This window comes from Antedon bifida, chromosome 10 (assembly GCF_963402885.1).
Source record: "Antedon bifida chromosome 10, ecAntBifi1.1, whole genome shotgun sequence".
Taxonomy (NCBI): Eukaryota; Metazoa; Echinodermata; class Crinoidea; order Comatulida; family Antedonidae; genus Antedon; species Antedon bifida.
Genome location: NC_136235.1, coordinates 15,115,117 through 15,187,205, shown reverse-complemented (window position 1 = coordinate 15,187,205; position 72,089 = coordinate 15,115,117). Strand labels below are relative to the sequence as shown.

General features: G+C 34.2%; 4 protein-coding genes and 5 non-coding genes across 11 annotated transcripts in view; 5 read left to right on the top strand and 4 right to left on the bottom strand.

Moving 5' to 3' along the window:
• The window catches only part of LOC144853697 (sialin-like), a 13,080-nt gene extending 6,209 nt beyond the window's left edge, over nucleotides 1–6,871 (top strand). For 2 of the 3 annotated variants that reach the window (XM_078711474.1, XM_078711475.1), the window contains 5 exons: nucleotides 2,461–2,534; nucleotides 3,238–3,396; nucleotides 5,376–5,508; nucleotides 6,243–6,481; nucleotides 6,692–6,871. In XM_078711474.1, the coding sequence (XP_078567600.1) occupies nucleotides 2,461–2,534; nucleotides 3,238–3,396; nucleotides 5,376–5,508; nucleotides 6,243–6,481; nucleotides 6,692–6,841 (755 nt within the window). In that variant the 3' untranslated portion in view covers nucleotides 6,842–6,871. The remainder of the gene's footprint in view (nucleotides 1–2,460; nucleotides 2,535–3,237; nucleotides 3,397–5,375; nucleotides 5,509–6,242; nucleotides 6,482–6,691) is intronic. The other variant, XM_078711476.1, reaches the window with a different exon arrangement.
• Nucleotides 6,872–23,911: 17,040 nt separating this feature from the next.
• Nucleotides 23,912–23,983, top strand: Trnad-auc (transfer RNA aspartic acid (anticodon AUC)). Its single transcript has one exon. It is a non-coding gene; the product is annotated as a tRNA-Asp (tRNA).
• A 9,774-nt stretch (nucleotides 23,984–33,757) lies between these two features.
• On the top strand, nucleotides 33,758–35,443 carry LOC144853495 (uncharacterized). The gene is made up of 2 exons (XM_078711190.1): nucleotides 33,758–34,480; nucleotides 34,616–35,443. Exons 1-2 carry the CDS (start codon nucleotides 33,758–33,760, stop codon nucleotides 35,441–35,443), a joined length of 1,551 nt encoding a protein of 516 aa, XP_078567316.1.
• A 1,137-nt stretch (nucleotides 35,444–36,580) lies between these two features.
• Nucleotides 36,581–36,652, bottom strand: Trnad-auc (transfer RNA aspartic acid (anticodon AUC)). Its single transcript has one exon. It is a non-coding gene; the product is annotated as a tRNA-Asp (tRNA).
• Nucleotides 36,653–39,135: 2,483 nt separating this feature from the next.
• On the bottom strand, nucleotides 39,136–39,207 carry Trnad-auc (transfer RNA aspartic acid (anticodon AUC)). The gene has a single exon. It is a non-coding gene; the product is annotated as a tRNA-Asp (tRNA).
• A 973-nt stretch (nucleotides 39,208–40,180) lies between these two features.
• LOC144854137 (uncharacterized) lies at nucleotides 40,181–44,979 on the top strand. The gene is made up of 3 exons (XM_078712027.1): nucleotides 40,181–40,490; nucleotides 40,623–40,706; nucleotides 40,810–44,979. The coding sequence occupies exons 1-3, from the start codon at nucleotides 40,188–40,190 to the stop codon at nucleotides 44,743–44,745; spliced, it is 4,323 nt and encodes a 1,440-aa protein (XP_078568153.1). The 5' UTR covers nucleotides 40,181–40,187; the 3' UTR covers nucleotides 44,746–44,979.
• Nucleotides 44,980–47,905: 2,926 nt separating this feature from the next.
• On the bottom strand, nucleotides 47,906–49,234 carry LOC144853493 (uncharacterized protein F54H12.2-like). Its single transcript, XM_078711189.1, has one exon. The coding sequence runs from the start codon at nucleotides 49,232–49,234 to the stop codon at nucleotides 47,906–47,908; it is 1,329 nt and encodes a 442-aa protein (XP_078567315.1).
• An 8,332-nt stretch (nucleotides 49,235–57,566) lies between these two features.
• On the bottom strand, nucleotides 57,567–57,638 carry Trnad-auc (transfer RNA aspartic acid (anticodon AUC)). The gene has a single exon. It is a non-coding gene; the product is annotated as a tRNA-Asp (tRNA).
• Nucleotides 57,639–66,689: 9,051 nt separating this feature from the next.
• On the top strand, nucleotides 66,690–66,761 carry Trnat-ugu (transfer RNA threonine (anticodon UGU)). Its single transcript has one exon. It is a non-coding gene; the product is annotated as a tRNA-Thr (tRNA).
• The last annotated feature ends 5,328 nt before the right edge of the window (nucleotides 66,762–72,089 follow it).

Genomic DNA, 72,089 nt, shown 5'->3' with positions numbered 1-72,089 from the left:
ATGTATATATGGATGACATTTGCACATCAGTAAGAGGAGTTGATGAAGGGAAAGGCTTACAAGGGAGATTGATAAAGTATTAGAACAAGGAGGATTTAAGGTTAAATGGTGGATATCGAATGAGAATTTGAACAATAACAATGAACATCAGTTGGATAATAAATTATTGAAAGGATTAGCAGAATGGTATGGAACCACGAAGAGGATGAGTTCTCTTATCAGGTGAAGTTAAACACTGATTTGAATAATGGTTGAGAATGCAGGAAAATGTCTGAAATTAACTAAAAGAAAAGTCCTAAGTGAAGTATCGAGAATCTTCGATCCAGTAGGATTCACCCCAGCCTTCCTGATTAGAGCTAAAATAGCTATTCAGCGCCTGTGGCAACTAGGTTTAGACTGGGATAAAGAGATACCGAGGCAGGAAAGTGCAGTTTGGTTCAATATATTCAAAGAGATGAAAACAATTACGAAAGTGAAATTCCCAAGATGCTTAACCCCTGCAAATGCCATTGGACAACCGACATTATGTTTGTTTAGTGATGCATCTGAAGATGCGTTTGGAGCTTGCGCATATCTTCGATGGAAGATAGATGATGACGTAGAGAGATATGATGTAAGATTCTTAACTGCTAAATCTAGAGTAGCACCTTCGAAGCAACTTTCTATCCCAAGGTTTAACTTAGAATTGCAAGCGGCCGTCATGGCATCAAGGTTATACAAGACTATCATGGAAGAAACCAGATTGAAAATAGAGGAAACTATTTTCATGACAGATGATGATTGTTCTTGGCTGGGTAAAAGGGAAATCCAGAGAATTCAAGCCATTTGTGTCTGCAAGAGTTGGGATATACAAAGTAAATGCAATCCATCACAATAGATGCACGTGCCAGGGGAACTTAATCCAGCAGATGACGTTTCACGAGGGATATCTGAGGAAAAATTATCAGAGAGATGGTGTAAGGGCTCTGAATTTTTAGTGTTACCTATGAAAGAATGGCCACTCACACGATCACCAGATGGAGTTACAGTAAAGGAGGAGATTCGAAAGGCACATAAGAACTGCGAACGGAGATCATCGAGTGTGAGAGAGAATAAGAATAACAGCTTATGTGAAAAGATTCATCCACAATACTAAAGTTATAGTATCCCCATTTTACACTTTCTCTGAGAAAAAAATAAAGTGTTGCTCAAATGATTTTTGTCATTTGGGGTCTATATATCCACAAAAAAAGTTCCAGCTCTTCTGGCCTGGGGAAAGTCGCCATTTTGAATTTTTAAACTGGCCGCCATAAATTACATATTTTTGCTCATAACTCGGCTTCTACAAATTATATGGATGTGATTTTGGTGGCAAAGTGTATGTTTTGATGGTCAAGAAATGCAAATAAATCATTTTTAGGTTCACTAAATGACCACCATTTTGTTTTTCAAAATGGCTACCATAACATTTACAGAATTTTCCTCATATCTCAGCTTCTATCATCATATCTGATTTTGGTGACTAAGTCTATGGTTACAGAATAAAAATTGAACATTTTAAAAATCTTATGCCTTGCCATATTAGAGTTCAAAATGGCGGCCATATTGTATTGCAAAGTATATAGTTTGTGAGTTCCGAAATACAAACACACTATTCTGAAATATTATATTTAAAAATGGAAATGGTCATGTAGTTCGTGGATTCATAAAATATAGCATTAAAATCCATGTGAATATCTACAATAAAATGGTCACAATAAACATACAGCTTATTAATTGTCATCTATCGAACAATCTTCATCACTTTCCTCGTATGTTCCTTTACGATTAGAGCAGTGACCACTGCAATGAACCACACGCAGCAACACATGCTATAGAGTACTTTCTACAGCTGCATTTGTTAGTGCTGCATAGGTTTCCTCCTTTGCAGTTACAGACATCTTGATTTCAGTAAAGATTGAGGTGCAATATCATCGTCATGATTGGAATTAGGTGATTGTCATGAATCCTCCAGCCTCTTTCAATCGGGTTTATAGCATTTGTATCTAAAAGCTTCCATGTAATAACTTGCTGATGAACCCGCAGAGAATGCTGCATAGTTGGACCATTTGTGGGTGGTAGTCTGTCTGGATTTAATTTACACTTTGCTGCCTGTCTAAGAGGCTGATTAATAATGTTGAGAAGTAATTTGTAATGATTTTAAAGACCAAATAATGAAGAGACATATTAGTTTGTATTACATTTGTTGATGGTTTCTGTATTTGCTTACTGTTTCAGATTTGAATGAATTAAACATTAAAGATTGTTATCATTCAAATCCAAGCGGATTTTTTTGGTTTGTTTACAGTAATTGTTTTTCCAATGATGTATAGCGAATGTAAAACCAGGATACTTGATTAACCTGGTAATGTGGTAGACCTAGGATGTATATGTATGTTTTTTTCTACGATGCAATATCTTACAAATGTGTTCTGTTTACAGGGACGGTTGGTGTTGTTTGGTGTGTTGTGTGGTTTATTGTGGGATCAAAAACTAATATGCAGTCAAATTTACAAGTAAGACATTATTATAAACTTAACAATGAAATACACAAATCCTATTGTGATATAGTAGGATGTTTGATTTAAAAAATAGAATTTTTTTAAAAGTTTTTGGAGGTTGACAGTTTTATCATTGCTTTATAATTTAAGCAATTACTCTTTTTTCGTAATTTAGATGTATTCAGAACCTGTAAGGGTTTTTTACAGTGTATAAGGGTTATTGATTCATCATTTAAATAAACTATATTAATTATTTTCTTTGATTAATTATTAAAATCATTAAGAATCGTGGCATCTCCTAAATCTGTAAGCAACTTTAAGTCTTAAAGATTTATACTATGATACTACATTTTATGCCGTTCATAACTTTCACGTAGGCCTACAAGTTAACTTCATTCGATGGGATTCTTTAAATGTTTGGTTAACAGAAACCGGAATATAATAATATAATAATGTACAGAGTGTCGAGGAAGTGCGTTACCCCATGTCACATTATCATTTAGACAGAATTTATAATCCTCAAATTGAATGTAAATTTCTAAACTCACCAATATGTAATGGATTCATATTATGATAGATTTACATTAGATTACAAACTGTTACAAGATCTTACCTTGGCAATGCGAGATCAGCATCCCGTTGTAGATTGTCTTGATCATACACTGATCCCAGCTGCATCACATGTTACAAATGTATTTTTATTTTCATTAAACCATAGGACAATTACAAATACGAAGTTCCATGGAAGAAATTGATGACGTCACCGCCTGTTATAACTTTGTATTTCCTACATTTTGCCTTTGATGCTGGATACATATTACTTTTTACAGACATTCCGACGTTTTTTAACTCGATTTTAGATTTTGATTTAGAATTGGTAAGTTCTAAAACGAAGAAAATTCAATAATTCTAAGCCAATTAAACTTGTTTTTCTTTCATTGTATAAAAATGTGTACATTAACACGTGAAAACATGAAACTTTTGGTTTAAAGAATTCTGAATATGGCTCTGTATGTCTGCTTATTGAATATATAAAATAGAATATATTAATTACGTTGATATAAAGTAATGCTAGTAAGAGTACACACAATTATAATTGTCTGTAATATTTGGCCGCTGTCAATACACAACACTTATTACCTGACTGGGATATAATAATATAAGAACATTACAAGTTACAATTTAACATAAAACAATCAAGTGTAAACGCAAGAAAAAGTGTTTTTGTGAGCTTGTTAATTGTTTTTGCGATATGAGTTTTAAAATCTTAACAAGACAATTATGTTCCTTTAATAAATCTTGAGAAAGTCATATTGTAACTCAAAATGAGTAAGGCATGACTGAGCCAACATCATGAAATTGTAAGTTTTATGATACAGAAACTATATAAATCATTGTTCAAAATTACGTCATGCTACGTCTAATATTGTCCGACCAACAAACCCTATAATAAAAGGAAGAGAGTATACAGGTTTATACATTTAAATGCAAAGTTTTGTTAATACTATTGTCCCCGTGCAGAATGATAAATCAATAAAAATTGTTTACTATTTGACTGTTCATAACAATAACTAGAGGGTGAGCTCGCTTCGCTCGCTCGCCCTCTAGGAAGTGTAGACGATGGTTCTCGGAATGATAATGTTCTCCTTGTACGTTTTCTGTCGGTTACCATTATTGAAAATCCTTGACATTCGTAAAACTAAACTACTTTGTTTCACAGTGTTTTAGATGATTAATAACATTTTAAAGTATAGTTTTTATTGTTTGGTAGGGCCCTTTGGGGAGGCGGAGTTCATTTGAGGGAGGTGCTTATTCGAGGGATATATGTTACATTTTTAAGTTTTAATAATATGATAACATTTATAATCAAATGAAATCCTCTAATAGATATGAAAAGTGGTAAAAAAAAATAACAAATGCTTGGTAAAATTGTAGATAACAGTGCGATGAATTCTACTACAAATAGTATAATTGTGTTATTATAAATGTGGATGGACGTTTATTAGATAGTTGGGTTGGGGGTGGGGGATTATTATTCTGATGTTTTATTGGAGGTGCGTTTATTCAAATAAATACCATCCTAATAATTATTAATACATTATTTAATTTAAACATCTTTTGAAACTAAGCTATCGGGATTTCACTCGATTTTCATCAAATCTCCCTATGTAATTTTATAATACTATTCCCCACAATATATTCCGATACTTTATGGCGTATATTTAATTTGATCTTTATTAATTTGCAGTATAATTTCTATTTTTTAACTACTGTACCTTCACACACGCGTGGTATGTTTTAAAATAAACAAAAAACTGAAATGGCTATGACTATGGCCAACTTAAGCTCCAGTCCTACTATCTGATTTTTTTTTTTCGTCTTCCAAAGGGACACTGTATTGATTGATGGAAAGTGCCTGTTTCCAGTCACCTTTAGGGTCAAATCTATTATTTTAACTGCTCCCTTGTGTATAAAAGAGAGAAAATAGTTGAAACCAGGTTGTTGCAAAGTGAACTTATCTTAAACCCGGAAATTACTTTGACCCGCGAAGAATTGAAATTGAGTAGAAAATCTACTGTTGAAATCATAAATGTTGTTAAAAAACTCTTATAATATCTTCCTAAGATAGAAATATGGAACAATAGCGTCGATGTGAAAACTAATGTTATCAAATCTACGTTTCGCGGTACATCTGAGATAGATAAGGTAGGTATCCAAGGCGGAGATTTGTACCGAAGTTTTTGCATTGTGTTCGCCTATGTCAGAATTAACCATAATTTATATATAGATGCATTAGTAAGTCAGGCAGAACTTAAATTATCAATAAATTCTTATTTTTTAAATCTTTTTTTACAGGCGGGATTACTAAACGTGGCCCCTCATATGTGTGTGCTGTTCATGGCAGTCATAGGTGGATTGCTTGGAGACTATTTGATTTCACACGACAAATTAAGCATAATAGGAACCCGAAGATTACTCAATACATTTTGTAAGCACAAAACATGCTAACAACTTTAGCTCCTCGGTCTCGACTAGCATATAAATAGTGAACACTGTATGATTGACATAGCTATGCAGATTATCTGCAGTAATTAGTGAATACATTGCATTATTTGATGTTTGAATAACATCATCAGATACTCAATCATTAGGAAGTATAGGCCTACTCTTCGTGAAACAGAACCGACGTAGGCCAATACCGCCGTTGACCAATCATCACAAGCAATGCTATCACCACTTGCCATTGGTCAACTTGCATGCGCTGCGCTTGCGACCTTACGTTCGTCCTAGTGTGATCGAAACACGTTTAAAGATTGGTTCCTACTTTGACAAAACGCAAGTACTGGTTAAGTAATTGATCAATCACAATAGAAAAGATTTTATTTTATTCAATCAAAACCAACAGATAATAACAAGGGGTCGCCAAGTGCGGATAACCAATTACCGCCACTTACATCTGAATTGTCACAATTGATTGGTCAAATCACTTACGTTGGACCACGTTATCGTCGTTGTTATTTCCAAGAGAGAAACAATCCTTACATTAAACTACCTTATTATATTATAACTCTATACGGTAGGTTACATCTTTACATCTCTCTCCCTACATTACAAAAAAAAACACCTCAATCCCTCCAACCACACAATATCTCGAGTACATTGCCATTTTCGAGATAGAAAATGTACTTGAGTTGCAATCTTTATTTTTATTTTTTCTCAAAGGCTTTGGTCTGACTGCGGTCTTTATCATCATACTGGGCTACGTTTACAACAGCAATCTCTCAGTGACCATACTGGTATTTGCTTTTGGAATATATGGATTCAAATTTGCTGGAGTGAATGCTAATGTACTGGACATTGCACCTGTTCACTCAGGCATAATCATTGGAATAATGGTTTCGATAGGAAGTACTGGAGGACTGGCTGCAACGACTTTACTCGGAGTATTGACAGAAACAAACGTAAGAACACATGTTTTCATTTATTTTTGTTTTACTTTTTATTTTTCAATAAATCCACACAAAAATGTCAGATATACCACAAAGAGTTGGGTAAAGAAGATCTATTCATTTTAGCTGTTAAGCCTCAGATAAATTGGCCCCAAAGTAGGCTGTAAATATACACCATTTTCACTTTAACAAATATTTACTATAATCTTACTTTACTTTCAGAATACTCTGCGCCAATGGAGAGTTGAATTTTGGACTCAAGCTGCATTACAAATATGTGCGTTACTCGCATTTTTTATTTTTGGTAGTGATAAACTGCAAGAATGGGCAAAACAACCAGAGGAACCTGCAGATATAGAACTCCAACATTAATTCTCTATTTCATTCAGCAGAAGAGTCGATTAATGGATTATGCCTATTTGTTGGTGATTGGCTCCTTTTCACACATACATACATATTGTATTGTATTGTACTATTTATGTATGATGATGTGAATAAAGTTGGTATAGCATTGTATTCCCTCGGCTGGGTATGTTTTCCTTCCCAAAAAATCTTAGAAATTACCAGAGCTAATATTTCATAAATAGGGAATTCCACAGTCGGCCCATTTTGATACAAGTCTTGGCCATTTTTTTAAAAAGTTTATTGAATAACATTTTTTATTTTACTTTTCTGATCTTTATTATTAAGGAATCTTTTATTTTATTTCATAAAAACAGTCACAAATATATTTTGTGGCCTCATGGGTAGTATAATTCCCCGTACAGTCCAATGAATAATTAATGAGTTAATTTGAATAATAATATTTGTATTATTAGGGTATTTTTTAAATTTAAATTATTCTGTACAAAATGTTTCAGTGGACATAATAATAAATAGTCAGGCAGGCGGCAGTATTTGTCACTCTTTTTCCTCTACTTCATATTTTTTGCCAAGTTTGAATTTTTGCTTTCATGTGTTTATTGATACCATAAGGAACATTTTTCAACTTGGTGTCCAAATTTTTTCACGCATTTTTCGCCCGTTGGGGGCGCTTTGAAAAATGACCACATATATTGTGACCCCCCTTATATCTTGGCAACCGCTAACTGTGTACATTTCATTTTAGTTTCAAATTACTCCCAATATATATGTTTATATTTGCTCTAATAAAAAAGTTTGTCAAAAAATGGCAGGAAAAGTCATTTCTGGGTTTTTGACCTTTGATCTCTTAATGTTATACCTGATATCTCTCTAAAAGTTGGACACCAAGTTGAAATTTGTTTCTTATGATGTCATTGACCATATGAAAGTGAAAAATCACAATTTGGATTATGTGTTCAAATTTGTTCAAATGTGCAACAAAATAATGTCTTAAATGCCAAACAACCGCAATGTAAACATATATATTTTCTAATCATTTTATAAAAAAAAATGTTCTCTATTAAGACAAATATAAAAATGCACATTATGAATGAACTTATCGAGATAATGGTCAAGGTTAAAAGGTCAGAAGTGGTACTTCTGGTAATTATTTTATGAAACTTGTCATTAAGATAAATATAAATATGTATAATATTACAAACAATTTGAGACCATAATTGAGTTTCTATAGTAAGCGGTTGTTGAGATATAGCCTAATAATAGGCGGCCATTTTTAAAAAGCACCTCCACACGGTGAAAAACGCATCTAAAAGTTAGAAACCAAGTTGAAATTTGTTTCTTATGATGTTATTGACCACATAGAAGTGAAAAATCACTTCACTCTTTAAAAAAAAAAACCCACTGCATTGTTGATAAATATAACAGAGAAATGCAGTAAAAGTAACAAAATTAAAATACAAATTTATAAAAGACAATAACTGAAATCGTTACATACACAGCATTTGTGTCTGTAGTTGTAGAGTGTTAACAAATTTCGTTTTTTTCTCCAACTAATTTGAATATTGCTGGAAAGCCGATATTTTTTTCCTTCTTTCCGATAAGTTCTTAAAGTTAAGTTACCACAAACAAGTATAGTTTGATTAATTATTCTATGTGACTTTTAATAATAATAACGTATAGTTAGGATTTATATTGCAATAATCACAAACCATACGTAAAAATCAAACTTTTAGACGTTAAAAACACCGTAATTCGTTTCCTTGCAATATCGATTGGTAGTGTGTAAAGGTAGTAAAGGCAGCAGTATGAAAATGACTTTTCATTAATTCGTGTAAACTTTATTTGAGGAAAACTAATTAATTTTAATTTTTTTTTAACTTCTTAAGATTTTTTCACTGTATAATAATATCAAATGCAAACATTCTGTTTGCTGCACTTCATCTGACTTTCAAAGAGAAAGGAATGCCAATTAACATTGTTATTGTGCACAGATGGCTTTATATTGTGTGGCACTCGCTTTGACAAAAATAACACTGTTATACATACCATGACCCACAGCATGTTCTGTTTACGAAAAACAGAAATTTAGACTACTAAAAATAAAATAGAATCAGAATTTAAAAAGTTATCCAACTAAACAAAACAAAGATGAGATTTGACAACAGTTTATTTCACCTTTGATGACTATAGTTATTTTGATTTTATATAACACGGGAACTTGACATTGAAGTTAAGTGTAATCCAGTACCGTACTTATTCAGTATTACGATATTATTATATAATATAATATAAAACATATAAATGGTCAAAGTAGAAAGAAAATCAAACAAACATTAATAAAACTGTATTCAGAATAAACAAATCTATCCAACGATACCAAACAGTACAGTATTTGGTGAAATTGCATGTTGACCTTTTGACCTTTATTGGTCACGTGATTTGTTTTATTGCGCAATTACTATGTAACTATGCGTTTATTGATATGGGTGTAATGGAATAAAATGATCAGTATTACATTCCCTTTCCAATGATACCATGGATGACCGTCGGCCATTTTGAAATACAAAATGGCGGCTGAAGGAGTGGTAAAAGAAATGGCAGCATACTTTTATGGATTCAGCATCTCAAGAATAGCAAAATTAGCTAAACAAATCTATTTTGGCACAAATATCGAGCTGGAAGACATAATAGCCCGTACTAATAACATCAAAACAGTTTTTAATTGACCATCGATGGATGAACTTATTGGTAAGCTAATTTTTTGATACTTTTTCAAATGAAACATATATTAACTTCAAAACCGTTGAGACGACTATAGACAAACTCGACCATGCTGACTAGTACGCAGAAAATTGCACTGTCGTAGGGCTATTTCGGTATAAAAAAAATGTACAATCGAAGCATCAAACAATCTATTTCACCACTTTCTTCCGTAGCGGTCGAACGGGAAATGTTTATTTCCGTTATGTAAAACATGCGCCGATACACACACCAGGGAGTTGTAATTAAACTTCTTGTACACACACAAGGTACGTGGGTAACCAAATAAGGATCTTCTTATGGAATCTTTAGAATCGTATGATTCGAGAAAAAAATGTGGTTATCATCGATGATTCAACGACAGAATGCAGGTAGGCCTATAGCGATAAATGAGTCGTTAACATCTTCACTGAAGACTTCACTGAAGACATATCTCCGTTATTTTTATCATGCAAAACTTCTTCTACGGATCTAAAGACGTTCGTAAAATTACTCTAAATTCTCATTACATCGTTCTGTTAAAAAATCCTCGAGAAAAATCGCAAATCATGAACTATCGAAACAGATTATACATCGTAAGCAACCAACCTCATCGCATAATCGAAACCACTAGTAACAACCATCTCTCGTAAATGACCACCTCTCCTAAACGACTAATCTCTCGTAAGGAACGGCTTTCCATAATCGACCACCTCTATTATAACGACCTTAAATAGGTGACCTCATCCTCTTATAAAGGACCGCTTTTCATAATCCACTACCTCTCATAAGTGACCACCTATCTTAATGACAACCTCTTGTAAGAACCAGGCTCTCATAACTGACCACCTCTCAAAATCTAATCATATTTCATAATCGACCACCTCTCGTATGCGACAACCTCTCTCCTCTTTTAAAGGACCTCTCGTAGCAACCACCTCTGGTAAGTTAGGCTTACTGTACGTGGTAAAGAGCGGCATTAGCAGTTCCAAAGATTTTCCCATGTATAGTTCTTTCTGAAAGTACAATGTTAGACTAACATGAAACATGTATGTCTTAAGTGTCAAATTCTTAATCAATACTATACGTAAGTAGGTGCGGTCGGCTACATGGTTGGTGACTGTTTTTGCAGAAGCTACTCTAGCAGTGCGACGAAAGATCATTTTCAGTTACCGCGTGAAAACTATTTCCGGGGTTTTCCGTCACATCATAAATATTCATGTATGGATTCAGACCATCTATTAACTATTGGCTTATTAAAAAAAATGTTTAGAACTATTTTTTCAGGAGGAACATTGTATCTTTAATTTTGACTTAAGTCACAACCTACCCTCCACTCACTGATGAGTGTATCTACAGATATAGCGTTATTAGTAGGGCAATTTCGAGGATTATTTGGGGACTTTCCAGTCCCGACTTCCAAACCTTATCTAATCCAGATTAATTCTAATGTAAACGTGTATTGTATAGAAGGCATGATAAAATAATGTTAATGGTTGATAAGATTATGTAGTAGGCCTAATATGATAGTACTGTTTTATCGTTTTTCTATAATAGTTTCAAATGAGTTTAACTGCAAAACGTTATAACTGTAGCAACTAATGAAGAGAGTACAGTATATTGTCTGATAATATCAGTCCTTTATTTTAATTTTAGATTGAGAACGTTTCACACACTGTAGGCCTAATTATTGTCAGTGATTGTTAGTGTTTGTTATCATTTCAACAATGGCATCAAAGACACGGTTGCTTGTTTTATTATTAACCACATACAGATTTGTTGAAGTTGGTGAGTTTATTTATGAATTTTATCAAAGTTTTATAACAGGGCAAATGTACCCGTCTGCAACTTACAGTTTAAACACTATACTCATTGCTGTTGCACTCTGTGTGACATTTCTCTATTTTGTCGGCTATAGACTATATCACTATACCAGGATCAGATAATTATATATTTCCTAGTGTTATTGTTTTTGAAAGAGATTAGAGTTACCCTCCCTTTCTAATAATGAAATATACACCTCTGACTTAAGTTGACGTAATCAAAATGAGAGCAAATGTTTGGGGTTTTCCAGTCCCGACTACCAAGCTTTATATGTTCCGAATAATTATATCAGTTTGTGTAGCAAGCACATTTTTTTATAAAACTAAACCCGATACATGATAGTACATGATTTTATGGTTATTGATAAGCATTAATTTGTAAAAGAAAACATTGAACTACAGAAAGACCTAGTACAGCATTATATACAAATCAGTCCTTTAATCAAAATTTGAACTAAAAACATGAGTAATGCTGTTTTATGGGTAGTGGCTATTGTTAACATTTTAACAATGACATCGACACTACAGTAGCTTCTTTTATGTATAAACGCATGCAAGTATGTGGTTGGTGAATGTATATGTATCATCATTTGTGAATTCTTATACCTTCATGTTGGTTGCCCATGTTGTTGTTTTGTTGGTTCTGTCAATTTTTCTAATTCTGTAGATTGTATGTCTATGTGCCCATTTGGCTGGAGTGGCTATCGAGCACATTGCTATAAAGGATTTGCGTCGCTTGTACAAGGGTCTTCAGCTCAAGGCAGCTGCGTTCAATGGGGGTCTAACGTCAATCTTGCTTCCATACACTCACAAGAAGAAAACGTAAATATATGCGTTTAAATTATAATAAAAAATAAATAATGTTAATAATAATGAATATGAAGATGACAACGACGATAATGATGATGAAGATGATGACTATGATTACTAAGTTTATGCGTTATTTGATAGCCTATATAGAAAGTTTATTTAAGTTTCATAGACCCTTGCAATAGTCAGGTGCCTTCCTTTTGTTAGGAGTCCCTTTTGTTATAGTCTATTGCAGGCAGACAGGAACAAAAGGGCCGATAATGAACACACCAATGCTAGTACGTAGGCTGTAGTATTATATAGCATATATTATTTGTTTAAAGGAAAGAAGCTCAACCTTATGGTGAGTCATTAAGATTGTTGTTCTTATATTCTGAATGTTATAGTTTCAGAATTGTTTTACTTGTTGTTCAGTAGACTTTGGTACAGGCTAAAATAGGTACGCCTATGATTACTAGCTTAACAAATGTTTAGCATCTTGAGTTTAAGACAAGATTTATTTAGTTTGGCTGGTACACACATGTATGTATTTATAAGTATCATGTTAAAGTCAGCTATTATTTTCTATAGTTTCAGTAAATCAGAACCCGAAACTCGGACAGACCGAAAAGAAAATAATAACTTTTGAGAAGTGAATGGCATTTGCATAGTCTAAAGTTTCATTGTTAGTAGTACAGTGATTAAGATGATAATGATAATAATGATAATGATGGTGAAGATGTTGATGATGACGAAAAACTATTTACAATAACCCAATGATGTATCAATTAAAACCAATTAAATAGGCCTACTGTGACCTCAAGTCAAAACTTATACCTATGTTATTATGTATTATATATAAGATTACTGTAATTTGTTTTTATTAGTCTTTTATCACAGATTTAATTCCCGGTGATTCATGGATTGGTTTCTATTTGTATGCTACACCAAATTCTTATTATGGTTGGTTCGATGGAACACCTGTCAGCGTAAAGTGAGTTTTATGTTTCCTTGTTTTTTGTTCTTCTTTTAAACAAATGTGATAAAGTATATTTCACCCACATGCAGTATTATATAATACGTTTGTTTTAAGTTGAAATCCAGACATAGTACATTTCTAGTAAGTAAATAAACTCGGCCAGTAGGACAATTACCCTTCTGATCTAAAAAATGAATATATCTTAGAAGGGTGTAAAATTCTACTGATAAAAATAATCAACTGTCAATCCGGATAGATTACCGCTTTACCTGCAATGGCCTCGTATATTAAATAGTCGCTTCGGGAAACTAAAGTCGTTCTTCGTGGATAAAAAATGCGATATGTGTTACATTATATAACCAAATATCATACTAATGATACAAAATGCAGCCTATAATAAATGTAATAATAATATTATCTTTGAATGTTTGTCCTAATTACAATGAACAACACAAAATGCAGCACGTGAATACATAATATTGGCTTTCCAAAGCAATCAAGATATAAACAAAAACAATGAAATGTACTAAGTAAGTGTGTAAAAGGAAATGTTAGTAGTAGAAGTACAGAAATATAATTAGAAAGCTAAACAAAATGGATGGTAGGTTTTCAGAAATTTCGGAAATTTCGGAAATATGGAACAACATAAAACTCAAAGTTGTCTCTGACATGGTAAACAAGTATGGCACAAAATGACATGTCAATTATTTGCAAATGAAATATTTTTGTATGCATACTTTATGATGCAGACAACTAATATAAATCTTGATGAAGTATCTTCTTAATTAAGTAATTAGTTAAAGTGGTGTAATGCAAATAAGATATCTATAAACTCATCCAAAAGAATTTCGTCGATTACATTTAATATAGAAAAACAGTTACAACTGTCCTAGTTGACAATAAGCACATTATTATTACATCTTATTTGAATAAACATATGAAAAGCCACATTGACAAAATTAGAACCACTATCAAAAGGAAAATTAGAATTATTTTTAAATTAAGGCACTTTCTTCTCTCACAGAATATTCTTTTATTGTTATATGAATATTTTAATACAACCACATCATGTATATTGTATTCTTGTTGTTTTTGTTCTTTTTTTTATTCTCTTTCTTTTTTTCTTGTTATATTTGTTTTTGTGTTTCTTGTTATCATTATAAATATTAAATTTTAAATGTTACTTTTTCAAAATTGTTATTGTCGCCCCACCACTGCATATTTTTTCTTAAAGACGTTCTCTGAAAATCTGAGAGATTGCAAGATTTCTAAATATTCGTTTTCTATATAAAATATTCATAGTGTGCTACTACCTAAAGTGGGCGCTTGTCATCTATCGGATTTTTAGACCTCTACATAATATGTTCTTAACCTATTTTTACAGATATTTTTGTCCATGGTTTCCTGGTCATCCAGTTCAACGTTACCATTATTACTATACATATATATCGAAAATTTACTATTGTTGGTGGGATTCTTATTGGTACGTTCCAGCAGCTTATTATGTATGTAGAACTCCTTGTAAGTATCCACATTAAACTGCTCTGACGTAATTGAGAACACAAAAAAATCGTCCGATTGGTGATGTCACACACTAATCGCCATTTGCACGGTTGGCGTCTTATACACTTCACCCATTTCTAAATCATCGCCAGCCGCACACTTGTGCTCAGGTTCTTAAAGTTTAATTATTATTTTCCACAAACCCTCCCACTTTATTTGTATTTGTATTTGTTTTGTTTTGTTTGATTTCTTTGCCCGGCCTTTGTAACATTCCAGTATGTTATCTTAATCACTTATCGCAATAGGTTATTTTCTATTTTTGCCGTGATCCGTGCTCACGGGACTTTTCAGAATATTGTTTTTATCCAAACTATTATCTTCTATATTTGTGTTTCCCTCTCTGTCTTACACATGCATAGAGTAAGCCTGACTGCAAAATATACAGTATTCAAAAGCAATTCTTTTCAATTTTGCAATTTACCTTAACAGTTTTTAAATAAAAATCAACAACCTTTTAGTTAGTTCATTGTAGCCTAATTCAATCTGCTGATTGTTAAATGCGCTATATAAATTCGACAATATTAACATTAACTTTACAATGCACTTTAAGTTGAATAAACCAAGCATTCCGCTTCCTATTCCTAACTGCTGATTTATAACGTACAGATTGCAACGTTGAAAACTGTGCATCTCTGTCATTTGTGTTGAAACCTCGTAGTTGTGCGTGCTCTACATGTACCAGTCAGCATTATTTGGCTTCATCAACCTCATAGAGCAGTGGAACCATAAACTGTCAACACTCCATGAATTACCATTGATTGAAATTCGCCTATGGTAAAATAGTACTCTTTCTATTTATTTAGTATAGAGCCCCTATACTAAAAATAGGATCCAAAATCATTGAACATCATAATAGAATTGAACAATCCATTTAATCTCTGTTAAACAATTTCTTTAAACTCTATTTTGAGTTGACCATTAACATCATCTTTGGAAAAATAAAGGATAATCATGATTATAACAATTATTTGTGAAAGGAAATTTGATCTTAATATAAGAATTGTTTAGCATATCACCACAAAATGATATTATTATATATATGGTTGAACTCACATGTAAAACAGTTGATTGGTTTATTTGGGAGGCGAAGAAACTAATGCCCTTGGAGTTTGCAAAGTAAAGACTGCAAAGTCTGTCTCACCAAAAATTATACAAAAATTTATATTACCCTCAACTTAGAGAGATTATGAAAAACACAAATGAGAAGGGTACCGGTCATACTGTAGTGTGCTGTAGTTTTCGTCTGCAACTAGTAGCAGTAGCAAGCACAAGTTACAAAAAAGAAGAAAGAATCGGCTGAATGAAAATCCTGAATTGTGTTCATGAATTTTATTTATTTATTTGTATACAACAGTTTGTACTGCTATACCTAACTGTGATCTAAGAAGCTGCACAACATCAACTGATCAGCAATGTATGAAATGCAATGGAGACTATGGGGCGTTAACAGGTCAAGCGTACCTCAATAAAGGACCAATCTGTGAAGGTAACTAGGCAATATGTTTGGAGTGACACAAACAGCAAACGTTCATAATCTGAGTTTTACATTCTGACAGAGTTGTTTGTATCCTTGAGTGTACAATGTATTCATTAACAAACACAATCATGTTAACATCAGCAAATTATTTTATTATAGAGAATTGTTCTTGGAGAACCAGTAGTACAATTTGTTATCCGGGAACGTGTTCAGATGGCAGTGACAGTGACTGGTTTTACTGGAGCTGACTGCATAACAAGTGGGTAGATTAATAAACAATTTAAATTTTGATTTATATTATAATCTTGATTGAAAAAAATCATTGTTTCATCGTCAAATTTCTTCCTATCAAATTCGGAACGTTTATTGAGAAGAATTACTATTTGCATAAATTGAACATCATAGAGAGCTACCTTTGGTATCATTCCATGTAAATCTATTAGTATTAACATTTGACAGAAGTACACTAGTGACTTTTTAAGCATTGTCTCGTTTAAAATAAACGTTATTGTGTCGTCGAAACTGTATTAGGGAACTTTCGCATAGGGACCTTAAACGAAGAGGACGGTAATATACAAAGCGCGTGAAGGTTATTTCGAGACACAAGCGACAGCGGTCAGGCCCATTCTGAATTATTATGACCTGCTAAACAACGTACACGATGTGGATGAATTATAATCTTTATATGAATTATCGTATATTTTTTATATGTCTAGAACATTATACTTTAGATACTATACTGTACACAGACATTATAAACCAATAAAAAACTATATAAAGACAGAAAATTTTCATTTTCTCCAACAGTGACATCAGATCAAGCCCCAAGTATGGATTACTGCCTTACAAAGCTCCATGATACCTCTGGTGGAACTCTAGAACTCCAGTGTGTAGATTCTGAACACATTTATTACGTACGTCAGATAACGTTAAAGAACATAGAAAATGATTGGAGAAGCTCTTATATTCAACCAAATGAGCCTTTGCCGCCATATATATCAGGTTTTGCTCTAGGAATGATTCGAGGTGTCACCATAGCAACCTTGTATAATAAAGGTAAATATACTTACACAGGCGTTAGACCAATAACAATTAACATGTCCATGCTTCTTAAAACATTTTAGATAACCACCTCTTACTTTCTCATCTCATTTCCAATCAATACATTTCAGCGCCTAAAAATACATTGTTAATTTTGTTGTTGTATATTTTAATATATATATATATAAACAAATCAGGCAAAGAACATTAATTCTAAACCGCCCGGTGATATACTGAAATTTAATTAATTAATTTGAAACGATAAAGATGAGGAAATCTGTGAGAATGAGAAAAAGTCGCCCAAACCAAAACTCGAACTCGGACCGTCTACTTGATATGCAGCTGTCCTAACCATTAGGCCACTGGGGCTTTCATGGTATTGTTCAAACTCGATTGGATAGCTACTCTTTAACATTCTCATATATATATATATATATATATATATATATATATATATATATATATATATATATATATATATATATATATATATATATATATATATATATATATATATATATATATATATATATATATATATATATATATATATATATATATAAAAGTATCTCTTCGGAGATCCCGCCTCGTGAATAAAAATACTGTAAGATGAGGGCGTATCAATTTGATCTCTGGTGCGCGTGCGTACAACTGATCTCCGAAGAGATACTTTTATATATATAAACACAGCAGGCAAAGAACATTAATTCTAAACCGCCCGGTGAGCGTATTTTTTTTTCCAGGACGAACGTGGGCAGAAATCATGAATTATTCATTACCTTAATTATTTTCTATTATAAAGAATTGCAAGATAGGTGATCTACTTCCTAAATATACTAAACCTAACCCTCTAAATAATCTCTCTCAACTATTAAAAAAACATGTTCATGAAAGATCTCGAACCGAGGGCTTTAGTGTAATAGGTTAAAGCCTTTACCACTAGACCAAACATTTCGGTTGGCAAACGCTGTTTACACTAATTATTTAATCTCTCTGCATGCTTATATAGCGCTCTCTATAATGTTCCCTATTATGTTATAACTATACATGAATTATTCATGATTTCTGCCCACGTTCGTCCTGGAAAAAATAATTACGCCACCGGCCGGTTTAGAATTAATGTTCTTTGCCTGCTGTGTTTATATATATATATAAGTATCTCTTCGGAGATCCCGCCTCGTGAATCAAAATACTGAAAGATGAGGGCGTATCAATTTGATCTCTGTTGCGCGTGCGTACAAATGAGGACTAGTGCTGTTCCGCCGTACCACGCCGAGAATGTTAAAGAGTCGCTATCCAATCGAATTTGAACAATACCCTAGTGGTCTAATGGTTAGGGCAACTGCATATCAAGGAGACGGTCCGAGTCTCGGTTGGGGCGACTTTTTCGAATTCTCACAGATTTCCTCATCTTTATCGTTTCAAATTAATTAATTAAATTTCAGTATATCACCGGACGGTTTAGAATTAATGTTCAACGCTACTAGTGAATTTGGTAGCTGTAAATTTGATAGTTGGGTGGGCTGAACTAATATTGAGAAGAAAAGATTCCAAATTATCTTCACCATGGGTCCAGATCAAGATGTCGTCAATGTATCTAAACCAAACAATTGGTTTATTAGGTTGGGACAGCAAATTGGCCTCAAATTGTCCCATAAATAAATTTGCAAAATATGGCGCCATTTTTGTGCCTATCGCTGAGCTAGGAATTTGAAGTTAATGGTTATTTCCAAAAATGACCAGTTCTCGTAAATGAGCTTTAGTAGGCGTTTTGCCTGGAATTTGTTTGTAATTTAAAATACATGCGTCGGCTCCTTCTTCGTGAATGATATTAGTATACAAATCAAAATCAAAACGATAAAGTAAAACAGCCAGAAAAGTTAGCAGAGCTTTCGGGCAACACCAGCCCTTCATCAGTGCAAGTGAAGGAATTTGGATAACGTCATAGTTCAAGAGCTGGCAAGTGCTGCCTGGGTGAACAGGAATAAAATAAATACAACAAAAGGAGATAGGGTGGAGTCTGAATAAGAGTAGAAAACTAAGAAGGTAGCTTGGTAGAGATATAAACAATATTGGATTGAAACTAAAAAACAGCTTAAATGGTGGTTAATGATGAAACTTAAATTTTGGTAGTCAATGGAGTAATTTCACCGATCTGGGAGTATGTTCCTAATGTTAAGTCCAAAAGGTTTTGTGGTTTTAAGTTGTAATGTTTTGTCGCTCCATTTGACATCGTGGTCTATTGCAATAACTCTGAAATTTGCAATCGAGTGACCAGCTGAATTAAAATGTTCGGAGTATATATATATATATATGTCAATTATAGAAACAGTGCTCATATTCGGAACATGATCGCGTCAAGCATAGCTCATTTGCGAAAATTCCGTATTTTTTAGTTGTATGAAAAAAAATTTCTCTGGCGGGAATCGAACCTGCGACCTCTCTCTTACAACAGGGCAAGTATCATACCACTAGACCACAGAGCCATATATGGTATTATCACAGATTTTCACTTCCTTTTGGCTCTGTGTTTGTGTTTTGTTTCAGCTTATTGGATGCATTTCCCAAGCTTTGCTCTTTTTAATTGTGCCCCTCTTGTTTAATCAAATAGTTATACTGTATAACTTATGATTTAAAATTCATTTTAGTAACTTATCTCTATCTAGTTAGATAAATAAATAAATTGTTTCAACAAATCTAATTGAACACATGATTGGTGCATGCTTTTGGTGACATGTCTAATTGTCTATTTAAAAAACGTTCTTATTAAATAAACTTAAAATCATAGAAAAACAAAACAAAATTTGAAATAGAGAATGCACACCTTCCAATCTCCAGGACCCGTACATTTGTTTAAAGTTTGGTCTACGTGACTACAAATCTAAGCAGCATAACAATATGTTAATGATTCACTATAGTATATTTACACAGTCTGATTATAAATTGTTTTGTATAAGTCAAAGTGATAAAGTTATGACTGCAGGCCATCAATATTTTGCAATCTCTTTTAAATTTCCCTTTGTCGCCTCTACAAGTCTAAAGTACATTTCGAACTCACATTTAAAAAATAGGTGATTGATGATGGATGGTCCAGTAAAAAAGTTCCATCATAACATCCATCTCAAATTCTTCTATGTCTAACGAGACCAGCTCCTGCAAATGAGGTTGTAGAATTCCTCACAGTTTCTTATTTTCTTTCTTTCTTCGGGCTTTTCGCCAATGAGCTATGCTCGACGCGATTATGAGATCATGTTCCGAATATGAGCACTGTTTCTATAATTTACATTATTATTATTATCGTTTCAAATTAATTAATTAAATTTCAGTATATCACCGGGCGGTTTAGAATTAATGTTCTTTGCCTGATTTGTTTATATATATAAAAGTATCTCTTCGGAGATCCCGCCTCGTGAATAAAAATACTGTAAGATGAGGGCGTATCAATTTGATCTCTGGTGCGCGTGCGTACAACTAAGGACTAGTGCTGTTCCGCCGTACCACGCCGAGAATGTTAAAGAGTCGCTATCCAATCGAGTTCGAACAATACCATGAAAGCCCCAGTGGTGGAATTTGAAGCTAATGGTTATTTCCAAAAATAAAATTGTTGTTGGTTGAAATCAACATGACCAGTTCTCGTAAATGAGCTTTAGTAGGCGTTTTGCCTGGAATTTGTTTGTAATTTAAAATACATGCTTAGGGCAACTGCATATCAAGCAGACGGTCCGAGTTCGAGTCTCGGTTGGGGCGACTTTTTCTCATTCTCACAGATTTCCTCATCTTCATCGTTTCAAATTAATTAATTAAATTTCAGTATATCACCGGGCGGTTTAGAATTAATGTTCTTTGCCTACTGTGTTTATATATATAAAAGTATCTTTTCGGAGATCCCGCCTTGTGAATAAAAATACTGAAAGATGAGGGCGTATCAATTTGATCTCTGTTGCGCGTGCGTAAAAATGAGCACTAGTGCTGTTCCGCTGTACCACGCCGAGAATGTTAAAGAGTCGCTATCCAATCGAGTTTGAACAATACCATGAAAGCCCCAGTGGTCTAATGGTTAGGGCAACTGCATATCAAGCAGACGGTCCGAGTTCAAGTCTCGGTTGGGACGACTTTTTCTCATTCTCATAGATTTCCTCATCTTTATCGTTTCAAATTAATTAATTAAATTTCAGTATCTCACTGGGCGGTTTAGAATTAATGTTCTTTGCCTGCTGTGTTTATATATATATAAGTATCTCTTCGGAGATCCCGCCTCGTGAATCAAAATACTGAAAGATGAGGGCGTATCAATTTGATCTCTGTTGCGCATGCGTACAAATGAGGACTAGTGCTGTTCCGCCGTACCACGCCGAGAATGTTAAAGAGTCGCTATCCAATCGAGTTTGAACAATACCATGAACGCCCTAGTGGTCTAATGGTTAGGGCAACTGCATATCAAGGAGACGGTCCGAGTCTCGGTTGGGGCGACTTTTTCGAATTCTCACAGATTTCCTCATCTTTATCGTTTCAAATTAATTAATTAAATTTCAGTATATCACCGGACGGTTTAGAATTAATGTTCAACGCTACTAGTGCATTTGGTAGCTGTAAATTTGATAGTTGGGTGGGCTGAATTAATATTGAGAAGAAAAGATTCCAAATTATCTTCACCATGGGTCCAGATCAAGATGTTGTCAATGTATCTAAACCAAACAATTGGTTTATTAGGTTGGGACAGAAAATTGGCCTCAAATTGTCCCATAAATAAATTTGCAAAATATGGCGCCATTTTTGTGCCTATCGCTGAGCTAGGAATTTGAAGCTAATGGTTATTTCCAAAAATAAAATTGTTGTTGGTTGAAATCAACATGACCAGTTCTCGTAAATGAGCTTTAGTAGGCGTTTTGCCTGGAATTTGTTTGTAATTTAAAATACATGCTTCGGCTCCTTCTTCGTGAATGATATTAGTATACAAATCAAAATCAAAACGATAAAGTAAAACAGCCAGAAAAGTTAGCAGAGCTTTCGGCCAACACCAGCCCTTCATCAGTGCAAGTGAAGGAATTTGGATAACGTCATAGTTCAAGAGCTGGCAAGTGCTGCCTGGGTGAACAGGAATAAAAGAAATACAACAAAGGGAGATAGGGTGGAGTCTGAATAAGAGTAGAAAACTAAGAAGGTAGCTTGGTAGAGATATAAACAATATTGGAATGAAACTAAAAAACAGCTTAAATGGTGGTTAATGATGAAACTTAAATTTTGGTAGTCAATGGAGTAATTTCACCGATCTGGGAGTATGTTCCTAATGTTAAGTCCAAAAGGTTTTGTGGTTTTAAGTTGTAATGTTTTGTCGCTCCATTTGACATCGTGGTCTATTGCAATAACTCTGAAATTTGCAATCGAGTGACCAGCTGAATTAAAATGTTCGGAGTATATATATATATATATGTCAATCATAGAAACAGTGCTCATATTCGGAACATGATCGCGTCAAGCATAGCTCATTTGCGAAAATTCCGTATTTTTTAGTTGTATGAAAAAAAATGTCTCTGGCGGGAATCGAACCTGCGACCTCTCTCTTACAACAGGGCAAGTATCATACCACTAGACCACAGAGCCATATATGGTATAATCACAGATTTTCACTTCCTTTTGGCTCTGTGTTTGTGTTTTGTTTCAGCTTATTGGATGCATTTCCCAAGCTTTGCTCTTTTTAATTGTGCCCCTCTTGTTTAATCAAATAATTATACTGTATAACTTATGATTTAAAATTCATTTTAGTAACTTATCTCTATCTAATTAGATAAATAAATAAATTGTTTCAACAAATCTAATTGAACACATGATTGGTGCATGCTTTTGGTGACATGTCTAATTGTCTATTTAAAAAACGTTCTTATTAAATAAACTTAAAATCATAGAAAAACAAAACAAAATTTGAAATAGAGAATGCACACCTTCCAATCTCCAGGACCCGTACATTTGTTTAAAGTTTGGTCTACGTGACTACAAATCTAAGCAGCATAACAATATGTTAATGATTCACTATAGTATATTTACACAGACTGATTATAAATTATTTTGTATAAGTCAAAGTGATAAAGTTATGACTGCAGGCCATCAATATTTTGCAATCTCTTTTAAATTTCCCTTTGTCGCCTCTACAAGTCTAAAGTACATTTCGAACTCACATTTAAAAAATAAGTGATTGATGATGGATGGTCCAGTAAAAAAGTTCCATCATAACATCCATCTCAAATTCTTCTATGTCTAACGAGACCAGCTCCTGCAAATGAGGTTGTAGAATTCCTCACAGTTTCTTATTTTCTTTCTTTCTTCGGGCTTTTCGCCAATGAGCTATGCTCGACGCGATTATGAGATCATGTTCCGAATATGAGCACTGTTTCTATAATTTACATTATTATTATTATCGTTTCAAATTAATTAATTAAATTTCAGTATATCACCGGGCGGTTTAGAATTAATGTTCTTTGCCTGATTTGTTTATATATATAAAAGTATCTCTTCGGAGATCCCGCCTCGTGAATAAAAATACTGTAAGATGAGGGCGTATCAATTTGATCTCTGGTGCGCGTGCGTACAACTGAGGACTAGTGCTGTCCGCCGTACCACGCCGAGAATGTTAAAGAGTCGCTATCCAATCGAGTTCGAACAATACCATGAAAGCCCCAGTGGTCTAATGGTTAGGACATCTGCATATCAAGCAGGCGGTCCGAGTTCGAGTCTCGGTTGGGGCGACTTTTTCTCATTCTCACAGATTTCCTCATCTTTATCGTTTCAAATTAATTAATTAAATTTCAGTATATCACCGGGTGGTTTAGAATTAATGTTCTTTGCCTGATTTGTTTATATATATATAAAAGTATCTCTTCGGAGATCCCGCCTCGTGAATAAAAATACTGTAAGATGAGGGCGTATCAATTTGATCTCTGGTGCGCGTGCGTACAACTGAGGACTAGTGCTGTTCCGCCGTACCACGCCGAGAATGTTAAAGAGTCGCTATCCAATCGAGTTTGAACAATACCATGAAAGCCCTAGTGGTCTAATGATTAGGGCAACTGCATATCAAGCAGACGGTCCGAGTGTCTCGGTTGGGGCGACTTTTTCGAATTCTCACAGATTTCCTCATCTTTATCGTTTCAAATTAATTAATTAAATTTCAGTATATCACCGGGCGGTTTAGAATTAATGTTCTTTTCCTGCTGTGTTTATATATATATATAAGTATCTCTTCGGAGATCCCGCCTCGTGAATAAAAATACTGAAAGATGAGGGCGTATCAATTTGATCTCTGTTGCGCGTGCGTACAAATGAGGACTAGCGCTGTTCCGCCGTACAACGCCGAGAATGTTAAAGAGTCGCTATCCAATCGAGTTTGAACAATACCATGAACGCCCTAGTGGTCTAATGGTTAAGGCAACTGCATATCAAGGAGACGGTCCGAGTTCGAGTCTCGGTTGGGGCGACTTTTTCGAATTCTCACAGATCTCCCCATCTTTATCATTTTAAATTAATTAATTAAATGTCAGTATATCACCGGGCGGTTTTTAATTAATGTTCTTTGCCTGTTGTGTTTATATAAATAAAAGTATATCTTCGGAGATCCCGCTTTGTGAATAAAAATACTGTAAAACATGAGGGTGTATCAATTTGATCTCTGGTGCGCGTGCGTACAATTGAAGACTAGTGCTGTTCCGCCGTACCACGCTGAGAATGTTACAGAGTCGCTATCCAATCGAGTTTGAACAATACCATGAAAGCCCCAGTGGTCTAATGGTTAGGACAACTGCATATCAAGCAGACGATTCGAGTTCGAGTCTTGGTTGGGGCGACTTTTTCTCATTCTCACAGATTTCCTCATCTTTATCATTTCAAATTAATTAATTAAATGTCAGTATATCACCGGGCGGTTTAGAATTAATGTTCTTTGCCTGTTGTGTTTATATAAATAAAAGTATCTCTTCGGAGATCCCGCTTTGTGAATAAAAATACTGTAAAGATGAGGGTGTATCAATTTGATCTCTGGTGCGCGTGCGTACAATTGAAGACTAGTGCTGTTCCGCCGTACCACGCTGAGAATGTTACAGAGTCGCTATCCAATCGAGTTTGAACAATACCAAGAAAGCCCCAGTGGTCTAATGGTTAGGACAACTGCATATCAAGCAGACGGTCAGTATATCACCGGGCGGTTTAGAATTAATTCTTAATTCTTTGCATGTTGTGTTTTTATATATCCTAGATATATATATATATCCTATATTAATTAATGTTCTTTGCCTAATGTGTTTATATATATAAAAGTATCTTTTCGGAGATCCCGCCTCGTGAATAAAAATAGTGAAAGATAAGGGCATTTTTTTTTTATTATTCATATTTCATACAGAGAAAATAAAATAAGCAAAAAGACGTGTCTATAACAAGCAGTAAAAAAGATTAACATTACAAAAAATTAATAAAGTCTACCCATTGTTTCTCAAAATCATTTGATTCTCCATTTTGCTTGCAATATACCTTAACATCGTTAAATAATTTCGTAAATAAATATTTAAAGCCTTAATACTTGGCAGAATTTTACCAATTCTACATTTATAAATTAAATACTTTGTAAGAATATTAATTGTATTAACAGAAAAACATTGTGAAATATCTCCAAACAAAATCGAATCAATTGTAAAAGTTATTTTTTTAAAGGAAATACTAATTTTGTGTTGTATATTTGACCATAGTGGTTTTACATATTTGCAGTTTACAAACAGAAGAGGAAGTGTTTCAGGTACATTGTCACAGAAAGCACATGCTTCATTTTGTCGAATACCAATTCGTGTCAAAAAAACATTTGTTGCAATTATTCTATTTATTCTATATTGGAACCATTGTAGGTTTGTTTGTCCGACACATTTAAAAGGAAGTTTGTATATTTGTTTCAGTTCCTCATCTGTTTTATTGACATTAATACTAATTTTGTGTTGTATATTTGACCATAGTGGTTTTACATATTTGCAGTTTACAAACAGAAGAGGAAGTGTTTCAGGTACATTGTCACAGAAAGTACATGCTTCATTTTGTCGAATACCAATTCGTGTCAAAAAAACATTTGTTACAATTATTCTATTATTTATTCTATATTGGAACCATTGTAGGTTTGTTTGTCCGACACATTTAAAAGGAAGTTTGTATATTTGTTTCAGTTCCTCATCTGTTTTATTGACATTAATTTTTTCTTTCCATTTTCTCATACTTTTCGGTCTGACAAAAACATTTCTTTAAATTTGTTGTAAAAAGCTTTACACCCTGTTGGATTTTCAATAAAAATATCTAAATGAAAAGGAATTATTGGTGTTTGCAGTTTAGTCAAATTACTTATATTGTAACTATGTTTTATTGAATTAATTATACTTTGGTACTGTAAAAAGTTACATTGAATATTATAATGTTTTTTGAAGTGTTCCTATGACATAAAAGAATTTTTTTCTGAACTTAATACATCGTTAATATAAACTATTTCCTTTTCATACCAATTTTTAAAAAACACTGGCCTATTGGCAACTTTTATTTCGTTATTTCCCCACAAAAATATTCTTGGATATCTATATTTGTTTTTGGGTAGGCCTAATTACTTTGATTCAGAATATTCTAGGCAGTTACAACATCATTCTAAAAGGCATTCCTTTCAGAAGTTAAAAAACACGTTTTCTCGATATTATACCACTCATAAGTGGAACAAAAGAATTAGAAAGAGATTTCCAAAAGTATCTCTTCGGAGATCCCGACTCGTGAATAAAAATACTGAAAGATGAGGGCGTATCAATTTGATCTCTGTTGCGCATGCGTACAACTGAGGACTAGTGCTGTTCCGCCGTACCACGCCGAGAATGTTGAAGAGTCGCTATCCAATCGAGTTTGAACAATACCATGAAAGCCCCAGTGGTCCAATTGTTAGGGCAACTGGATATCAAGCAGACGTTCCGAGTTCGAGTCTTGGTTGGGGCGACTTTTTCTCATTCTCACAGATTTCCTCACCTCTATCGTTTCAAATTCCAGGATATCACCGGGCGGTTTAAAATGTTCTTTGCCTAATGTATATATATATATCTTTTTTTATCAAAAGCTGGCTTGACGTGATAACTATTCGTATCATAAATAGAATAACGAGTATTGGTTGACGATAAGATCAGAAAAAAAGGCAAAGACCCGGTTTCTTTTGCAGAGAACAATAAATAATACATATCAGTTTGAAGTTCTAATCAGCTAGACGACAAGCATTCTAAACTTTTGAATCACGCAATGTCGTAAATAAACATTATGGCGTTCATCCTTGTTTGCAGTTCTAATCAGCTAGACGACAAACATTCTAAACTCTTGAATCACGCAATGTCGTAAATAAACATTATGGCGTTCATCCTTGTTTGCAGTTCTAATCAGCTAGACAAACATTCTAAATACATTTTAATCACACAATGTCGTAATTAAGCATCAGGGCGTTCATCTTATATTACTGAAGTTTGATTGGATGTTATTGAGTTTAAATATTTTCGAAATTGTTCCTGATTTCACTCTGTTACAAACAATTACACAAGTAGTACCTGGTAGAAGGTGGAGATTTGTATTACGAGATTTGGAAAGCTGGCAAGAGGGTAGGTGTTGGTGTTTAGTTTTATTCTATTTTTTAAGTTGTTTTGTAAATTTTATGCTTGCCCTCTGGAAAAATAAAATATCTTCATGTATTATATTATATTTTATATGTATAATTTGTTTTTTATTTTCATAGGTTTTCATCAGAGGAAGCATTTAACTACGCTCAAATGTATAGAAATGAAAGTAACTGTTAACTGGGGCAGCAGTGGAGACATTCAATAACTTTTAATTTGAGGAAAAGGAGATCTCATTTTAAGCAGAAGGGAACATTCTACTATTCTGAAGTTGATGGAACTGACTTTTTTTTAATTGTGAGTACATTTCTGTTTAGTTTTATGGACAGTTTTAAACACATTAATATAATGAATAATGTTCATATGAACAAAATAATTGCTTAGATTGTCAAGATAAAACAGTAATTAAAAAAGATCACTTTTTAAATTAATAATAATTTGATGCTTTTTAATTAGCGCATCAGTCGAACAACACATGTCACGATGCCGAATAAAAAGATATTAAGTCTTGAGTAATATAATCAAGTAATATAATCAACTCTCAGAAGAGACTTAGTTGTTTCATTATTCAAATTTATTTATTTTTTTCTATGATGCATTGTAATCAGTATGTAAATATTCGTTATATATATATATATATTTAAGATGTACCCGTAACCTAAAGTAAACAAAGTTATACGAACTGAATTATTTCAAAATGCTTGTTTATCTTTTCTACATGACGGCAGTGTTTTGCCAAATTCCTGTTTTTCTATTGCACCTACAGTAACTCACCATTAGAGATCTTTGGTTTTGTGATATTCACATCTCATTACCTTTTAGTTTTTTGATGATCACATATTTTTTTATAATTATGCTTTTTTTCATTATAATCACATTGACTTGTACTAAATACGAAATTCAATTTCATTGACAATATTGAAACTAATAAATATGTTGAATCCTTTAACTAACTTATTAATAGCCTAAATGGCCAGACGGACATCCTAAATAACTGTAAATATTATGACACGTGTCAATTTAACGATAAATTCAAAACGCCAAGATCTCTATATATGTTCAAGTTTCTTTAACATTTATTTTTTTCTCTTTTGTGGGGATTTTACCCACTTTTATTTCTTATAAAAACTCATATTTTTGTAAATAATATTTATCTTTATATAATAATTATGCACAATTTTCATTAATATTTGTTTCTCTACTCTACTCAATTAATACAGATGTAAGTTTTTCTTACACATACATTAAGATATAATAATAATTATAATTATAAAACCAAATTATATTTTCATAACTATATACAAGTATTTCAACTCAAATATCCATAACAAAATAATAATAATTTTTAATTAATACCAATTACCAATATGTTATACTTTAAACATGTTCATAGCATTTCTTTAACACTTTCTTTTAACATGAACATAATTATAATTTTCTTATGGTATTATATTTTATACACATTAAATTTAAGTATAAATTGTTAATAATACACATATAATTCCTTTATGAATGTATATTTCTACTTTAATCATGCTTTGATTCTTATGTAACATTATCTTCTACATAAATTCATATAATAATTCATAGTTTTATCTAGTATAGTTTGTTGTTTGCAACATTATTTTATCTCATAAAAAAAATTGTTTATATTTCTACCAAGCTAACTTTTTTTTTTTAAATTATTAATAAAACATTTAAAGTTATATATAGTATGACCTTCACATCTACAAATAGAAGAACCATTAGTTGAGCAGCATGAATTGTAATAGTACAATGTGGTATTTTCTTTTACAATAACTTATTATTTTTTTTATTTTAAACGATTATCAGATGACTGCTAAACACACTATGCATAATGTATCACTAGTTGTTAATACACAATTATTTGCTTTAACTTTACATATCCGAGATAATATTTTGTATCTTCTGCCATCTTTTTCTTCCATTTACTTTATTTAACATTATATAATTTATTCAACCATAAACTACTATTACCAATTAAACAGATGCTATCAGTTTGGAATAGAATCTCTATATAAAATTTAAGGAATATTAGTTCAAATATTAATTACTATCAATATAACATTCGCAATACTTATATTTGGATAGTTTTTTTTGGAAATACAGTTGTGGTGAATGGTCCATGCCAGATTATCGTGTATATGTATCTCATGTATGCGATTTAAATTTATACCATTGAAGAAAAAAAATATTTAGAGTTGACGAGCATTTCATTTGGCTGTTATGGAAAATGATAAAATTTGTTTTTGTGAGATGATAAAGAGCTCGTTTGACTATAGGTCGTCATAAAATGTCTGCAGTGATTGTTTGCACCCTTGGTAGGTCGTCGTTGTCTTCGCGTCGTCGTCATCGTCGACGACGACATCGAGCATTACTTTTTTTTACTTGATTGAATAGGCCTATATAGTTGGTTCATACTTTCAGTACTGATTTTAACCACCTGGATGAGGATGCTTTGCATTTACCTATCTCTTTCTACAAGAATTGTTTGTAATAGCTGAAAACTTGTCAAACAGTTCGAGTCACAGCATCATAATGTTGAAGACCAAACCAAATTTCTTTAAAAAATACTATTTTAATAGATTTAATATACGTTTATACAAACGTATTGATTGACGATGAATTGAACATTCCAATCTCTTAGTCTCCCAGGTCTAATAGTAGATATAGTATAACAATACTGTAATTAGGTGATCATTTAGAATATTGTATGGAATTTTTATTATTATTCTTCCTCTTTGTTTCTTTCTGTTCAATGTTTGTGTAACAAATATCTGAACAAGTTAAATGTCAATTATCATCAACATTTCACAATATCTTTCAAATAATTTATAACTTAATCTTAATAAGCTTTTCAGCGTGATCACTTATCATATTCGTGGCGTCGTTTATACGCCATTTTGTGAAATCACATTATCAGTCATAACTCGTCTTCACATATCAATCAAATTCACTATACATAAACTTCAGGTCAAGGTTAAAAATATTTGCAATAACAAACGTACGCGTACAAAAGTCCATACGCGTAAAATCGCGTGTTAAAAATTTAAAAAGCTCAAAATAACGTTTTGATCAATTTAGAGCATGAATTAGGCCATGTCATATTATTAAATCTCTTGACAGTCTTAAACTTAAACACCCAGATGCTGGCTTCATTATTATGGGGGACCTGAACAGAACTGACCTAGCCCCACTATGCCGTGCACATAACCTAAAACAAATTGTGAAAGAACCAACGCGAGGGGATGCAATACTAGATATTATAGCCACCAATCTGAAGCAGTATTATTGCAATCCCCGAATTGTGTCGCCGATGGGTGCTAGCGATCATAATTGTGTTCTGTTGTCAACAACTACAAGGACGAATAGCAACAAAATCGAAAAGCGTGTAATCAGACCAATGAAAGCGAGAAGTGTTGAAGAATTTGGCCGTTGGATAACTACCCATGACTGGAACGAGGTTATTAACGCGAGTAATACTGAACAGAAAACGCAATCATTTTATTTGTCATTGACTTCTGCTATCAACACTTTCTTCCCGGTTAAATCCATTAAGATACATCCAACTGATAAGCCATGGATTTCGCAACAAGCAAAGGATCTTATAATGAAACGTCAACACGCTTTTACTAATCATGGTAAATCGCTGCAATGGAAATTCTATAGGAATATGGTACAAAAAGTGATCAAGAAAGACAAAATGAACTTTTACAATGAACGTTTATTAAACTTAAAAGCCACTAATCCCCATAAATGGCACCAAGGCGTGCAGATGTTAGCTAATAAAACAAAACCCCAACCACTTATTAGTGTAGAGGATATTCCGCAGGATGACTATCATGGTATAAGTAATTTTGTAAACAACCATTTTGCTATAACTTCCCAAAGCAGACCTAGTATTGATTTATGTAAGCTTCCTACGTATTTACCTGCCAATAAACCCCCTAATGTAAAAGAATGGGAAATGTACAATCAATTAAGAAAAGTTAAAGTAAATAAGTCCCCGGGCCCTGATAATGTGCCTAACAGATTAATAAGAGATTTTGCATGCGAACTAAGCATCCCTATGACTAATATCTTAAATGCCTCCCTCAGTGAGGGTCATGTCCCAACTATGTGGAAGGATGCTATTGTTACTCCGGTTCCCAAAGAAAATGGTTGTACTAGGGTTGACAAATTTCGACCAATCTCGCTTACATGTATCCTAGCTAAGGTAGCTGAGGGCTTCATTAAAAAATGGCTCTTAACAGATATCGAGAAAAATCTTGATAACAACCAATATGGTTGCCGTAAACACTTTTCTACAACCCATAATTTGGTTGATCTACTAAATGTGTTCTATGAAGGTAGTAACATTCCCAAATCTGTTGGTCAGTTAGTTTTAACTGACTTTAGTAAAGCATTCGATTGTGTTGACCACACAATAGCAGTTTCTAAATTAGTAACACTTGGCTGTAGACCTGAAATTGTACCGTGGTTAATTAGCTTTTTGTCAAACAGAACCCAACAAGTACGCTATAAATCCACATTATCAATGAGTGTTAATCTAACATGTGGCGTCCCTCAAGGCACACTCCTTGGGCCTATGATCTTTCTTGCTCTAATTAATGATGCCATGCAAGACTCGCCATGTAAAACTTGGAAATATGTAGATGATTTGTGCATAGGACAGATAGTAAAAAAGGATGAAATTTCCTCAATTCAGAATGATGTTGCTTTACTGAATGTATGGTCTAATGAAAACAAACTAAAACTTAACCCAACTAAATGTAAAACTATGTATTTTAACTTTCAAAGAAATCAATATGAACATGAACCCCTTTTGATTGGTAATGCTACAATTGAAATTGTTAATGAAACTAAGTTACTAGGTTTATGGATACAAGCCAACCTCAAATGGGACCGTAATGTTAAAGAAATTGTATCCAAAGCCAGCAGACGTCTGCATATATTGTGTAGATTAAGAAAGTTCAATCTTCCGAAATTTGATCTTGTAGATGTATTTAAGAGTTACATAAGACCAAGTGTTGAATATGCTGTCCCAGTATGGCATTCTAGTCTTACTAAGAAACAAAGTGATATGATAGAATCTGTCCAAAAAAGGGCTTGCAGAATAATATTGTGTAATGACTACATATGTTATGACCAAGCACTCAATGATCTTTCTTTAGACACTTTATCTGATAGAAGGCGTAATCTATGCTATAAGTTTGCTCTGAATTGTTCAAAAAGTATTCATTTTGGAAAATGGTTTCCAGTGAAGAATGTAAGTAACATGAAACTAAGACGTGTAAAGTATCAACAACCCAAATGCAGAGTTGAAAGATATAGAAAAAGTGCAATACCATACCTTATCTCGCTTCTAAATGAATAATCATTATATATCACCCAGTACAGCTATGCAATTCTTATTGGTCCTTTTTGGTGTTTTTTTTTTTTCTATTTTAATATTTTTATGCTAAACTTGTTGAATGTTCCTGTATTGTATTTCTTGTGTAAATTGCCTCCTTTTTTATATATAATTATCATTGGTTTTATACTTTTATACAAATTTTAATATTGAGAAAATGTAAATATCTTTGTAATTCAGCTAAGGCTGCGATGATGATAGTGAAATAAATGAAATGAAATGAAATGAAAATAATAAAAGACAACAAGATATTTTTTTTCTAATTACATTGTGTAACCTAAATACATTTATATTTGATGTTATCTTTTCTCAAATAGGTTACATCGTTGAAGCAGGACATTTCCATTTGTTCAGACGTTTAGCTTCATTCCAGTCTCTGTTGCTGGTGTGCTGCAGACAACTGCTAAAATCAGAATTGAGTAGATAAAATGGCCAAACCAGAACCTGTAAAGAAAAATATTTTGCAGAAGTCAAGGATTGTTCACGATGGTCCACCACCTATACATGCACTAAATTTGAATGAAGTTGTGAGAAATGAAGCCGATAACATCCATAAATATGAATTTGGAAATTCTAACATGCAAAGTCAAACTACCGATAAAGTAATTATGGTTGTAGGTGCAACAGGAGCAGGGAAAACAACATTTATAAATGGGCTAATCAATTATGTATTTGGTGTAAAATGGGAGGATCCTTATCGATTTAAACTTGTTATTGAAAAAGAAAAAACACAGGCAGAATCTCAGACATCATCCATAACATCATACACAATCCATCATCAGGTTGGCTTTAAGATACTCTATACCCTGACAATCATTGATACTCCTGGATTTGGTGACACGTCAAGCATCGATCGAGATAAAGACATAACTAAGCAAATGCATAGCTTCTTTTCTACTAAAGGTATAGGTGGTATCGACCATATAGATGCCATAGGATTTGTGGTTCAATCTTCATTACCAAGACTCACGGCAGCACAGAAATATATTTTTCACTCAGTTTTGTCAATATTTGGAAAGGATATTAAAGATAACATATTTATGCTAGCCACTTTTGCAGATAGCCACAAAAACCCACCAGTTATGGCAGCTATCGATGCAGCTGAGCTCCCATATAAGGCAGTTTTAAATTTCAACAACTCTGCTTTGTTTGTTGATACTAGATGTGCGGATGATGATGATGATGATGATGAAGAAGAAGAAGAAGAAGATGAAAAAGGTGATGGAGGATTTCAGCGTTTGCACTGGAAAATGGGAATAAAAAGTTTCAAACGGTTCTTTAAAGAGCTGGGAGAAGTTGAGCCAAAAAGCTTATTGTTGACCAAGGAAGTCTTAGACGAGCGCGGTCAATTGGAAGCCGACATCGCTGGTCTACGGGTTACAATCAAATCAGCACAAACTAAACTTCAACAACTGAATACAGAAACAGAATTACTCAATAAACACAAGAAAGATATTGAAGACAATAAAAATTTCCAGTACACAGTAAAAGAGGAGGTGGTTGTTAAAAAAAAAGTTAGGGAAAACGTCACCAACTGTACGCAATGCGACGTAACTTGCCACCACCCTTGTCTTTTAAAACACGACATTTTTAGAATGACATGTCAAGCTATGTCGTGGGGTAATTGTCGAATTTGTCCCGGTAAATGTAGCTGGAAAATGCATAAGAATACGGGAATTATATTTGAGATGGAAAAGCGTGATGTCAAGAAAGACTTCGCAGATCTAAAGAAACGTTACGAAGCTGCACAAGGTGCCAAACTGACTGCTGAGCAAATCGTAAAGAAACATAAAGATGAATGTGATTATGTGCAGTTTCAAGTTCTGGAATTGACAGAAGATATTCGTAAAAGTGTGAATCGTCTTCGGGAGATTTCTCTTACTAAAAACCCATTGTCATCAGTTGAGTATATTAAACTCCTACTCGAAACTGAAAAGAAAGAAAATGGATTCTCCGAAAACTACAGACAGCTAGAAATCTTAAAAGAGCAGGCAGAATTTTTGTCACAAGTCCAAAAACCTGATTATGATCCGTTAAAGGAGTACAAACAAAATCTAGGCAAGAATGAAAGAGGTAATTTCACCAACTTAAAGAAATGGATGGGAAAGTATTAATCACAAATATCCTTTCAACATCTTTGAGATATCAACACACTCTTTATTCATTATTATTTCTATCGTATTGTTCACATAACTTAATTTCTACATCAAATCTCAGAAGTATTTTTGAAATCGTGAATTCTATTTGTAAATTGAACAATTTACACTTAATCAAACATTAATATGAAGGTTAGAAAAAAACATCCTATGAAACTGTTTGTTTAATATACAAACCGAAAATATGGTAATCATATCGATGTTTTAAAAAGAGAAGAATCAAGTATTGTATACTTATTTTTTAATATTTTTGTTTATCCCTTTAGTGACCGATTTAGTAGTTTTCTAAATAGTATTGTACATAATGTAATGATGAATATCACAGGCCTACAGTAATATTGATTATTGAGCTACAGTTATAACACCATATAGTAGATTGCTTTTCGTAGATTATTAGTCAGTTTAAACTAAGTATCGTATTGTCATTTATTATTATCTACATGTTTATCATATTTTATAGTTTTCTTTCATTGTTATTGATACTACTAATTACTACTGCGCTGTTCATTATTAATGTGTAGTGTAGGTATTTTGTTACATATTTCGATTTTCACTTGGTTTTATTGATTAGATTGATTATGACATGACTCTGACAAATTAGACTATTAAAGTGATTGTCCAACCAGCAAGAAATATAATTTTAGTTAGTTTTACTTTATTATAGTGAAGCATCGATGAATAACTACGATTGCTTGGATAATAATGCATTGTTTTGCTTGAATGAATAAAATAAAGAATACAATTAAATCAAATCCAGGCAAATAACTTAACTTATTTTTGTTTCCTTAACTTTAATCTACCATACCTAATTTCATTTGTCTAAATGTAGTTTTACAAAGAGACAACATACGTAGAAACAAAACCGATCTTCCACTAATCCAAAAAGCACATGTGTTGTGATTTGGCCTAGAACTGACAAATTACGTCATCATGGTTTGTGAAAAAATACGTACGCGCTGACGACAATTCTTGAATTTTTACAACGCGAATATGAACTGTTTTTATATATATAAACACAACAGGCAAAGAACATTAATTCTAAACCGCTCGGTGATAAAGATAAAGATGAGGAAATCTGTGAGAATGAGAAAAAGTCGCCCCAACCGAGACTCGAACTCGGACCGCCTGCTTGATATGCAGATGTCCTAACCATTAGACCACTGGGGCTTTCATGGTATTGTTCGAACTCGATTGGATAGCGACTCTTTAACACTCTCGGCGTGGTACGGCGGAACAGCACTAGTCCTCAGTTGTACGCACGCGCAACAGAGATCAAATTGATACGCCCTCATCTTTCAGTATTTTTATTCACGAGGCGGGATCTCCGAAAAGATACTTTTATATATATAAACACAACAGGCAAAGAACATTAATTCTAAACCGCTCGGTGATATACTGAAATTTAATTAATTAATTTGAAACGATAAAGATGAGGAAATCTGTGAGAATGAGAAAAAGTCGCCCCAACCGAGACTCGTACTCGGACCGCCTGCTTGATATGCAGATGTCCTAACCATTAGGCCACTGGGGCTTTCATGGTATTGTTTGAACTCGATTGGATAGCGACTCTTTAACACTCTCGGCGTGGTACGGCGGAACAGCGCTAGTCCTCAGTTGTACGCACGCGCAACAGAGATCAAATTGATACGCCCTCATCTTTCAGCATTTTTATTCACGAGGCGGGATCTCCGAAGAGATACTTTTATATATATAAACACAGCAGGCAAAGAACATTAATTCTAAACCGCCCGGTGATATACTGAAATTTAATTAATTAATTTGAAACGATAAAGATGAGGAAATCTGTGAGAATGAGAAAAAGTCGCCCCAACCGAGACTCAAACTCGGACCGTCTACTTGATATGCAGTTGCCCTAACCATTAGACCACTGGGGCTTTCATGGTATTGTTCGAACTCGATTGGATAGCGACTCTTTAACATTCTCGGCGTGGTACGGCGGAACAGCGCTAGTCCTCAGTTGTACGCACGCGCACCAGAGATCAAATTGATACGCCCTCTTCTTACAGTATTTTTATTCACGAGGCGGGATCTCCGAAGAGATACTTTTATATATATAAACAAATCAGGCAAAGAACATTAATTCTAAACCACCCGGTGATATACTGAAATTTAATTAATTAATTTGAAACGATAAAGATGAGGAAATCTGTGAGAATGAGAAAAAGTCGCTCCAACCGAGACTCGAACTCGGACCGCCTGCTTGATATGCAGATGTCCTAACCATTAGACCACTGGGGCTTTCATGGTATTGTTCGAACTCGATTGGATAGCGACTCTTTAACATTCTCGGCGTGGTACGGCGGAACAGCACTAGTCCTCAGTTGTACGCACGCGCACCAGAGATCAAATTGATACGCTCTCATATTACAGTATTTTTATTCACGAGGTGGGATCTCCGAAGAGATACTTTTATATGTATAAACAAATCAGGCAAAGAACATTAATTCTAAACCGCCCGGTGATATACTGAAATTTAATTAATTAATTTGAAACGATAAAGATGAGGAAATCTGTGAGAATGAGAAAAAGTCGCCCCAACCGAGACTCGAACTCGGACCGCCTGCTTGATATGCAGATGTCCTAATCATTAGACCACTGGGGCTTTCATGGTATTGTTCAAACTCGATTGGATAGCGACTCTTTAACATTCTCGGCGTGGTACGGCGGAACAGCACTAGTCCTCAGTTGTACGCAGGCGCACCAGAGATCAAATTGATACGCCCTCATCTTACAGTATTTTTATTCACGAGGTGGGATCTCCGAAGAGATACTTTTATATATATAAACAAATCAGGCAAAGAACATTATTCTAAACCGCCCGGTGAGATACTGAAATTTAATTAATTAATTTGAAACGATAAAGATGAGGAAATCTGTGAGAATGAGAAAAAGTCGTCCCAACCGAGACTCGAAGCCGGACCGTCTGCTTGATATGCAGTTGCCCTAACCATTAGACCACTGGGGCTTTCATGGTATTGTTCAAACTCGATTGGATAGCGACTCTTTAACATTCTCGGCGTGGTACGGCGGAACAGCGGAACAGCACTAGTCCTCATTTTTACGCACGCGCAACAGAGATCAAATTGATACGCCCTCTTCATTCAGTATTTTTATTCACGAGGCGGGATCTCCGAAGAGATACTTTTATATATATAAACACAGCAGGCAAAGAACATTAATTCTAAACCACCCGGTGATATACTGAAATTTAATTAATTAATTTGAAACGATAAAGATGAGGAAATCTGTGAGAATGAGAAAAAGTCGCCCCAACCGAGACTCAAACTCGGACCGCCTGCTTGATATGCAGATGTCCTAACCATTAGACCACTGGGGCTTTCATGGTATTGTTCGAACTCGATTGGATAGCGACTCTTTAACATTCTCGGCGTGGTACGGCGGAACAGCACTAGTCTTCAGTTGTACGCACGCGCACCAGAGATCAAATTGATACGCCCTCATATTACAGTATTTTTATTCACGAGGTGGGATCTCCGAAGAGATACTTTTATATGTATAAACAAATCAGGCAAAGAACATTAATTCTAAACCGCCCGGTGATATACTGAAATTTAATTAATTAATTTGAAACGATAAAGATGAGGAAATCTGTGAGAATGAGAAAAAGTCGCCCCAACCGAGACTCGAACTCGGACCGCCTGCTTGATATGCAGATGTCCTAACCATTAGACCACTGGGGCTTTCATGGTATTGTTCGAACTCGATTGGATAGCGACTCTTTAACATTCTCGGCGTGGTACGGCGGAACAGCGGAACAGCACTAGTCCTCATTTTTACGCACGCGCAGTAGAAGAAGAGGTACTTCAGACAGACAGTGAATTTCCTGATTACGTAATATCCGCCAGGTGTTTCTAATGAAGGTCGTTTCCGATGGTCCAGCAGGTTCACATACAATATCATGAGCACGGTATAGTCAGTCGTGATTATAACAATGGTTAACAATGGGGATAGTATAAGACAATAGAGTATATCATTTCACTAGAATTGTTATATAGATGGAAGTGAGACAATATAGTTTTTGTAAGATTTGAATTAGTCATAGAGTCAGTAAAGATGCACCTGGTTAATTAAAACTAGTTAATTGAGGGTTTTGATTGATGTATGCCGACATGCAGGTTCACATACAATATCATGAGCACGGTATAGTCAGTCGTGATTATAACAATGGTTAACAATGGGGATAGTATAAGACAATAGAGTATATCATTTCACTAGAAAAATGCCGACATAATCCAAAGACATAAGTTATTTGATCCGGATATTATAACAATGACTAAAACAAAAAGACAAGAATGAATGAAGTTAAATAATAAGTATGTCTTGATTGAACTATACCGACAGGTAATTAACCATCTTCCGGATTTGTTAACAAAGGGAAGAAACACAGGGTGTTTGACATACTAAAGTTTAATGTGTGACGTCATGATGTTAGCTTCACTATTTTTGATGATTTTTGTTTTCCAATGTTTAGTTTTATTTTCATTTAAATTGGTTACGTTTACGAAAAGATTTCTTTGTTTCCTTTTAAAATAAAACAAAAGGTGGGTAAAGAGAGACGCTACTGACATCATGTATAAATTATTTTAGTGTGTATAAATATATGGGTAAATTTACAGTGAACTCACTTCCACATTCTTGATTAAGAGAATTTTATTTTACAATGGCTCATTACGAATCATCATCATCATCTACCGATTCTAACGATAGCTTGTTTATCGAATGTCAGAGAGCAGTAGAAGCTATCGTTAGTTTATCGCGAAACAATATCGAAAATATCGATACCGACGATGTTATCCCCGATGTTGGACTACTAGAAGATTTCGTATTTAATGACCAGGATCTTGATTTAGATGTTAGCCAGAGTGTTTCTGAAGCCGATAGCCTCTCACTTTCGGATATTTGTAATAACGCTATTGAGATAGTGCAGGAGCTATCGGCTAATTTGCGTATTGATGACATAGAAGTAAGTGTTTGTTATATTTTATTTTTTACGTAATATTTATTTTACCGTGTATAATTTACAAAGTGTTTCCGCGTTTTCGGTTTATATACGTTTTCCTTTCTAATTTATCTAATTATTTTTATTTCTGTATAGTACGGTGTTGGTGCTCACACCAAATGTTTGAGTTTGAGAGGAAATGTCGAGATTAATGATTCAACGGAGTCTTCGATTATTGAGGTAACTATCGTTTTATTTTCTTTACTACTGTTGTTGTTGTTGTTGTTGTCGTACAACGTCTTTTATTTCTTTTTCTTTACCGTTTTTCTCTTTTTGTTTTCAGCCTGTACCCATACAGTACGGAAGGGGCGTTAATAGAAAGAGGCTCAGAATCGAAGACGGGGAAGAAGAAGAAGAAGAAGAATTTGCCGACATTGATACTGTTGAAGACGAGGACCTTAACCTTGATGAGGTAGAGTTGAATCACTTCTGTAGAATCGTTCAAGTAGCTGATAGGTATAATCAACGTTTTAACGCGACTATTAGCGATTTTTTAGTAAATTTTTTTAATATTGATCATATAAGTTTAGAGGTGTTTCTGCCCACACTGTACCGAATTTTTGAGCATGTCGTCGATAATCTCTGCGTTAACGTGCATGTCGACGACATGCTTCGAATAGTCATACAGGCTGAGGGGTTAGATTCACCTATCTCTATCCCTTTTGGACGGAGGGGCCATCTTACGGCTGACGTTATTTTTGCAGCCATTATGAAGGTCCTTCAGTCCAAAACGGATATTTTTATTAATAACAAATTTAAATTTAACGTTCTTCACATGAGAATGCCTAGGGGTGGGGGCTATAGAAGAAACGGTATCGACATATTGTTAAATGCTAAATGTATAATTAAGATTAAGAATGATGATAACGAAACTATCTGCTGCGCACGCGCTATTGTTACGGGTATTTCTATGTTCGAAGACAAAATTAACAACGTAACTAGATGGAATAACATTAGGCAAGGTTGGGGTCAGCAAAAAATAGCCGCCCTTCATTTACTTAGAGATTCGGGGGTTAGGGAGCAGACATGCGGCATCGAGGAAATAAAAAAGATGCAATCAAAATTACCAAATTACCAAATTATTGTCATTTCAAAAGACAATTTAAATTCTGTCATTTTTAGCGGCGATTATAGAAAGAAGCAGATATATCTTTATCATCATTCTAATCATTACGATCTAATAACAACAATGACAGGTTTTCTAAAAATTGACTATTTTTGCGATAGATGCCATAAGGGGTATATTCACAAGTACCAACACAATTGTCAATTTACGTGCGTGCTGTGCAAGCACAACGACTGCTCCTCTTCTAATTCTTTTGAAAATAGAGAGAGTAGAATTGAATGTAAAGAATGTAATAGATTTTTTAAGGATAAGCAATGTTTCACCAATCATAAAAAATCTCCTGATTCTAAAGTTTCAGTATGTGGCAAAATTAAAAATTGTTCAACTTGTAATAGGATCGTTCAAAAAGATCACAATTGTCAAAACCGCTTTTGTAGAATTTGTCGGACTTTCGTTTCATACGATCATCAATGCTACATGGAACCGGTTGTAGCCCCTAAGCATACTGAAAAAAAGTTTAAGAATCAGGAGGCCCGTAACAGAGCTGTCACCAAATATTTCTTTTTTGATTTCGAATGCACGCAAGATACAGGCGAACACAAACCAAATTTATGCGTTCTTCAAAAAACTTGTCTTAATTGTATCGACGGCGCTAATGATTCCGTCGATTGTGACGTGTGTGGAGATAAAACAGTGGTTTTTCACGGGGGGTCTGCATGCGAAGATTTCTGCAATTACGTATTCAAAGATTACAAATTTAACGAAAATATTACGTGTATCGCTCACAACTTCCAGGGTTATGATAGCTACTTCGTGCTCAACTACCTGTACGAAAACTCCATTGTACCGGATGTAATTGCTCGCGGTGGTAAACTTATTTCGATTAGGGTTAAAGAAACGAGCATTCGATTCATCGATTCCCTTTCATTTCTGCCCATGCCTCTATCCAAATTGCCCAAAACTTTTGACATCTCCGAACTTAAAAAGGGTTACTTTCCTCATTATTTTAATTCTTTAGAAAACCAAAATTACGTAGGTCCTTACCCCGATTCTTCAAATTATTCCCCCGATAAAATGACTACTTCAGGTCGAGAATCTTTCTTTAAATGGTACAACCAGAAAATTGATAGTAATCAAGTATTTGATCTTAAAAAAGAACTCGTCGAGTATTGTATCAGCGATGTAGATATTCTCAGAAAGTGTTGTCTTACTTTTAGACATCTTTTTTTGAAAGTAACTATATCGCCGAAAAACCCTCTACTCGGCGGTGTTGACCCCTTTTCAAATAATTTAATGACAATTGCCTCAGCGTGTAACCACGTATTTTCTAGAAATTTTTTAAAACCATCCACCATCGCTCTATTTCCATCATCAGGGTATCTAACAACCGTTAACCATTCTCACTCTAGCATGGAATGGCTGTGCTACGAGTCGCATAAAAGGGGGGTCTTTATCCATCATGCCAGAAATGGAGGGGAAAAAATGTTTGGGCCTTACTCCGTCGACGGCGCATGTTTAGAAAACAAAATAATTTTCGAATTTATGGGTTGTTTTTTCCACGGGTGCCAAGATTGTTATAGACCCGATTCCATTAATCCCTTCAATAACGAGACCATGTTGGAATGCTTTGTCAAGACAAGCAAGAAAACACGGTTTCTGAAGGAACAATTTCCAGATTTCGAGTACGTCGAAATTTGGGGGCACGAATGGAAACGGATCAAACAATCGTTGGCCCCAAACATTAAATCTATCGTCTCCAAAGTTCCTTTAATTAGGCAAACTTTGAATCCAAGAGACGCGTTTTTCGGTGGGAGGACTAATGCCAGTTGTTTGTTCTATAAGGTAAAACCGGGTGAAGAAATTAATTACATAGATTATACTTCATTGTACCCTTATGTAAATAAATACGGTACCTACCCCGTAGGGCATCCTGAAATCAATGATCGCAACGACATGTCCACGGATATCAACGATTATTTCGGCTTGATAAAGTGTACAATCGAAGCGCCTAAAAAATTATTCCATCCGGTCTTACCTTATAGATCAAACGGTAAATTAATGTTTGCTCTCTGTAGAACATGCGCCGATTCCCAACAACAAACCGCTTGCAATCATTCCGGTACAGATAGAGAATTTACGGGTTCTTGGGCAACGATCGAAGTCGCTAAAGCCGTGGAAGTTGGGTACGAGATACGTAAAGTTCACGTAGTATGGCACTGTAAAAATAAAAGCGCGTACTCTGCAGATTCTCCCTCGTCCGGCCTATTTGCCTCTTACATTAACACCTTTTTAAAATTGAAACAAGAAGCTTCGGGTTGGCCTGAATGGTGTAAAACGCCCGAAGATAAACAAAAATACATTTCGGACTATCGAACCGTAGAAGGTATCGACTTGAATCATGACGACATTGCGTACAATCCTGGGCTTCGATCTCTGGCCAAATTAATGCTAAATAGTTTTTGGGGTAAATTTGGCCAGCGTGAAAATCTCACGAGAATTAAATATACGCAAAATCCTAGCGAGGTTTACGATATTTTATCGAACCCTGGGATAACCGTTCATGACATAAATTTTGTTAATGATAATTTGGCGGAGGTAAAATACGAGGACGAGGAACAATTTGTTGCAGTTAACCGAAAGGTTAACGTTGTCATTGCCGCATTTACCACAGCGTTAGCGCGTTTAAAATTGTACGAGCTGTTGGAACAATTGCAGGAGCGCGTCCTGTATTACGATACCGACAGCGTAATCTTCGTATCAAAACCCGGGGATTGGGACCCTCCCCTGGGCGACTATTTGGGTCAGTTAACGACCGAGGTCGATCCTAAAGATGGTAAATTCATCGAGTCCTTCGTTTCTGGGGGGCCTAAGAACTACGCCTATAAATTGGATACGGGGAAGACCGTTTGTAAAGTTAAGGGTTTTACCCTTAACTTTACAAACGCTCAGAAAATTAATTTTGACACCGTCTCCAATATGGTAAGGGGTGTTGGCCCCGATACAATTAAGACGGCTGAGAAGAATCGCATAACGCGCAAGCCAAAAACACGAAAGATAGTCAACGAAACATCGACTAAAGACTATCGAATCGTGTACGACAAAAGAATTGTTATCGAAAATTATCGTACAGTTCCTTACGGGTATGTTTGGTGAATCACGGCCATAAATTTCTTTTTAAAAATGTAAACATACTTTGTTATAGATAATTATTTGTTACTCTTTATACATTCTTTACCGTACTCTCTCTCTCTTTTTATAGTTTGAACAAAATATATTTGTAGTTTTAATGTAAATATTTTTATACCTGTTTTAATATAAATAATTTTTATACCCGTTTTTTTTTTTTTTTTGCGGGGGTTAAGTAAATATATTTTTAAATATTTTTCCGCTTGATTTTCTTATGTCGATACCGTTTCTCTTTTTGCGTTTAAGTTATCATTATTTTTATTTATATTTTTTTTTTTTAAGTAAGATGATCACTTAAACGTACGTTGAACTTATCTATTAGTACTCATTTTTTAAGTAATTAGTTTATTCTTTGTTTTATATATATATATTTTTTTATATTTAAATTCAAATAATTTTGTAAAATTTTATGTAATCGGTTTGTGCAATAACTTTCTAAATATCTATTTTATATTAATTGTACAATAATAATTTCTTTGATTAATTTACTGTACATAATGTAAACAAACAAATACGCATTAGTGTTAATATGAATAAAGATTTAGATTTACGTTTTAAACATTGATTCAGTTTTATTGTTTAATTCGTGTCAAATAAGATGTTATAAAACGCAATTATTTAACTAAATTACTGTCATAATTGTAATGGCGAGTCCTTTGATAACACCTTTCACCGCAGTTATTAGCGGTCCGACATCTTCGGGTAAATCCGTCTTTGTAAGGAAATTGATTGAAAATAATTATTTCAATAAACCCTTTGACGATATTACATGGTGCTATGGTGAATATCAGAATTTATTTTCGGAATTAAGTACAGCTGTATCAAATATAAGTTTTATGGAAGGTATACCTATCGAAACATTAGATGCGTTTGATTCGAGTAAAAATCATTTAGTAATTATAGATGATTTGATGACAGAATGCAGTAGCGATAAAAGAGTCGTTAATTTGTTTACCAAAGGCTCTCATCATAGAAACATTTCAGTGATATTTATAATGCAAAATTTCTTCTACGGTTCCAAAGAAATCCGTACCATTACTTTGAATGCTCATTATATCGTACTTTTTAAAAATCCACGGGATAAAACGCAAATATTGAATTTATCGAAACAAATGTATCCTGGCAAAGGGCGGTTCTTACAAGAGGCATTTAATGACGCTACGCGTGAATCGTACGGATACTTATTCATTGATCTCAAACCATATACGTCGGAAGAAATGAGAATACGAACAAATATCTTTTCAGTAGATAAACATTACGCTTACGTACCAAAAGTATAACACATGTGATTTGAAATTATTCTATTCATTCCAATACAAACTCGCAACATGTCAAAACGTATCAAAAAGAACGCAGAAACTTTAAAGTTTTTAGCTAAATGTACGCCTAAACAAAGAAAGGCCCTGCTTGAGAATGCCGACAGTCAATTAGTAACAGCAATCTGTGAGTGTGCAAAGAACATCTTAAAAGGTAGTGTACCGGTGTCTAGTGCTCATAAGAAGAAGTTGGCGAAGCATAGGAAACACTTGCGTGATATTTCCAATAAAGCTATACCTACGCTTCGACGTAAGCGTATACTACTTCAAAAGGGAGGATTTCTTGGTCTTATTTTGAAACCTATATTACAGACTCTGGGTGGATTACTTTTGGAATAAAATGGAGCACACAAAAAAATTGATTGTAGTTCCTCAAGAATTGGCAAATACATTGCTACATAGCAAGCACTATGAACAAAAGCACAAAACAATAACTAATGGATTAGATGACTCTATGCAGACTATTCTTAATAGACAGGATATTAGCGATCACGATAAAATCACAATGTACAATCAAGTACTTCAGCGTTTTTTAAATAAAGAGAAGCCCGTTAACAACCCTTCACCTATGAACATAAATATGCATGGACCTCTTAATGACGAAGACAAGAATGATGAATCGACAGAAGCAGTCAAGGATGATTCGATGACAAAAGAAGTATTGCAAAGCATGCCTATATCGTTAAAATCAAAAACTAAGACATTTTTAGATCGAATAGACCGATACAGAAATATGGGTATTTTAGATTGGACAAAATACGGTGAAATGATCATCGAAGGAGAATTGCTAAAGGGGAGTAATTTATTTGATTTAACCAAAGATATGATACAAGAAAGGCGAGGATTTGAACCAGTGGGGTGGAAAGAATTTATATCGTTGTTGGCTAAGTTGAACACGCCAGAAAGTTTGATTGGAAATGCTACACGACGCAACATGTTGCAACGTCTAAAATCTGGTGAAATAAGCCCTCTTTCAAAAACCGCATCTACAAAATCTAAACGACTTGAAAGATTTGATGACGACGATGACGATGAAGATAAAAAATATACTATTACTAAAAAGAAACGTACTAAAACTAAACCGAAATGGCTTGGATTCTAATCAATGTTATAAAATGTTTTTTTCAGTTATTAAATGTATTCATTATTCAAATTTATTTCGTTGTTTGTTGTTTTCTTTCTTTCATTATTTACTAACCAACGCGCAATAAAGATACATACACATATTTTTTCAACATTTAAATTTTAATACCAATATGAAAAAGACAATACTTAATTAAAATATGTTAGTTAACATTTTGACAAATTGTATTTTTATATACTCCTTATCATACACCGGTAGGTTAACATCGTATCTACGTTCTACAAAATCATTAACATGTGCATCGTTAGTATTCTTATCTTTAGTGAACATATTAACTATATTTGAGGTGTCAATACCTCTACATTTATGAACAATATAAAAAATACAATATTGACCACAGACGGTCGACAATGGAGCCTGTAAACCCGTATCATTAAAAGTCCACGTGTTTACCGTACGATTTAGAAAATTTACAAAATGATTACTGTAATATTGAGGCGAATGTCCGAATGAATCAAAAAATTCACCTTCGTTAATATTGTTTAGAAAAAAAGCGACCCAATGCGAACCGTTTTGACTACTATCATCAACATTTGCTATGTAAGCACTAGGGTAACTTTTTATTCTTTTAGGTAACAAATCTGAAGGATATACACCTCGAAAGTATCTTTGAGTTAATGGATCAGATTTAACTAATTTTAAAAGTTGCACAGTATCCATGATTTTTTTAAAAGTCTAAAATTACGTTACGAGACTTATCGATTTCTATTAATGAATCAAATTCTGAATAAACTATTACGTTAATTGTTTCAACCAAAGCGGTAGCAAATTGAATTTCAAGACGTATATTGCCGTGTTTAATTAAATTGAAATGTCCACTGCTTGATAAATCGGGTGTAAGGTCGAATGCAAACAACGTGTATCCTCTGGCGTAGTCTTCTCTGGATATTTGATTTCCCGTGTCGTCGAATAATGTATTTAATCCGGAGAATAAACTTTGATAGGCTAAAATATAACTTCCTTCACCGTTTGCTTCAAAATTAGGCTTTAATGGTTTCCAAGGTATTTGCTCACCGTCCAAATATAAGGATATAAAATTGGTGTTAAAGTGTTGAAAATTAAATGGATTTTTGCTATAATCACCGTTGAAAGCGTCGGTTCCTACTAAGCCTACCACTAAGCGTTTCGGTAGATTCCCGTTGTACAGCGACTCTCGGGTAAAGGAAAGGTTCCCCCGCGGTATCGACAGCGTTTTAACCTCGACTCGACGAAGAGGGTATTTAGCTGACCCGCGCTCCAGCGCTTTTGCATGAGCCAGCGCTATAGATGGATTTAGTTTCACTTTTCGTACGTAAATAGATGCATCTTCTAACTGTAACTTATAACCAGCTTGCGCATCGGATGACATCAAACAGAATGCGTTTTTACTTCGATGCAATTTTAATTTAATGTCAACTCCATTAAGCATCATACGATCTTGAAAGAATATATCGCAATGAATAGGTCCTATCAAATCAACCAATCGACTTCCTCGTATGTACTGAGATCGTTTGTTAAGTCCTTGATTCGCAGCAGCATCGTCTAAAGTTGGATTTGCTACATCCATTCTACCCGCTGTATCTTTATAAAACAATCCACCTGTAAGGTCAGTTTCCTTCGCGTCAGCACCGTACGTTAACAAGGTTTCAATCATCGCTCTGTACGAATAAGTGTTATTCGATGGAGTAATTAATCTCTCATTCAAAGAAACGTCAACTTCGTTGAATAAGGACTGTAGTAGTAAATTAGTTGGTCCGACAGGATCGTCAACATGCAAATCTGTTCCATCGCCTCTTGTAATTTTAACTTTAACTCGTAACATAGTCTGTGATAAATCTACGTATTCTTCGGTGGAACCTTGAATGTTAAATTGAACCGGTCCTGTATCGGTAATACTATTGAAAGGATGATACTGAACCCATTGTCCCTTCGTTATACTTGTTTGAGTCGGTGGAACAGAAAACAAATCCAATTCTGACTTTAAACATTCGCAAGATTGTTTGTGTACGTACGCCATAGTAATTATTAATCAAATATATCGGAGGATCTTCTCGCTCTCTTAGTTCTTCTTCGACTGACTTCATTGCTTTTTCGCTTTCTCTTTTTATTCACTTTTCCGTTACCATTCTGAGAAACAATTCGTTTACCGGCTTGCGTAATTCTACGTTTTGCAGCTTGTTTGATATTTTGTCCACTTATAGCATCCTCCATTATTTCGGCTCCGGTTCGTAACGCTTGTTTTCCTAGAGTTTTGGCACCCTTTTTAAAAAGCGGTACAGCTTTTTTAAACAAACCAGACAACATTCCACCTAATCCGTACCCTCTCTGATTAGATGATCCATGAAATACAGGTAGGCTTAAACCGCCAGCTTGACCTACGTAGTAATCCTCATACGCGTTAGGCATGATTAAATGAGATGCGATGATCTACTCTGTCGAAAATGAAGCTTCACTAAAACCTTCCCACGTTGAAATGATACTTTCTCACCAGTGTCACTCCTTATATCTATCGAAATGGTATCAATTTCTTTTTTTATTAAACGCTTGTAGTGAGGCATCATGTATTCGTGAGAAGTAACGTTTCTCATTTGACTCTCCTTGGTTTGTACAATTCTCAATAAAGGAACGCTTACATCTCCAACTCGTTGATGTTCGATCACGTCTGTATAAACGTATAAACCAGGTACACGATGATGAAGATTAATCGGATGATTTCCTGTAACATTTGAATTTAATAGAATCGAAGATATGTCGAATCCCAATAACGTTTGCATACCTCCTAACGACGTTATAGATGTCAGAATATCGGTTGAAATATTAACTTTTTCCGATACAGAATTGAATTTAAACCTTATGTTATCATCCAACTTCTTTTTTCTTAAAGCAGAGTTTATCGTATCAATCAGTTTCGAACCTGAACTATAATATCCGCTTGTAATTTCGATTGTGTATTCCATCGTTGCTGTTTCTATTTGAGAAACGTTTAATCGTATCCAAATTTTATTGTTTGTATCGTCTACATTGTACCACGTATGTGGGTATTGTATTTCAGTTAAACCAACTTCCCACTCGCCTTTTAATCGTATCGACTCGGCTAATTTTGTAGTGTAACTTGTAAGTGTATTTTCAGGAAAATAATTCAATGAACTATTGCTCGGAAGTGAGACGTGAAACTGAGATGACATGATGCTCGTGTTTATCTGACTAGATTCTGAACCCAACTGTTGAATTTAGCAGGGTACCCTAACCACTTAACGAAATATTCTGTCTTTCCATCACGCTTTCGCCTTTTAATTACTTTTTCGACGCGATATACATCTTTATCAGATTTTGAAACTTTTTGTAATTCTTTTTCGTAGAAATTTCCTTCGATTATATCATTGTTCCAGTCCTTTACTTGATACGTTGGCATTGATGTTCCTTTACGTTTAAATACAGTGAATATCTCTTCTGTCCAGTTTGCTAAATAACCTTTTTCAAAAATCATCTTATATCTACTGATACGCACTTGATCACCGACTTTAAACTTAAAACGTTTTTCCGGATGCTTTCTTTCACCATACAATTTCTGCCACACTTCGTGCTCGTTGTCGCTTGTAACGAGAATCGGTGCAGTTCCTATAGATCTATGTTTTGAATTATTGTAACTGGAAACTAATTTAGGAAGTGCGTCGATATATTTTTTATTACCGTTTGCTGTAAACAATTTCCACATTCTCGTTTTTAAAGTTCTATTGAATCGCTCAACTATGCTTGCCTTCGTTTCGTTGTTTGTCGTAAAGAAATGTATATCTTTAGATTTCAGATACGTTTGTACTTTTTTATTTATAAATTCTGTACCTTTATCTGTATGAATTTTAATCGGTTTTCTTTTACCTGATAACAGTTTTTTCATAGCTTTTAATATGGTATCTGAAGACTTGTTCTTTATCGGTATAACCCACGCATATTTAGATAAGACATCTATGCATGTTATAAGAAATGTATTTTGCTTATTGTAACGTTTTAATGAAGTCAAGTCAACCAAATCCATTTCCCATTGTTCATCAATTGTCGTTACAAGTACTCGGTTTCGTTGGAAATTACGTTGAATAGATCTGTGTAAAGTATATGTATCTTGATTGCTCAGCCATTCCTGAACTTGTTTCTTGGTAATATTTAAATCGTCTTTTACATTTTGATAAAGTCGATCCACACCACCAAAACTACCGGGGTGTTTAGGGTCGTAATACACATTTCTCAATTTCTCATCCATACTCATTACCCTCAATCATCCAAATGAAAAATTATAAAAATAATTCAAATACTTAAATAACACGCAAAGATCAAATTTCATTTTCGTTGTTGTTGTTAAAAAAACAAAATTTATTTCAATACACATTCTATTGCAAAACACGCAATACACTTTAAAAAACATAAAATTCAAAATACATAATAACAATTAAATAGAGAAAAAAAAAATAGTTTTATATATACACTAACATATTATTTAGACAGAAAGAACAAAATACATTAACTCAAAAAACATTTAAATTTATTTTAAAATAACTTTTAAATAGAAATGAAGAAATAACAAATTAATTCAAATGATAAATTTAAATTTTTTAAATTACTTTTACAAATACACTAGCATGTTATTTAGTACTGAAAAAACCACACCAAAAAAATAACACGCAGGTTAAAATGTTTAAATGCACATTCAAAGTGGGTACTCCCATTTCCAAAATTGTTCAATTCAAGATCATCAAACCGTTCCGTTTTCCAAAAGATTACAATGTAATTACGGGAACTGTTCTAACCAATCGTAATTGTCATTCTTGTAGCTTTTTTTGGTCATTTGTGTTTCTGGCATTCCATTGTCATTCATGTCTACACCGGTTCCACAATCGTCAAATCCATCCAATTCTAAAAACATTTCATCGACCATGTCCTTTTGCTCCATTAGATCTCTCCACTGCATCAATGTTAAATTAATACCTTTCTTCCCAGGTTTAAATTTACCATCTGGTTCTGATTGATAGTATTCTCGGATACATACGTACATATCATCTCCCCAACGTTGAGCAACGACGTGCCTCGTTTCATTAAGTTTAATACGTTTAGTAGCTGTAACTGTAATTCGACTATCATTCTTAAAAAAGTGATTCTTTACCACTGGTCGACAATCTTGTTGAAAAGAAGCGCTTGTATTTGGTTCATCTTCTACTCTCTGTCTCTTGCTAGACCTCATAACTCGCTGCATAGTAGCCTTAGCCTTATCAGCTAATTTAGAATCGATGTAATCAGCTGCTGGTTTGTAGAAGTTCATACTGATGAAAACTGTACTAAATTCTCTTAATCAAGAATGTAGAAGTGAGTTTAGTGCGTTGTAAAACTGGTACTGATGAGTTCACTATAAACTTACCCATATATTTATACACACTAAAATAATTTATGCATGATGTCAGTAGCGTCCCTCTTTACCCCTCTTTTTGTTTTATTTGAAAAGGAAACAAAGAAATCTTTTCGTAAACGTAACCAATTTAAATGAAAATAAAACTAAACATTGGAAAACAAAAATCATCAAAAAAATAGTGAAAGTAACATCATGACGTCACACATTAAACTTTAGTATGTCAAACACCCTGTGTTTCTTCCCTTTGTTAACAAATCCGGAAGATGGTTAATTACCTGTCGGTATAGTTCAATCAAGACATACTTATTATTTAACTTCATTCATTCTTATCTTTTTGTTTTAGTCATTGTTATAATATCCGGATCAAATAACTTATGTCTTTGGATTATGTCGGCATTTTTCTAGTGAAATGATATACTCTATTGTCTTATACTATCCCCATTGTTAACCATTGTTATAATCACGACTGACTATACCGTGCTCATGATATTGTATGTGAACCTGCATGTCGGCATACATCAATCAAAACCCTCAATTAACTAGTTTTAATTAACCAGGTGCATCTTTACTGACTCTATGACTAATTCAAATCTTACAAAAACTATATTGTCTCACTTCCATCTATATAACAATTCTAGTGAAATGATATACTCTATTGTCTTATACTATCCCCATTGTTAACCATTGTTATAATCACGACTGACTATACCGTGCTCATGATATTGTATGTGAACCTGCTGGACCATCGGAAACGACCTTCATTAGAAACACCTGGCGGATATTACGTAATCAGGAAATTCACTGTCTGTCTGAAGTGCCTCTTCTTCTACTACGCGCAACAGAGATCAAATTGATACGCCCTCATCTTTCAGTATTTTTATTCACGAGGCGGGATCTCCGAAGAGATACTTTTATATATATAAACACAGCAGGCAAAGAACATTAATTCTAAACCGCCCGGTGATAAACTGAAATTCAATTAATTAATTTGAAACGATAAAGATGAGGAAATCTGTGAGAATGAGAAAAAGTCGCCCCAACCGAGACTCGAACTCGGACCGTCTACTTGATATGCAGTTGCCCTAACCATTAGACCACTGGGGCTTTCATGGTATTGTTCGAACTCGATTGGATAGCGACTCTTTAACATTCTCGGCGTGGTACGGCGGAACAGCACTATTCCTCAGTTGTACGCACGCGCACCAGAGATCAAATTGATACGCCCTCTTCTTACAGTATTTTTATTCACGAGGCGGGATCTCCGAAGAGATACTTTTATATATATAAACAAATCAGGCAAAGAACATTAATTCTAAACCACCCGGTGATATACTGAAATGTAATTAATTAATTTGAAACGATAAAGATGAGGAAATCTGTGAGAATGAGAAAAAGTCGCTCCAACCGAGACTCGAACTCGGACCGCCTGCTTGATATGCAGATGTCCTAACCATTAGACCACTGGGGCTTTCATGGTATTGTTCGAACTCGATTGGATAGCGACTCTTTAACATTCTCGGCGTGGTACGGCGGAACAGCACTAGTCCTCAGTTGTACGCACGCGCACCAGAGATCAAATTGATACGCCCTCATCTTACAGTATTTTTATTCACGAGGCGGGATCTCCTAAGAGATACTTTTATATATATAAACAAATCAGGCAAAGAACATTAATTCTAAACCGCCCGGTGAGATACTGAAATTTAATTAATTAATTTGAAACGATAAAGATGAGGAAATCTGTGAGAATGAGAAAAAGTCGACCCAACCGAGACTCGAACCCGGACCGCCTGCTTGATATGCAGATGTCCTAACCATTAGACCACTGGGGCTTTCATGGTATTGTTCAAACTCGATTGGATAGCGACTCTTTAACATTCTCGGCGTGGTACGGCGGAACAGCACTAGTCCTCAGTTGTACGCACGCGCACCAGAGATCAAATTGATACGCCCTCATCTTTCAGTATTTTTATTCACGAGGCGGGATCTCCGAAGAGATACTTTTATATATATAAACACAGCAGGCAAAGAACATTAATTCTAAACCGCCCGGTGATATACTGAAATTCAATTAATTAATTTGAAACGATAAAGATGAGGAAATCTGTGAGAATGAGAAAAAGTCGCCCCAACCGAGACTCGAACTCGGACCGTCTACTTGATATGCAGTTGCCCTAACCATTAGACCACTGGGGCTTTCATGGTATTGTTCAAACTCGATTGGATAGCGACTCTTTAACATTCTCGGCGTGGTACGGCGGAACAGCGCTTGTCCTCAGTTGTACGCACGCGCACCAGAGATCAAATTGATACGCCCTCATCTTACAGTATTTTTATTCACGAGGCGGGATCTCCGAAGAGATACTTTTATATATATAAACAAATCAGGCAAAGAACATTAATTCTAAACCGCCCGGTGAGATACTGAAATTTAATTAATTAATTTGAAACGATAAAGATGAGGAAATCTGTGAGAATGAGAAAAAGTCGTCCCAACCGAGACTCGAACACGGACCGTCTGCTTGATATGCAGTTGCCCTAACCATTAGACCACTGGGGCTTTCATGGTATTGTTCAAACTCGATTGGATAGCGACTCTTTAACATTCTCGGCGTGATACGGCGGAACAGCGGAACAGCACTAGTCCTCATTTTTACGCACGCGCAACAGAGATCAAATTGATACGCCCTCATCTTTCAGTATTTTTATTCACGAGGCGGGATCTCCGAAGAGATACTTTTATATATATAAACACAGCAGGCAAAGAACATTAATTCTAAACCGCCCGGTGATATACTGAAATTCAATTAATTAATTTGAAACGATAAAGATGAGGAAATCTGTGAGAATGAGAAAAAGTCGCCCCAACCGAGACTCGAACTCGGACCGTCTACTTGATATGCAGTTGCCCTAACCATTAGACCACTGGGGCTTTCATGGTATTGTTCGAACTCGATTGGATAGCGACTCTTTAACATTCTCGGCGTGGTACGGCGGAACAGCACTAGTCCTCAGTTGTACGCACGCGCACCAGAGATCAAATTGATACGCCCTCTTCTTACAGTATTTTTATTCACGAGGCGGGATCTCCGAAGAGATACTTTTATATATATAAACAAATCAGGCAGAGAACATTAATTCTAAACCGCCCGGAGAGATACTGAAATTTAATTAATTAATTTGAAACGATAAAGATGAGGAAATCTGTGAGAATGAGAAAAAGTCGTCCCAACCGAGACTCGAACACGGACCGTCTGCTTGATATGCAGTTGCCCTAACCATTAGACCACTGGGGCTTTCATGGTATTGTTCAAACTCGATTGGATAGCGACTCTTTAACATTCTCGGCGTGGTACGGCGGAACAGCGGAACAGCACTAGTCCTCATTTTTACGCACGCGCAACAGATATCAAATTGATACGCCCTCATCTTTCAGTATTTTTATTCACGAGGCGGGATCTCCGAAGAGATACTTTTATATATATAAACAAATCAGGCAAAGAACATTAATTCTAAACCATCCGGTAATATACTGAAATTTAATTAATTAATTTGAAACGATAATAATAATTTGAAACGATATATATATATATATATATATATATATATAAACAAATCAGGCAAAGAAAATTAATTCTAAACCGCCCGGTGAGATACTGAAATTTAATTAATTAATTTGAAACGATAAAGATGAGGAAATCTGTGAGAATGAGAAAAAGTCGTCCCAACCGAGACTCGAACACGGACCGTCTGCTTGATATGCAGTTGCCCTAACCATTAGACCACTGGGGCTTTCATGGTATTGTTCAAACTCGATTGGATAGCGACTCTTTAACATTCTCGGCGTGATACGGCGGAACAGCGGAACAGCACTAGTCCTCATTTTTACGCACGCGCAACAGAGATCAAATTGATACGCCCTCATCTTTCAGTATTTTTATTCACGAGGCGGGATCTCCGAAGAGATACTTTTATATATATAAACACAGCAGGCAAAGAACATTAATTCTAAACCGCCCGGTGATATACTGAAATTCAATTAATTAATTTGAAACGATAAAGATGAGGAAATCTGTGAGAATGAGAAAAAGTCGCCCCAACCGAGACTCGAACTCGGACCGTCTACTTGATATGCAGTTGCCCTAACCATTAGACCACTGGGGCTTTCATGGTATTGTTCGAACTCGATTGGATAGCGACTCTTTAACATTCTCGGCGTGGTACGGCGGAACAGCACTAGTCCTCAGTTGTACGCACGCGCACCAGAGATCAAATTGATACGCCCTCTTCTTACAGTATTTTTATTCACGAGGCGGGATCTCCGAAGAGATACTTTTATATATATAAACAAATCAGGCAGAGAACATTAATTCTAAACCGCCCGGAGAGATACTGAAATTTAATTAATTAATTTGAAACGATAAAGATGAGGAAATCTGTGAGAATGAGAAAAAGTCGTCCCAACCGAGACTCGAACACGGACCGTCTGCTTGATATGCAGTTGCCCTAACCATTAGACCACTGGGGCTTTCATGGTATTGTTCAAACTCGATTGGATAGCGACTCTTTAACATTCTCGGCGTGGTACGGCGGAACAGCGGAACAGCACTAGTCCTCATTTTTACGCACGCGCAACAGATATCAAATTGATACGCCCTCATCTTTCAGTATTTTTATTCACGAGGCGGGATCTCCGAAGAGATACTTTTATATATATAAACAAATCAGGCAAAGAACATTAATTCTAAACCATCCGGTGATATACTGAAATTTAATTAATTAATTTGAAACGATAATAATAATTTGAAACGATATATATATATATATATATATATATATATATAAACAAATCAGGCAAAGAAAATTAATTCTAAACCGCCCAGTGATATACTGAAATTTAATTAATTAATTTGAAACGATAAAGATGAGAAAATCTGTGAGAATGAGAAAAAGTCGCCCCAACCGAGACTCGAACTCGGACCGCCTGCTTGATATGCAGATGTCCTAACCATTAGACCACTGGGGCTTTCATGGTATTGTTTGAACTCGATTGGATAGCGACTCTTTAACACTCTCGGCGTGGTACGGCGGAACAGCACTAGTCCTCAGTTGTACGCACGCGCACCAGAGATCAAATTGATACGCCCTCATCTTACAGTATTTTTATTCACGAGGCGGGATCTCCGAAGAGATACTTTTATATATATAAACAAATCAGGCAAAGAAAATTAATTCTAAACCGCCCGGTGATATACTGAAATTTAATTAATTAATTTGAAACGATAAAGATGAGGAAATCTGTGAGAATGAGAAAATGTCGCCCCAACCGAGACTCGTACTCGGACCGCCTGCTTGATATGCAGATGTCCTAACCATTAGACCACTGGGGCTTTCATGGTATTGTTTGAACTCGATTGGATAGCGACTCTTTAACACTCTCGGCGTGGTACGGCGGAACAGCACTAGTCCTCAGTTGTACGCACGCGCACCAGAGATCAAATTGATACGCCCTCATCTTACAGTATTTTTATTCACGAGGCGGGATCTCCGAAGAGATACTTTTATATATATATATATCAGTTTCAAACACATCAATATCGGTTGGGATCACAGATTTCCTCATCTTTATCGTTTCAAATTAATTAATTAAATTTCAGTATATCACCGGGCGGTTTCGAATTAATGTTCATTGCCTAATGTGTTTATATATATATATATATATATATATATATATCCGCCGTACCACGCCGAGAATGTTAAAGAGTCGCTATCCAATCGAGTTCAAACAATACCATGAAAGCCCCAGTGGTCTAATGGTTAGGACATCTGCATATCAAGCAGGCGGTCCGAGTACGAGTCTCGGTTGGGGCGACATTTTCTCATTCTCACAGATTTCCTCATCTTTATCGTTTCAAATTAATCAACCTTTTTAAACGTTGTAATTAGGATTTACATCATTATCTTCTTCTTTTTTTATCAACACTTAAAGCTGGCTTGACGTGGTATCTATTCATATCATAAATAGAATAACGAGTATTGGTTGACGATAAGATCAGAAAAAAGGCAAAGACCCGGTTTCTTTTGCAGAGAACAATAAATAATACATATCAGTTTGCAGTTCTAATCAGCTAGACGACAAACATTCTAAACTTTTGAATCACGCAATGTCGTAAATAAACATTATGGCGTTCATCCTTGTTTGCAGTTCTAATCAGCTAGACGACAAACATTCTAAATACATTTGAATCACGCAATGTCGTAATTAAGCATTATGGCGTCCATCCTATATTACTGAAGTTTGATTTGTTGTTACTGTTCCTGATTTCACTCTGTTACAAACAATTACACAAGTAGTACCTGGCAGAAGGTGTAGATTAGTATTACAAGATTTGCAAAGCTGGCAAGAGGGTAGGTGTTGGTGGTGTTTAATTTTATTCTTCTTTTTTTATAAAAAAAATAATAACTAATTAAAGTTGTTTTGTAAATTATGTGCTGGCCCTCTGCGAAAAGAAGATATCTTCCTGTATTATATTATTATATTTTATATGTATAATTTGTAATTTTTTAAAATTTTCATAGGTTTTCATCATAGGAAGCATTTAACTACTCTCAAATGTATAGAAATGAAAGTAACTGTTAACTGGGGCAGCAGTGGAGACATTCAATAACTTTTAATTTGAGGAAAAGGAGATCTCATTTTAAGCAGAAGGGAACATTCTACTATTCTGAAGTTGATGGAACTGACTGTTTTTTTAATTGTGAGTACATTTCTGCAATGTCGTTTAGATTTATGGACAGTTTCAAACACATCAATATAATGAATAATTTTCATATGAATAAAATAATTTCTTAGATTGCCAAGATTAAACAATTAAATTTTAATAAAGATCACTTTTTAAATTAATAATAATTTGATGCTTTTTAATTAGCGCATCAGTCACTAATGAATGAATGAATATTATCAAAAGGGTTTTATATTTGCACATTTAAATATACGTAGCCTAGACTTACATTTTGATGAATTGCAACGTATTCTAAATAACAACAATTTCAATGTTTTTGGCTTAAGCGAAACATTTCTAGATAATACATTTATTGATGAAGATTTTCATGTTGACAATTATATATTACACAGACTAGATAGACGTAAAACTAAAAAAGGTGGAGGTGTAGCACTCTATATAAACCTAAAAACCAACCACAAAAATAGGAATGATCTAATGTGTAATGAACTCGAACTCCTATCTATTGAAATAGTACGTGATAAATGTAAAAATCTAATTGTTCTATTGTGGTATAGCTCTTTTTGAATATTTACAAAATATATTTCAAAAGATTGAACTGGAACACAAAGATATTATGATGATGGGAGATTTAAACTGTGACGTTATGTCTGACAATCCACATTGCTACACAAAGAAACTAATTGAATTAAGTGACAATTTTAATCTAAAACAGATCATTGAAGAACCAACACGTATAGAAAAACATTCCTCTACATTAATAGATGTTATGTATTTCTCAAATGTTTCTAAAATATTAAAGTCTAGAGTTATCCACGTCGGCTTAAGTGTCCACTTAATGCCATTCGCTATAATAGGGAAAGGGGCGAAAAATAATAAAGATTCCAATAAAACAAATAAAATTAATAAACAGGATCATAATTATAAAATGACACGCAACTTTAAAAAATTTAATGAAGACAGTTTTTTAAACGATTTATTAATGGTAAATTGGAATGGTATTACCGTCAGTGGCGACGTAAGTCAGAGTGCCAAACTTCTCGAAACTACACTAACCAAAATTTTAGATAAACATGCTCCTTGGAAAAAACACAGGGTACGTAAAAAAACAGCTCCTTGGCTATCTGATGATGTAATTGAAAAGATGAGAGAAAGAGATAAACTCAAAAGAGAATGTAAACATTCTAAAAATGAATCACTCTGGAAAAATTACAGAAAGTATAGAAATATGTGCAATAAATTAATACGTAAAAGTAAAGCTAATTTTATTCAAGAAAGTATAAAAGAAAATAAAAACGATGTAAAAAAAACATGGGATACCATAAGATATATCATATCGTCAAAAAAGAAAACTCAAACTATTCAAACAATTTGCAATGATAATGGCGATGTCCTCTATAAAGCTAAGGACATCACAAATGAAATTAATACATTTTTCTCAAATATAGGTTCAAATCTTGCATAACAAATACATGAGCCGATAAATGATATAAATTATGATGAAATCGATGCTGTTGCTACAGTAAAGTTAGTACTGTATTGTTATACACCATGCGGTGTTGTGGGCTTAGTCAGCCGTAAAGTTGCTAATTTGCATAACAAATGTGTCCGCTTATAAAAGGCAACGGAGATGCGGAATCTATGTTAGTAAGTTATTGTTTACCAGTTGGACAAGTGTTACAGTGTATAAAGCAGTGTTAACGTAGATAGAAGATTATATCCGGTACAAGCAGTGGTGTTGTTAAGCCAGCTTGCCGGTAAGCAGTCGTATTGTGTTAAGCCAGCTAAAATAAACGGAATATACTTGACGTTCGTACTGTTGATTTGTTGTGTGTCTACTGCGTTTTAGAAACAGCGACAGCAATAAAAGATGCTTTCACCGAAAAAAAATTTGAATTCGAACACATCACATGTGAATTTGTATATAAATACTTAAGTAATCTTTCAAAAAACAAAGCCACTGGTCATGACAACTTACCACCGGGCATTCTAAAACTGTCTGCCCCGATTATATCCCCAACAATTTCAAGAATCATAAATCACTCCTTCACAACATGTAAATTCCCAAATACGTGGAAAATAGCAAAGGTCACGCCAATTTTTAAGAATGGTGAAAAAACTAACCCTAATAATTATCGTCCCATTTCCGTCCTACCTATACTTTCAAAAATAATTGAACGAGTCGTTTTTAATCAACTTTATGCTTTTTTGAATAATAATAATCTGTTATGTATAAATCAATCAGGTTTTCGACCATCATACTCAACATCTACTGCACTTACAAAAATGACGGAAGTCTGGTATAGTGCAATAGACGAGGGTAAGCTGGTCGGAATCTGTTTACTAGATTTTAAAAAGGCCTTTGATACGGTAAACCATAACATATTATTAAGCAAATTGAGACTTTATGGTTTAAGTAAAAATGTTTTAAAATGGTTCGAGAGCTGTCTGTCTGAGCGAAAGCAATTCACAAATGTAAATAATACATTGTCTGATTATACACACATCCAATGTGGAGTGCCTCAGGGGTCAATCGTGGGCCCACTTGCTTTCCTCTTATATATAAATGACCTATCGAAAGTTGCAAACAAATGTAAAATAAGTATGTATGCTGACGATACTATCATTTATTGTTCTTCAAAAAATGAAAATGAAATATACCAAAGTATAAATGAAGAACTTATACAAATCCACGATTGGCTAAAAAATAATAAATTGAGTCTAAATGTCTCTAAATCCGAGTTCATGTTGATCGGATCGACAAACCGATTGGCAACCATCAAAGAAAAAAATAGATCAGTTAATATAGATAATGATGTTGTACCACGCGTTCGATATTGCAAACATCTCGGTATCATAATAGACGAACATTTATCATGAAAAATACATTCGAGGTAAAGCTCTAAATGGATTGGGTATGCTCAGACGATGTAGCTATTATTTTCCACAAAACATATTAAAACATATTTCAAACTCTATTGTAATACCTTACTTGAGCTATTGTAACATAATTTGGGGAAATAGTAGTCAAACTCTAATGAAAAGAGTTCAAACTATTCAAAACAGAACAGCTCGAATCGTGTGTGGTCTAACATGGGACACACCTAGTAGTGAGGCACTAAGACAAATTAATTGGTCAACTTTATTTTATCAAGATAGATATGAATGTTGTATGGTTATATATAAGGTTTTGACAGATAATGCCCCACCTTACCTAAATAATGTATTTACATTCAATGATATAAATTATAATCTAAGGCACAGTGATACACATCTATTCATCCCGAAGCCAAAAACCGATTTTAAAAAACGAAGTCTGTCTTATCGTGGAGCAATTATATGGAATAGTCTCAATGTTGATACCTTTCCAAATTCAGTTAAGTTGTTTAAAACGTATCTGAAAAATGCATTGTAAAACATAATGGTATGGTAATCTACGATGGTGTACATTCAACTTTTAAAATGGCTAAATACCATGTAAAATGTGTGTTTTATCACTATTATTTTAAGGTAAATGAAATCAAAAAGATTTATTATGTATTACAGTAGAATACCCATAAATTATACACTTCGATAAGGGTTCCCGTTTTCACGGGAAGTACCGGTATGGTGTACCCTAAATAGAGGTGTCAGATAAAGGGGATTCTGCTGTAATTTTGAATCAAATGTTGATTAATTTTTTTTTTCGATGAAATAAGACACGTTTCAGACAATTTTAAGCGTTTAAAAAAATTGCCATGAGTGCGCAGATTTTTCCACGCGCACTGCGCGTTAAATATTAATATGCACTCTTTCTGCCCGATTTCTGTTTTACAACCTTTCTTTAATATATCATCATATTTGATTCACTTTTCAACTCGAAATTACGTTATACGAGCACGTCAAAAGTGACAAACTACGCACGTTTAAATTAAAAAAAAATAAATATATTTTTTCAACATTTTTAAACATGTTCAGCAATTTCGGTCAGTTGGTCGGTCGGTTGGTCGGTAAACACAAACTTGAGCACGCGACTGCAGCAATCTATATGGCCTTGTTTCACTACCTGAAGTATTGCAATATAAATTGGGCTTACCTGCACACAATAATATCTCCTCCTACGATAATTGATTTTAATACCTGAAAACCGGTTGAACAGCTCGAGTACAGTATCATAATGTTGAAGACAGGCCGATTTTCTTTAAAAAAAATACTATTTTGATAAATTTAATATACGTTTATACAAATGTATTGATTTGCGATGAATGGAACATTCCAATCTCTCAGACTCCCAGTTTGTAGGTATATTTGTGAGCCCTTGGTTTAACACAAGTAGGTACATTTATGGGCCCTTGGAGAATAAACTTAAAACTGAGATATAGTATTGCAATACTTTGACAATATTGTAAATACGTATTAACCATTTTTGGTCCCCATTTGAATCGAAATTTTCTGAATGAGGTTACTGTTAGATATATAAACACATATACAAAGAACATTTATTACTGTGACTGTGGGTAGGCTCTATGCCTACTGCTGGATATAAATAACAACTTTATTACTGACTGTTGCTTCTCAACGTTTGTATAAATTAATATTTATAAAAAATATAAACGTCGTAGTGGTGTATCGTTACATGTACATTACTATTTCAATCGACTATAACAGGGACAGTTTTAAAAAAGTATTAAATCTTAAATGTTTTACTGTGTTTAGTGGTATATTATTGATAGGCCTATAAAACATTTAAAACAATATTTCGTTACTGAGTGGATAAAGAATATGTTTAAAAATTGTTCTTCCCATCCTCTTCCCTATCCCTCAACTCTAATGTTATATACAAAACACAAATTGGGTTTAGGCCTAATTCCCAGGGTGCTAATTTTTGTTGACTACATTAATCATCGTGTCTATTTATTCGTTTCTGAAAACGACAATGTATTTATAGTCCTGCGGTACGTACATTTGAAATCGCCAGTTTTTTACGCTGAAATTACTGTGTATTCGAGAACCATCTGTGGACACGACCATCTAGTCTAAATAAATTACTAAAAGTACAAAAACATGCAGTACGAACATTATCTTTATCGCCTTCGGTACTCTATTTAAACAATATAAAATACAAGATCTCTATATATGGTCAAGTTGCTTTAACAAAGTATAATTTATTCAACCATAAACTACCATTACCAATAACCAGATGCTATCAGTTTGGAATAGAATCTTTATATAAAATTTAAGGAATATCAGTTCAAATATTAATTACTATCAATATAACATTCGCAATACTTATAATTTGATACTTTTTCTTTTTGGAAATACAGTTGTGGTAAATGGTCCTTGCCAGATTCTCGTGTATAAAAACACCTACAAAATTATTTTACTTTTGCGATTTAAATTTATATCATTGAAAATAAAATATTTAGAGTTGACGAGCATTTCACTTGGCTGTTATGAAAAATTATAAAATTTGTTTTTGTGAGATGATAAAGAGCTCGTTTGACTATAGGTCGTCGGAAAATGTCTGCAGTGCACACTTGGTAGGTCGTCGTCGTCTTCGCGTCGTCGTCATTGTCGTCCACGACGACGACATCGCGCGTTACTTCTGGATTTTTACTTGATTGTATAGGCCTCTTTAGTTGGTTCATACTTTCAGTACTGATTTTAACCACCTGATGTAACCCAGTTTACTAATTAAATTGAGTTAGCTAAATAGTTATTGACAATTAAAACGAATTTAAGTTCAACGATTTACCCCAAATAGGGATGTTTTCCGATCGTGGTATACACTGTTTAATGGATGTCCATCTTGAATAATACGCGCATGCAATAATACGAGGATGCTTTGCATTTACCTATCTCCTTCTACAAGAATTGTTTGTAATAGCTGAAAACTGGTCAAACAGCTCGAGTCACAGCATCATAATTTCTTTAAAAAATACTATTTTAATAGATTTAATATACGTTTATACAAACGTATTGATTGACGATGAATGGAACATTCCAATCTCTTAGTCTCCCAGCACAAGTATAATTAAGTACATTTATGGGCCCTTGAATAAACAAGTCTAATAGTATAACAATATACTGTAATTAGGTGATCATTTAGAATATTAAAAAGTATGCGGTGTTGTTGCCAGTTTTTAATCATCTGGAACGACATACCGATATGAATAGATAAATCTAATCTTGATGAGAAAGCTATTGGAAAAAGCTAAAAACCAAAATTCAAATTATCTACATTATTTACTATTACACTAACCTGAAAGTATTTTTTTAATTGTTAATAGATTTTATCGAATCGAAATGAAATGTACTGTATAAATGAATGGTGAAAGTTTCCATTCAGAATCTGACACATCATCATAGGTAGGTAGGTTAGCTGGCGTGTAATCAGATAAAATATAAAAAAAAACACAAAGAAAGAAAGAAAATAAGAAACTGTAAGACAACCTACAGTACAACTACATCTGCAACTGGCCTCGTTAGCCACAGACGTATTTGAGATGGATCCCATTATAAATATTATGATCGATGGCACTTTTTTAGTGGACCATTCATCAATCACTTTTTTCGGGACTCTTTTAAATCATATTGGATGTTATGGTCAATTTACACAGACGAACGGTGACGTTAAACTGAAAACCGCGTTTGTCCTACGTAGAATATGTATCTATCTGAGCGGAAACCGCCCGTCCATACAGCGTTGTGTCAACGGTTATAATGATTAACATAGATTCTATAATTATGTTGTTTATTACTTTTACTGCTCGTCTGTGTATATTGTCATTTAGGCTTATATCACTGTGCTAAATACTCAGTAAATGTGAGGTCGAAATGTACCTTAGACATACTTTAAAAGCGACAAAGGGAAATTTAAAGATTGCAAAATATTGAACGCCTGTCGATAGTATTATGTCGTTATAACTTTGTAACTTTGATATAATACAAAACAATTTAAAATCAGACTTTGTAAATATACTATAGTGAGCCATTAATATATGTTTCTGTTGCTTAGATGTGTAGTCACGTAGACCAAACTTTTAAAAAATGTATGGGTCCATGAGATTTTAGGATGTACATTATCTATTTCTAATTTTGTTTTGCTATGATTTTAAGTTTTTTAATAAGAGCGTTTGCTAAATAGAATTAAAACAAATATATGTTACGAAACCATGCGCCAATCATTTCGTGTTCATTCAGATTTGCCAACAATTTATCTAACTCGATTTCTTTTTTTAATTTATAAGTGATACAGTACAATTATGTTATTAAATAAGATGGGCAAATCCACAAAACACAAACACAGAGCCAAAACAATTAAGTGAATGAGTGAAAATCTGTGATAATACCATGGCTCTGTGGTCTAGTGGTATGACACTTGCCCTGTAAGCGAGAGGTCGCAGGTTCGAATCCCGCCAGAGACATTTTTTTTTCATACAACTAAACAATACGGAACTTTCGCCAATGAGCTATGCTCGACGCGATGATGAGATCATGTTCCGAATATGAGCACTGTTTCTATAATTTGACAGTATGATTTATATATATACAAGCAGTAACCCGTAGAATAGAAGCGCACTCTGATAAAAGTACTTTGAGAAAATAAAATAAAAACAAGAAATATTTCTTACAAAAAACGCTGCTCACTTATTGACGTAACAGTTTTAAAGATATATTGTCCCTCTGAAAAATATTTTTTATTTCAAATTTGTTTTTGAATGTGTCATTTTATTTTAATTTTATTTTTATTTTATTTTATTTTACCTGAAAATGTAATTTAAAGCAAAAAATACTTAAATTGTCTGTCAGACAATGGTTTTAGAGTTATAAATAAACGTTATATAACATATATATAAAATATAAATTGTATTTGTATAATCTGTATTTAATATCAGTCACTTAGTTTATTTTATTGTTAAGGTCAAGTCTGGGGGTCACTTCATCAGCGTGTGAAGTGCAGTGTGAAGTATCATGGGACTCATAAATACCAGAAATGCTTTGGGATTTGTCGTTCAGACTCTTTTCCCAGACATTTTGTGGGCCCATCAGCTGTTACCTATACATTATAGTCGAGTATACATTTTCGCATTTCTGTCACCCTTAGATAGATAACTTATGCTTACTTCCGGTTTATTGATGAATCATCCTCCTGGGACGTAGCGGGCTAAAGCAGCAGCGTGACAAATTGTATCAAGAATAAAATTCGGAACTACTGTATTTACGGCGGCCATTGATTTTGTTATACATTATCCCTTCACTTTGAAATATATGAAGACTAAAAAATGAAAGCAATACTGGATATGGAATGTTATACTTTACTTTTGACTGTTCAGACTTTCGAAAATGAAAGACGCTAAGGAAAATTGTGCTGTGTGAATTAGAGATGCGCGCAAACACTAACAAAAGTATAAATTGCCAAACTATTTTTTTATAGTTTTTTCGTGGTGTATTAATTATTTGGTACATATAGATAAAATAAAAAAAACAATTGAAAACACTGGTGCGGAAACACGAATTGTTAAGTGGTTTCATGTTCAACAGTATATAAAACCATTTGAAATCGTTTTGTTTGTGTGTGTTCATTTTTATTCATTTACATTTTATTTTTATTTCAATGGTTTTGATATTTTACAATGTTTTTGTGTGGGAGATTTGTTAGCTATTTGCTACTTCTGTAATGAAATTGTGGTCTATAGCAGTAACCCGTGCTCCGCACGGTCTTGACTGTATTTTTCGTTGATATTTTGTGGAAACACGTGTATCGCATTCAACGCCTTACAATGGTTTCAAGAGGGTTGGAAACTCTGAAAAACATACGAAACAGTACATATCTGAGCCAAAAAGTGAATTTTATGATTTTATTTAAAATAGCTGTGACGTCACAATCTTCGGCATGTCTTCGGAAGCATTTGGATGCTCGGAAATGTCAAACAGAGTTCAAGAAAAAAAGACGTCAACCCTGTTCTGATTGGTCGGTTAAAATGCTTACGTAGAATGTATGTTTTATTCATTCAGATACAAAGTAGGCTTGTATTGAGACTATATTGATTCTCTACTTGACATTTTTTTTAAATATTTTTTTTTTAGTTTGAGAGAGATTATTTAGAGGGTTAGGTTTTAAATATTTAGGACGAGTTTTATTATTTATATTTGTCATCAAGACAAGTTCCTAGTTGATAAAACAGCCGTCAGACCGATAGATGCACTATTAGACTAAACAACACCGATGCCACATCGTGACCAATGTGTGAGTACAGATATTATCCCAACATTCACTTCCAACATTAAAATCAGTAGGTGAGAGGATGCATTCCCCGTATGGTTAATGCATCCTCTCACCACCACAATCCTTCATCAACAACAGTCATCCTCCAAGCACAGGAACATAACACAAAAATATGTGCAACATCAAAACAGTTCAAGAATGTACCAGTAGATTGAAATCCCTTCACCATATCTTCAACAAACACTGCATGTAGCCAAAGTAGCCTAATTATACCTGGTCATTTTGCTAACATCTTCATCTTTTAATTGTTGTGCAGCGGAACAACATCTATAAATGTACAGGTAGCCCCTTTCATCTTGCCAGACGCAACACATGGCATCTAGTTCCGAAAATCTCTGGTTTTGATTTTTAGGTGATACTTAATAATTACACATGTCGCGGATTGAACTCGAACGTATTGATATCAATGGCCTCGGCGTTTTACTAACTGAGCGAAATCGTGATGTACAGTAATGCTGTTCAAAGAATAGGTGTAATTAATTAAAACTTCAACGACGCGATCATTCGATACGGTTGACTAATGACTGCTTTTTTAGCGGCCCGGCATGGTAATGTAGATCCGGCCATGAGAACAGAGAGAACGTTGCGTAGTTTATACAGTGACGTAACATGGTCGCTGAGACGTCAAATCACTCCTATGTTTTGCTATCGTGTGCGGCCCATCAATAAACATCAGTGTGCCAAATATTGCCTACTATTTTTTTATTCATGAAATTATTAATACTAGATGGTACGCTCGCTTCGCTCGCGTACCATATAGGTCGTGTCCACAGATGGTTCTCGAATTCACAGTAATTTCAGCGTAAAAAACCATTTCAAATTTACGTACCACAGGACTATAAATACATTGTCGTTTTCAGAAACGAATAAATAGACACGATGATTAATAGCCAACAAAAATTAGCACCCTGGGAAACTTGATTGAGTCCAAATTTTGTATTTGAACTCATTTAAACAAACCCAATTTGTGTTTTGTATATAACATTAGAGTTGAGGGATGGTGGGGAAGAGGATGGGAAGAACAATTTTTAAATATATTCTTTATCCACTCAGTAACGAAATATTGTTTTAAATGTTTATAGACCTATCACTAATATACCACTAAACACAGTAAAACATTTACGATTTAATACGTTTTTTAAACTGTCCCTGTTATAGTCGATTGAAATAGTAAAGTACATGTAACGATACACCACTACGACGTTTATATTTTTATAATTATTAATTAATACAAACGTTGAGAAGCAACTGTCAGTAATAAAGTTTTTATTTGTATATTATGTGTTTATATATCTAGCAGTAGGCCTAGAACCTACCCACAGTCACAGTAATAAATGTTCTTTGTATATGTGTTTATATATCTAACAGTGACCTCATTCAGAAAATTTCGATTCAAATGGCGACCAAAAATGGTAAATACGTATTTACAATATTGTCAAAGTATTTCAATACTATATCTCAGTTTTAAGTTTATTCTCCATGGGCCCATAAATTTACCTACTTGTGTTAAACCAAGTGCACATAAATTTACCTACAAAGTGGGAGTCTGAGAGATTGGAATGTTCCATTCATCGCAAATCAATACATTTGTATAAACGTATAGGCCTATTAAATTTATCAAAATAGTATTTTTTTAAAGAAAATCGGCCTTTCTTCAACATTATGATATTGTACTCGAGCTGTTCAACCGGTTTTCAGGTATCTATATATAAATTATGGTTAAATCTGACATAGGCGAGCACAATGCAAAAACTTCGGTACAAATCTCCGCCTTGGATACCTACCTTATCTATCTCAGATGTACAGCGAAACGTAGATTTGATAACATTAGTGTTCAGTTGGACGCAATTTTTCCATATTTCTATCTTAGAAAGATATTATAAAGAGTTTTTAAACAAAATTTATGATTTCAACAGTAGATTTTCAATTCTTCGCGGTCAAAGTAATTTCCGGGTTTACGATAAGTTCACCTTGCAACAACCTAGTTTCAATTATATTCTCTCTTTTATACACAAGGGAGCAGTTAAAATAATAGATTTGACCCTAAAGGTGACTGGAAACAGGCACTTTCCATCAATCAATACAGTGTCCCTTTGGAAGACGAAAACAAAAATCAGATAGTGGGACTGGAGCTTTAAGTTGGCCATAGTCATAGCCATTTCAGTTTTTTGTTTATTTTAAAACATACCGCGCGTGTGTGAAGGTACAGTAGTTAAAAAATAGAAATTATACTGCAAATTAATAAAGATCAAATTAAATATACGCCATAAAGACTCGGAATATATTGTGGGGAATAGTATTATAAAATTACATAGGGAGATTTGATGATACGACATTTTGTTTAAAATCGAGTGAAATCCCGATAGCTGAGTTTTATTGAGTAAGATGGCAGGAATAACTGTAGGCTATCTTCCTGTGTCCCGTTAGGACCGAGAGATGTCTTCCCATGTTGCAAGCCGTAATGTCTTCTTTCTTGGGCCCATTCTGTCACGGCAGTTAGTTTCAAAAGATGTTTAAATTAAATACTGTAAAAAACGCCTCTCCAATAAAACATCACTTTGAATAATAATCCACCCCCCCCCCCCCCTCACCCAACCCAACTATCTAATAAATGTCCATCCACATTTATAATAACACAATTATACTGTTTGTAGTAGAATTCATCGCAATGTTATCTACAATTTACCAAGCATTTGTTATTCGTTTTTACCACTTTTCATATCTATTAGAGGATTTCATTTAATTATAAATGTTACCATATTATTAAAACTAAAAAATTTAACATATATCCCTCGAAAAAGCACCTCCCTCAAATGAACTCCGCCTCCCCAAAGGGCCCTACCAAACAATAAAAACTATACTTTAAAATGTTATTAATCATCTAAAACACTGTGAAACAAAGTAGTTTAGTTTTACGAATGTCAAGCATTTTAAATGGTAACCGACAGAAAACGTACAAGGAGAACATTATCATTCCGAGAACCATCGTCTACACTTCCTAGAGGGGGAGCGAGCGAAGTGAGCTCACCCTCTAGTTAAAATCAATTATCGTAGGAAGAGATAGGAAAATGCGAAGCATCCTCGTATTATTGTGTGCAGGTATTTTTCAAGAGGACATCCATTGGACAGTATATACCACGATCGGAAAACACCCCTATTTGGGGCAAATTGTTGAACCTAAATTCGTTTTAATTGTCAATAACGAATTTTCTATCTTAATTTAATTAGTAAACAGGGTTACATCAGATGGTTTAAATCAGTACAGAGTAAACATTCTAAAAATAACGCGCGATTTACCGAATTTTGCCCTTACGTAAATTTTTATATACTAGATGGTTCTTGAATACATAGTAATTTCAACGTAAAAAAACTGGCGATTTCAAATGTACGTACCGCCGGACTATTATACATTGTCGTTTTCAGAAACGAATAAATAGACACAATGATTTATGTATAGTCAACCAAA

What these genes read in the sequence shown, in the direction of transcription:
- LOC144853495 (XM_078711190.1), top strand. Translation starts at nt 33,758, where the DNA reads ATGGCCAAACCAGAACCTGTAAAGAAAAATATTTTGCAGAAGTCAAGG. An exon ending in TCAACAACTCTGCTTTGTTT is followed by an intron (nt 34,481 to 34,615) that starts GTTGATACTAGA and finishes TTCTTTAAAGAG; the next exon opens with CTGGGAGAAGTTGAGCCAAA.
- LOC144854137 (XM_078712027.1), top strand. Translation starts at nt 40,188, where the DNA reads ATGGCTCATTACGAATCATCATCATCATCTACCGATTCTAACGATAGC. An exon ending in TGCGTATTGATGACATAGAA is followed by an intron (nt 40,491 to 40,622) that starts GTAAGTGTTTGT and finishes ATTTCTGTATAG; the next exon opens with TACGGTGTTGGTGCTCACAC. An exon ending in CGGAGTCTTCGATTATTGAG is followed by an intron (nt 40,707 to 40,809) that starts GTAACTATCGTT and finishes TTTTGTTTTCAG; the next exon opens with CCTGTACCCATACAGTACGG.
- LOC144853493 (XM_078711189.1), bottom strand. Translation starts at nt 49,234, where the DNA reads ATGGCGTACGTACACAAACAATCTTGCGAATGTTTAAAGTCAGAATTG.